This window comes from Anser anser (genome assembly GCF_964211835.1).
Source record: "Anser anser genome assembly, chromosome: 4".
Lineage (NCBI taxonomy): Eukaryota > Metazoa > Chordata > Aves > Anseriformes > Anatidae > Anser > Anser anser.
This window is the reverse complement of record NC_139724.1, coordinates 77,924,524-77,996,612: the sequence shown is the minus strand read 5'-3', so window position 1 is coordinate 77,996,612 and position 72,089 is coordinate 77,924,524. Positions and strand designations below refer to the sequence as shown.

The following is a 72,089-nucleotide window of genomic DNA, read 5'->3' as shown; positions in this document are numbered from 1 at the left end:
GGGAATCTTGCAGCATCCCAAAATGTTTTGCAGAGAACGGAGCCTCCAATTTTGTAATGAGATTATGAGAAGGAGAAAGAGGCTGTAACTGGTCCCGTATCTCCCAGGAAGTCAAACTTAGGAGTTCTCTTTCTGTTTGTATAGATGCTCTCTCCTCATTTTTTTGCACCCAGAGAACACTTCCTCCAAAACCACCTGAAGCTGCCCTAAATTTTACCAGATAGTTGTGTCTTGTAAGTGTAACTGGGGTTGTACGTCTTGAGCAAGTTCCAGGAGATCGCTCCCTTCCAGGAGAAGGAAAGGTCTGGCTGATGACGTAAGAGCAACTACCCTCTCCACCTCCCTGTCCCCTCAAAGAAAACAGAGGTTTTGCAGGATTTTTCTTAAACTCACGACCGCTTCCTTGCAAACAATGATTTTTCCTCTTGACAAATAGCAGGGTGACCTACTGACAAGTGGGGTGACTGAGGAGGTAACATCCAAACTCTCTTTAACATATGATGCCTTTAACCTGCACTGTCAAAGCCTTCCCCTCCAAAACATACATTCACTCACTTAAGAAAATAGCAGGGCCATGGGAACAATAAACCCTCTGTTGCCCAAAAGCATTTATGTTGGCTCTGTTAAGCCTGAGCAATGACATTGAGAGGAGTATATATATTTTTTTCTTTCTTCTGTTCCTACAACATGCAGTCTTTTCCCACTGGAGCTACAGGAAAGAGCCCTGTTAGCACAGGACTAAAGTTTTGTTTAGAGGCCTCCAAGCAGCATAAAAAAACCTGCTGGAGAGTACTTCCTTCCAGGAGAAACTGGCACCTGCCTGCACAACATCTTCTGCCTCCTACTGCTCTCCATTGACCAAACAATAAGCAATACTTGGGCCTGCCTTTGTCCCTGCCACTAGCTCATTTTTATTCACATGGCTGTGTTTCATCTTCCCTTCTTGTATGCTGCAATTTCTCCCCCTGCTAGTGGTAATTCCTTTGTTTCTGATTGAACTGGCATTCTACTAACGACACAATTGCACGACTCCTTGAGCTTGGGAACTTTTGCTGCTCATGGACTTATCAAACCATCTGCTTTGTTTGACAGAAGATGCATTAAATGTGTCATAAATGTTTGGAAAGACTGAAATGAAAACAAACATTTTTTGGTAATCGAAGGTTGCTGAAAACTGACTTTTATACTTTTTTATCATATGAATGCAAAATTGAAACTTTTCTACTTTCCTTTGAAAAATTGCTTGCATCAAAGGAGAAAAAAAAGGGAAAAATATCTTTTCCATATATCTTTTTTTCTTTCATTAATATCAACAGGCAGATGGAAATATTACACAAAGAAGCAGAAGGCAATGCTATATAGAATCAATGTTAACTGTGCTTACAGTTGAAATATCAGATGAAGGTCTGGAATTTCTTCTTCTTAAAGCTCATGAGATCTCTAAATAGGAAGAGATATATGAAAGAATGAAAGCTCCCACAAAGACTGGGCCAAGGTTTGATTCATTTGCAGATGAGCCATGTCTCAATCACGGAAAAAAAAAAAAAGAAAAAAAAAAGACATATTAATCTAAGTGGAATATCATAAAAATGTCATGCCTGAGCTGTGTCAACTAGCAAAAGTTGTTCTGGCACTTCCAGCAGCACGAGCGTGTGCTGAAAGAACATTTTCAGGCCTTAGATTTATCATTTTTGTTGCAGACATCCAGTATGGCAGAGGATATATTAGATGTTATTTTATTTCACGAAAACAAAGTGCTCTTACAAAAACTGTGTTTATTTGACAACAGAAAAAAGTACTTGGAAAATTTTTGTTGTTAAAGTCAGAAAATAAATAAATGGTCAAAAAACAATAGTTTCAATTCTGAGTTTCAACACCCTGTTTTGAACTAAGACTTGTGTTTGATGGGTGTTGGTTCCGACTGGTTTGTTCTGGTAACCAAACATTGGTTTTATTGTTGTGCTCTTTTGAACTGGACCTGAACCCAGACTGCTTACAAATATACCCAGCTCCAAAATCAGTGAAATAGCTGTCCATCTTTGAAAGAACTTCCTAATTCCCTTTCAGATTTAATATTCTCTCATTCTGTGAGACGAGATTCTGGACTGACTCCTCATCCAATAGGTCTCTGGAGATACCAGCACCACAAGTGACAGGGCAAGTTCAGGGTTAGATCTAACTGAGTTTACCTTCTAATATATGAAATGTCTGTCCAGGCTGTTAGCTTGGTTATACCACAGTCACAGAAGCTACATCTACACTAGTAAATAAAAAAGATTAAAGCCCGTCCTTTGGTCCTAATGCCAAGCTTCTTAGCCTGGATAATATCCTCATGGCTAAACTCTAGTTCCTCTGAAGATGATGGCCTCATCCACCCTATAAGTTGGGAACCATTGTTACCGTTCTATTAGTTGTGCATGGGTATGTATAGAAAAGTGCTGGTTGACAGAAAGCATGCAAAATAATGTCTGGAGGACCATGTGCCAGTGCACAAGACCAAACCCTGATTACACCTTGATTATTAATGTAGACATAACCAGATAGTCTAACACAGTCCATCTAGTACAGGAGGACTCAGTATTGGTAATTTGTGCTGAGCGTGGTCAGGCTCTGCCCCTCTTGAGAGCTTAGAATTGATTCAGACCTGAGCTTGAGATCGAGTGTGAGCCATGCAGAAGCTGAAGGTCGTGGACACGGCAAGGGGTGCAGCCCAGGGGCCATGCTCGTGTAGATACACTCCACGTGGGCAGGGGATCAGAGAGCCTTTGAACAACTTGCCTTTCTGGGAAGAGGCAGCAGTGGAAAGGGCCAGGCTTCCTTGCTAGGCAGGGAGTTTTCCCCGCAGGCAAGAAAGCTTGGCAGCCATTTCACAGAAGGTGGCAGGTCTGCAAATGAATTCACCCCAGCACGACTCTATCAAAGTTGATGCAAAATAACCCCTCTGAGGTCAACTGAGTAACATCTGGGATGAATTTGGCTTACTGAAGTTGTCTGTATTAAAAATAAGCAAACAAACAAACGTGCCAATTAACCCTGCTCCCTCCAACAGAAGTACGTGTTGCAGGGTTAACTTTATGGGTTATTTTATTTAAGGCTAGAAAATCAGCTTGCTAGCCCCAAGCAGAGGCTGGTTCTGCATTTAAGATCCAAGCCAGGAAGAAGATGATTGGCTTTGATTCCTCCTGTTCCCTGTCCAGAAGGACTTGTGTCTTAGTTTATTAAGATTTAAGGGTCCAGGCTTGACTGCTAGCCCGGACTCAGGAGTTTCCCTTAGAGATTCTTTATATGCGCTCATTTTCACATATAGCTAATAAAGAGCTGTCCTCATAGTTTATGGCGACTGCTCCTGATTTTATGAACAGGAGAGAAAAACATCAGAGGCTGCCTGAAACATGCTAAAATAATTTAATCTAAATTACAATTCATGGTTGTTTTTTTTTCTTTAGGTTTCATGGGATGATGAATTAGATATTGCTTCCTTACCAAGAACCCACACTCCCCTGCCCCCTTATCTTCATCTCAAACCCACACTCCCCTGCCCCCTTATCTTCATCTCTCATTGAAACTTCATGGTTTAAATCTCTCTCTTTTCTAACAGGTCTTCTTTCCAACAAGTTACTTCTTTAGGATTGGGAACCTAAATCTTTAATGTTACCAATTTCTGCACACACAAATGGAGTCATTTATACATAAAATAACATGTTATTTCCCATACTATGTTCCTTACATCATTATCTACCTTGATGAAAGACAATACTATATGTGCACTACATCAGTGTACCATAAAACTGTCCTAAATGGATTTCTCCAAAACACACACACACACACACACACATTTATGACATATACAATGAAGAAATTCTACTATTTTGATGGAAGATGGAAACAATAGTATTCTAACTGAAGAAGGTCTGCCTCTGAGAGATGTTTCCAGCTCAGTTGTGAAGCACTAGGAAGTTAAAATAAGCATACAAATATTGCTTAACCATCTAAACTGAATATACGGACAGTCTTCAGTGGTTAAGATGCAGTTCACTGGATCGTGATAGAAGGGATAAAAGGAAAGTAATTTAAAAGATGAAATAAGTTAAAATGTGAAAGATTTTTCCCTGAAAGCAATATTTTCCCCCATAAACTCTAAAACAAAAGGAATCAGGAATAATAATTCAGATTGAATTATTTTAACATATCCCTGTCCACTGAATTTAAAAGATATTAGATAAATTAGGGAGAATAAATCCATCCATGGTTATTAAGCATGGTAGTCCAGATGTAAATTTAATCACGGTAAATTCCTAAATTGGTGAATCCCAGAGTCTGGGGGTAGCACAATCCCATAGGACTGCTCTAATCTCACTTCCATCCTTAGGCACTTCTCTTAAAAGTGCTTGGTTATCTGGGTTGGTTAGTCTCAGAAATGGGGTAAGACCTTTAGTTTGATTCAGTGAGGCTGTTCTCATGGTCTCAGACCAGCACTGTAGCTGTACGCAAAGTAACCTCAGCATAACTTCTGAACACACTAAGAAGAATAGGCATTTTTCTAGCATCAGTTGTTTTATATTAACAATTATGCAAGGTTTGGAGGAAGAGGTAATGCTTTGATTGAAGCCAATGACGTACTTTGACAAAAAAATCAGACTAGCTTTCACGCACAAGTTCTTTTTCAGGGTTGAAATAAAAGTAGCAATTGTCTCAGCTAAATTGTTTAAGAACAATTGCTTGCAGTTGAGTTGATCAAGTTAATCAGAGCATCTGAAAGTGCAAATGGCTGGTACTTGTAACAAAGAAGGAGTGTTAGGAAGGTGAAATATATCTATAAAAAGACACATTAGTTACGGAGGGGAAACATAAAAAAACTGTAAATCTGTATTTGAATCCATTCCTTTCACACCATTTTTACTGGCTGAACAATCATTTTTAATAACAGGTTTTAAAATGTCTCCCTCTAACCCAGACTATTACTAAAACTTTTTGGAAAATCAAATTTCCATCCCAGGGGAAATGCCAACATTTCTACTTTTGTTTTTATTCCAAATTGGAACACAGAAGTGAAAATCTGAAACTTCTTGTGAAATGGTGTTTCCAAAAAAAATCTAGTTGGAAATACTGAAATATTTCTTGTCAATAACATTGACTCACTGCATTTGAGCATTGTAAGATTATTTCTCTTCGATAGTATGTGATTGTTTCATTTTGACAATGCCGAAGATTTCACTTCAACACGACAAAAACTCTTTACATCAAAATAACAGCATGCTAGGAAATATTAAAGCCATTATAAATGTAATTTCTAAAAGTCAAAACAAAATTAAACAAAGCAGAAATGTCTATGTATAGTGGGCTTTGCGTTATCTGATAAATGCATTGGCAACCCTAAAGAAAAGGAGAAAGTTGAGATGGTAAATTCAAAATTGCAGCAACGCTTTTTGGTGTTTTCTTTTTTGATAATTTTTGTTGAGAATTTCATAGAAATTGAGCTACACCCACAAAATATTTGGGTTTCATTGACACTGCCTTTGCCAATGGAAAATTGTCCCATCCAAAAATTTCCTCCAGACCTGCTCAGAACGTGCTTTGGCCCAGCTGCACAAGTAGGCAAAGAGCCAGGTTTAAGAAACCTGGGGCCTGATCCTGGCCTCACGTGGAAGTCCGACAGGGACCTATGAAGGAAGCATGATTAATATAAATCCACTTGGTCAGCCAACCCATGCTAAAAAGCACCAAGTTAACCGAGCCTGTTCTTCATATTGTAGAGCAGAGCTGTGAAGCTGCGGTTAGTGAGGAACTGCCCGATGAACGTGTTTGGTGGGGTAAGGCAGGTGGTAGTGTTATCCCAAGGCACACAACAGCACAGGCTGGGGCAGGGTTTGTGCGAGAACAAGCAACGTAAAGTCTTTGTGCAATGTTAGAGTACATGGGTAAAGAGTTGGTCCTGGGGGTTGCTTGGAGTGGTGGGTGTTTAGTACTTAGCAGAGATGTACTCTCCATGTTTGAGGTCTAAATCCTATGTTTTCTGTTGGAGATTAAGAACTTGCAAAACTTTTCCCAGTGCATGAGGCCTAGTAGGTTAATAGATGCATGGAATGGTAAAGAAACCAATTCTGACCCCTGCACTCTGATGGTTCACCGGCAGCTCAGACAGATTTCCTGCAGCTTCCAAGGTGCCTGGGAAAGGAGAGGGAGTGGGGCAGAGGATGGGACAAGCCATTTCTATGAGCTTTCTTCTCTTATTTCCACATGGAAGGCTTGATTTGGCTGGGGAGGTGAGAACTTTTGTTCTCACACTCTGCAGGATGTCTCTTATGTCCCATGTCTTCACACATGGCTGCAGCCAAGCTGTCCTTAGGACAGGGAGGAGAGCATGCTACAGCCCCTCCACTGGGGGTGGAACACGTACTCCAGGAGAACCAGGGGAGCAATTCCACCAAAAAAGCATCCAGATGGCCCTGTCTGCTGCTGACAGATCTTCAGGCACGCCTGAAAAACAGAGTCCGTCTGTCTGCTCTGTTCCTGGAGTCCCCGTGAGCCAACGCCATGGAGCCATTCCCAGCAGGCTCTTTATTCCCGTTAAACCACATCACAGGACAGCATGGTTGGCAAGGCCCGGGAAAGCGCTCATTGCACCCATTCAGCTGTCCTGGGGCAGAATTAGCTGCTTCTAGACGACTGCTGGTGATGCAGCCCTGCTTGTACCATGGACCTGGCTTGTGGGCTCGGGGAGAGCAGCCCAGTAGGAGTCCGTGCCAAAGAGTCCCATGCTGCTGTCTAGGGACCAGAGAACACATTGCCTACAGCATGAGCTGGAGATCAATACTGTCCAAGGTCCAAAAAACTGAAGAGGAGGAAGCATGAGATGCTACAAAACCTGGCCTCAGCGTCTCTCTCCAAGGAGGCTGTGTTCTTAGCAGCTTCGGGGTGCGCTGCCGGTCCCCTTCAGGAGCCGTGCTTCAGGCATCCTGGTCGCGTGGAGCCTCCCAAGGCCAGGTGGAAACTCCAAGGCCAGCATGGTGCTGGGTTCACATCTCTTTGAGGGCCTAATAAGTCTTCCTTCCCTCCCTCTGTCTCTGGAGGGATGGCTGTTTGGATCGTTACCATCCTTAATTGTTGATGATATATGAGAGCACATTGCAAAGGTTTGTTATTCTTGGATGGGACGTGAGGTGGACCTTTCCAGCAATGTGTCAGGGCTCAGTGCACAGAGCTGTGCTGCTCTGGGCCCTTTTTCAGAGACGGAGCTATATTTCAGCTGGAGGCCATTTAGGATGATGGGATGTGTCTGCTGGAGGTACCAGAGGGTGGTCACTCGTACCGTACAAGGAGAAATGACTATTTGAATATTTCTAGGGTGGACGCTGGCATCTACCTTTTGTAGATATCGTGGGGAAGAGAAATTGTGGATGTATGGGACAACAGGTGCAAGCCCTCGATCTTCATTGTCCTTCCCACTATCTGTATTTCTCCCAAAATGAAGGTACAATTTGAGGTGGGATGGAAACATGGCCCCTTTTCCTTCCGGGAGGTATTGTCTTTGATGTCTTCTCTGTTCTCCATCTGTTTGGGCCTGGAGGTTGGTGCTGGCTTTGTGCATCTTTAGGACCAAATTTCCCTGCCTGCCCATTTGCTCATGTAGAGGAGCAGACTTGTTTTGTAGCTTTTTCTGAAAAGCAAACTTCTGCAGTAGCTCCAAACTGAGATACAGAAGTACGTATAAAACAGCAGCAGGTCCCATGTCCTTCTCTTTATCCACGTCTTATGGGAAGGCAGCCTGAGCAGTGTGTTTGGCCAATAACAACTGCAAAGATTGTCTGCATTTGTGAATGTTTTCCAGTGGGAATGGATGGCATCAAATCAAAGTAAGTCTCTTATTGCTTTAAAGACTGTCAGAAAGGACAGGGGGCACAGAGGCAGTGCATATATCTGTGTCTGCTGTCTATACCTGCAGTAGTAAATACACAACAACAACAGATAATGTGCGTGTGAGTGGATGAATGAATAGACAAATGGATAGATGAGCATAAAAGAGAAAGGAAGAGAGGATCTGAGTGCATATATTGCTAGATCAATGTCCTATTATTTAGTCTCTAGTTTATATTATGTTATAAATAATGTCTTTGTTTCAGTGGATTTTGGAATGATGATGGGAAGCTAATTCAGAGTTTTCTGGAGGGTGGGAATGTTTGAAGCAAATATCCCCACTGGGAACATTATGGCTATGTGTTGAGAACAGCGTGGCAGAGGCACTTTAAGGAGCTGAGCTACTTAAATAGCTCTTGGAGCCAGGTTCTCAGTTGCAACCCCATGATACAGCCTCTTCTCACAATGTCTGTTACTCCTTGGATGCAATATAGACATCTCAGTGCTGCTGAAAACCAAGGTTTTGGTGATGATTAATAACTAACAGATTTTTTTCCACCAGGGGAAAAAAACAAAACAACTCACAACAATCAGGATGGGTTTCCAGCCTGTGGGCGTTTGCTGGGTCTGATGATCAGAAGTGTAAACAATACTAAAATAATGTCCCGCTACCCCCCGGGGCTTTCTGTGGAACAGAGTGTCCAACTCACTTCCATTTCAGGGTAGGGAAGAGGTGGTGCTGTTCCTTATGGTGAGGACAAACATACGTGGAAAATAACAAAGGGAACCATATTAAGCAAAAAGGCTGCAGGATCAAAAGGAAGTGTAAACCAGAGAGTGGTCAGATCTGGGGCAAAAAGCGACCTTTTGCCTCCAGTAGGCAATGACTTTGAAGGGCAAACAGCAGCAGCGTGCTCAGAGCTCTGTCCCCAGCGCTGTCCCAGGCACCATGAAGCTGGTGCTCAGCAAGGGCAGGTGCGGGGTGGTTTGGGACTGCTGAGTGACTGTTCTGCATGCACCTGGCACAAGGTCTGGCCCTGTTGGCTACATTCTTCCCAAATGGGGCTTCCACATCTGAAGGTAGATGCCCCTAACTGTCCCCTGTCACTGAAATCTTTGCATTTGGTGTGGGGCTGAGGGGCCCTTGCCTGCGTGCCAAATTCACTGAGGAGCCGAGAAAGCTTAGCTCTCCAGAAGTGAAGGCAGCCACCTGTGAAATAAAAGCCTCCAGGAGACTGGAGATGGTTATCGTCCACAAACTTTCTGGTACACCACTTGCACATGCCAAAGGAGTAAGGGAACTGAGAGCTTTGGAAAGATGAAGCAGGGTTAGATCTACCTGAGTGCATGAAGATTTTCTGTATCTAGCAGATCACATAGCTGAAAAACACAAAAGCCTTAAAAGAATGAACCATCTCAGTGACTCATTGACTGATCAAATCAATCAAGAGAATTCCCTGGGTCTGCAAAGGGACACTTGAGTGAGATGAATACAGTGGCTCCAGGGGCCACCAAGCTCAGGAATGAGACATGGGCTGTGCAGACACAGGAGAGAGCAGGAACAAAGTGCAAACAAAGAATCTGGGCTAATCCTGTAATGAAGGCTCAAGACTTCACAGGCCTGGGGTGAGAAAAGTTCATGTGTACACCTGTCTCTCCCTCTGTTTTTGAAGACTCAACGCATTCATTCCAGCTTTCATACATGTAATCATATACTCTCTATATTAAGTTATGTCTTTAATCATAATTGCATATTATTGTTTTATCTCATTTGCTTGTATGTCAGTTTTCAGTCCTAATATTGCTAAGTGAATTTGATGTTGCTGGACCCAAATCCTCTTCCATCCTAGCAATAAAAGTCAGATGGCCAAGAGCAAACCCCTGATTTCAGCAAAGCAAGTGTGGTAGGAAGGTAAAGTGGAAAACCTGCGAACTGCAGTCACGGTGATGTTTACAACAAGAAACCCCGCAGCACAACAGGGCCAGTCCTGCAGAGTTAAAAGGCTGGTGCTGTGGTCTTCATTGGCCGTACCATGTCTCTTTTCAGGGAGTAATTTGAACCAGTTTTAATCAGATCCTGTGGTTTCAATGTCCTTTAGTCAGAGCACAGGAACTCTGCACTGGTAGCAGGCAGTTTGGGTTAGTTTCATCCGAAAAGGTGAAATATATGCACTCTGAGGTTGCCCTGTGACATGAATCAAAACATGGTAAGTACAATATGATTGTACCCCAAAGGTCTCAAGCATTACACCAGGAAGAGCTGCACGTCAGCCTGACCTCCAGCACAGTGGGAGCTGTTCTTAGGAGCTGCAGGAGGTTGCCCTGCAGCAATGGGCCCTTCAGCTGGGGCTGCTGGGGCTGCTAATCGCTGTGCTGATGGTGCTGGGCTTGTGCGCCAGCCACCGGAATGGGGGCAGTGTAATGAAAAAAATGAAATGTAACAAAAAATGGCTTATACAAAATGCCCACTTTATCAGCAACCACAACCCCTAAGGTAGGTCTTACCTTACATGCTCGATCCATGCTTGCTCTTACTAAATATGGAGTAAAACTGCATATTTCCAGGAACAAGGGCAATTTAGCAGAATTTAACTTAGGTAAACAGCTAGAAAAAATGGGAAGATGAACTCTTCCATTGTATTCACTTCTGGGCTTTGGCAAATAATCGAACAAACAAGAACCTGGATGTTGTTTATTTAACCTACTGGGTCTGTAGATTTTCATCCCCTGTGAAATTGCTAGTATTTTCAGCTTCCAGCTGGTCCAGGAATGCCCAGGAGAGGAGAGGGTTCATTTTTTATTTTTTATTTTTTGGGGGGGAGGGGTAGCGATATGTGTGTGGGGGGTGTTCTTTGTCTTCCCCTCCAGAATTTTGGCACACCAGCTCACAGTGTTAGTCTGAAATGAAAACCGGAGAGGTACAAAGAAAATATTGAGAAGAAAAAGGTTATTCAAACTTTTTCAAACCTCAAATAAGCTTCAGAATGTGTTCATTTCATGTTATATTCAAGTTAAGCAGAGAGATGTTTCTTCTTTTGTAATGAAAATCTCAGTTATTAAGGACATGTTCTTGTACGGAGGAGTTGGACCCGGTTCACAAAGGTACAGGAGATTTTCTTCTCAGTCTAGATAAATCCTTTTGGTACTTGAAGACCACTCCGTGAAGAGCTCAGCAAGTATCAACAGAGGATTAGTCATCCATATGGAGAGCAAAATGGCTGAGAGGCAAAGTGCCAAAGGAAATAGGCAACAGTTTTGGAATAACACAGGATACATTTTAAATTGGAGCATCAAACTGACATCTGACTAAAATTTGGAGAGAGGAAAAGGGAATAAATGGGAATGTACCAGATAAACAGGTGAAACTGTCATTTTTTTGTGAGAGGTTCTCATAGCTGCCTTTAGACTGTTTATTACCTACATCTCTGTGAGCAGACACTCCCATGTCTCTGGTCTGATCCAACAGGGAACACAGTGATCTTCCCCATAGGATAGACGCTCAGAAAATTACCCATTTTGGACCAAAAAAAGTTATTTTTGTCTAGATTTTTATGGAAAGGTTTATTTTTCGTCATTAAAAAAAAACCAGTAAATTCCAAAACCTGTGGTATTTTTAAAATAAAATTCCAGTGCTCCAGTGAAAAATTCTCCTTTTCTCCTTTCCCCTGCCTCATGATAAGGTTGCGTAGTTACTGTTATCTATTTCCAACAAACTCAGGAGGCATCTAAGGCATTTGTATGTTCACAGCTTCACTTTTCCAAAACCATTTTATTTTTCTCAATTTGTATAAGTTTTTCTGATTCTGCAATAATTTATCTTTTTCTCTGCTACACCTGAATTCTGTTGGGCTCACCCAAGACTTTTGCTCCTTCTTTCATTCCCCAGAAGTATCTGTGGTCTCCTTACTTCTCTGTTTTCCCAACTGACCTGTTAACTGACTTACCCAAGAAGCAAACTTCAATTAAAAAATATATTTTTACTAGTACAGTGTGTGTATTTTACCTGTTGGCTTTCCATGATATAAAATGAATAAGAAGAGAACTTTTGACCAAACCCTAAATTTAAAGTAAGAATTGCTCTTTTGACTGGGAAAAGAACATTATTCTCTCTCTATCTGAGCCAGGACTAGGCTGGTCTTCTGCTGTTTGCCAGCTATAAACTATTCCCAGCAATTATTTTATACTGTGCACTGACAAGCCTTAATATTCCTTTGCCCCTGCACCAAAGCTTCATTTTGCTTGATAGCCAAGGCGGAGAAGTCTTTGCTTGATGTAATCAAGAAATAAACTGCTTTGGAGGAGGTCACTTCAGGTGATCTAGTGGTTCCCTCTTTTTAAAAATCTCTGAATTTACACATGCAAGGTTTATTTAATCTTTCTGGATAGTCAACATAGGATTGCAATGCTCAAAAGCCTGTAGTTGCACCTTTTTCCCCTGAATTTTCTCAAAACTGCTTGTCTTCTGCTTTCTGCCTAGAAGGACCGTATAGCTTGACATTCTGGTCCCAGGGAGAAACAACAAAAACCAGAAACAGCTGCAGCAAAATAAGTGGAGCTCGGCTTTCCCAGATTTCATGAAATATTCCTATCGGTTCTTCCTGGCTTGGAAGACAACTCCCCACCTGTGACTGTGCTTTCCCGAACACCAGAAAAGTTGGTGTTGGGATCAAATTCTCAAAGCCAGGCTGACTCTTCAGTTAGAAATGGTCTCCTGGGTTCAGACATGAGTGAGCACTCTTGAAGTTTGCATCCAGAACAAAGCCGAACCACGTTCCTCGGGGCTTTCTCTAATTCCCGTGTCCAGATTAGATGGACAATTTTACATCCCTTGAGACTTGCACATGGTACAAAAACCAGGTTCCAGAAGTTGCTGAGCTAAGTGAATAACAACTTAAGAGTGAGATGGAGAGAGAAAATGAGTTGCTGGCTTGCTACTTTTCATACACAACTTCAGAATTCAGGGAAATTTGCCCCTCGGATGACTGGTGTCCAGCATGTGCTGTCACGTCTTCTCATGAAAATGACGTTTTGAAGCCTTGGCAACCTGACACCACCATGTAAGTGTAAGAGCTAAGGTCTTCTCCTTCTCTAATTTCTTGGAGGCCTTGAGTTAGCCAGGATACGGAAGACAGGAAGGCTCCATTAGAAGGAAATATTTCATCCTGTGAAGGGGAGACTGTAAGGAAAACAAAATGCATTTACCTTATTAAATAAAAGTGTAATTAGCTGGAAGGAAATGTGAAAGGCGTTATGAACAAAAAAGAAATCCTTTTTCCTGAGGTGGGAAGACCACCAATAGTCACCAAAGGGGAGAGAATTTATGGTAGTGTGGGGGAGAGTCTGTTTGGAGATACTTTAATGGTAATTTTTAGGAAGAATTTACAAGCATACTCTGCTACCGAGTGGAAAAATACATTGGCCACAAAGAAATTGCTGTTTGCCAAGCCTAATGATTCATTTCTGAGTCATAAATAATAGGTCCCTAATGACAAAGGGTATAAGAGTGGTCGTCTCTTGCCAACTATTTATTAGAAAATAGAGCTAAATCATTAGCTGGGAGCTCTCTTACCGGAAAGCTGAAACCACATTTCTCTATGAAAGGTCATAAGCTATTTCCACAAGAATTTAGACAAAACATTATTGCATTTTAAATCTTTCATCTTTAGCACTGAAAAAAAGGCAGGGAAAAAAATGCAATCGGTTCACCAGAGAACTCCAATTTGTCATGGGGCATCCCTTGAGATCCAAAAGGGTAAGTAAAGAACAGGGGGAGTTTGGAAACACCAGCAGCAGTGTCTTCTGAGGGAATGGAAATTAATTAGCTTCACCTCCTTCGGAGACCCTCGCCACCCCACCCTCTGCAGCCCACTAGCATGCTGCAGCACTTGTGGCCGGTGCTGGCTGACTTTAACCATTTGATATCACTGGAGCCACCATCAATCCCTTACACACGTTACGAATAATGGTGCCCCAGGCTTTGATGGCATGCATCAGCCATGCTTCTCAGAGGACTTTTTGAGCCTGAATGAGTTTGTCACTGGTTCAGCAAAGTGGCTTGGTGGACACTTAACTCAGGCGGACTTCAAGGAGATGTGGGTGAACATTGTAAGTTAAGTCCACATTCAACATGCTTTACCAAAGCAGCTTCTCTTTTCCTGTTGTACTGTACCAGGGGAGATGGTGTGAGTAAACAAGGAACAAAGGGACAGGGCCTAAATCACTTGTATGGCTGAAGCGAGGCACTCATAATAACTTCTCTTGGAGAGGAGGCTGTCCGGAGAGACGAGGTGCTTGCCCACTGCTATGAGGGCAGTTGATAGATCTGGTTTCTTGCAGATGTCTTGAGGAAATCCTGGGCGTTGGTGGCAGAGATCAGAAAAGCAGCTTGGAGGGATTCATCGCGCCTTCCTGTCTGGGCTCCTCCACAGCCCACAAGAAGCCGTGCCCTCAGCAGTGCGTTGTTTCTCCCACCCTTGGTGAATTGTAGGCTTTCTGCAAGGGTTGATGATGGAAACTGCACAAAGGCTGTTATATACCTAAATCTGTCTAAAACAAATTCTGTCTCAGTCATATGCTTACCCTTGGGGAAAATATCTCTGCCTGTCCCAGATCCTGAATGCTGTGTAGAACATTTGACTAAAGCAAGTGCATCTGAAGGTCTGTCTCCGTCTTCAGATGGATCCGTCTCTAGAGCAGCTAAGCAGCTCCAACATTTAATTCTTTCCCACACATCAGCTTTATTATCCAATACTCAGAAGAAGTTAATCTTGATTTCCACATGATAAAAGAGAGAACAGTTTGCTCCCTATGTCAGTGACTCCATTTTAAGTTCAACAGTGTGTTGTCCATTGGTGAGTGAAATTTCAATTAAGTGACAAATAAAATCAAAGTAAGGTCTGACTTACTAGTGGCAGAATTGAGGAAAATCAATACAACGTCAGCTTTTGCATGGTCTCACAACACCTGATTTTGAGGATGGGGTTGCTGGAGTGATGCAATTATGTATAAAAGTCAGGTTTAATTTTTAGAGAAAAAATGTATTTCTGCTGAAAATGTATTGACAATGTAAGCCATAAACTTATAAAATAATTTTAAAAAGAATATATTTCTAATTTTTGGAATATCAGGCTTGCTAAAACACTCTCATGTTTTGGCTCAGGTTATTTGATTTTTGCAATAATGCAAATGTTTTCCACACGGATCCATCTGAGCTAAGAAAGAACAGACAGAAGGCAATTTTTCAGTGAAACTCTTTCTCACAGCTTGTTCTGCTTTTCCTTCCAAACAGTTAAAATCATATGTGCAAATGAAGTTTTGAAGTCAAACTTCTCAGGGAATCCCCTTTCAGCAATGCATGTCAGGCTTTCGCCGTCTTTGACCTTCTATGGCACAGAAAGAAACACGGGACTTCTTCCTCAAATTAGGCTAAATGCACAACAGCGAGGGCAAGGCAGGGAAACATGGTTCTTGGTCAGGGGCTTCTGTGTTCCTCTGCCTGTGTCCCACTCCCAGCACCATGGCTTTGAATAAACTAAAGTTTGAATCAACTAAAGTAAAATAATAATACTGATCCATACTGATACATACATGTACTTGCGCTCACCTTAAAAACCAACCAACCCACCAACCAACCAACCAACCAACCAAAAAACTTATATTTAAATTGATATTTTTAGTGTTCTGGGACAGTTTTCCTTCTAGCAATGGTAGCTACTGGCCTGAGCTTTTGTTCAGCCCCCTTGCCCGCTCAGTTTGTGCCCTCTTTCTGGACTGAGGCTGCTTCCTTGGGCACTCTCTGCTTATCTGCCTGACTCCCTCCTCCGATGGGCTTCATGGACCAAACAGGAAAACAAAAAACAGCTTTTCAATGCTCAGCTATAGAAAGATGAAGCAGGAACTGCAACTGCAGTTGCTTGACTGCCTCTTTGTCCGTGCCTTGAGCAACCTCGGTGGTTTTATTTACAAATCTTGTGCTACCTCTCAAAGGTACCCACAACATGAGCGCCTAGCCCAGATTTCTGACGAATGAGTTCTGGGGTTAGCAGCTCTCCTGCTGGGAAGCAACACCCGGCTTCTGCCAGCAGCTATTCCCAGGGACTCAAAGGTATTTGCTTTCTGAACCATCCGTGAAGACAACTAGTGAACCAGGTGCCCGAACATCCGAGAGACCTGAGCCTGCCTTTCAGTCAGTGGGGGATCTCTTTGAAGCCAACAGCACCGAAGGACGAGTCAGTGAGATTAAGGAGATCTCAGAAGTGTTTGACACCAAAGCCTCTCGGGAGAAGTGTGCAGGACCAGCCCATGGCTGACCCGTCCTGCACTTTCCTTTCCTGAGCACAGGCACACGTGCTCACACACACAGACCCCAAACCTGCGTGTTTCCACCTCGAGAGCAAAGTGCAAACTGCACGGAATAAAATGTAATTGCCGAATTCAAAAAACACAGGAAACCTTGTAAATCTTTGAGGAACGTTTCTCCATTGACTGAGCTGCTTTTTTCTGGTTGGCCGTGACTGCGCTGCATGGAGCTGAGGGATCTGCCAGAGGTTTATGATCATTCCAAAAGAAAAAAAAAAGCCAAGTGTGGCCCTGGTGTTGGGTGTTGCTCTGCTTTCTTCTTGCAGAAGAAATTGCTCTCCGCCTGTCCTGATAAGCTAGTTTGATTCGGCTCAGCACTGAGTCTGCCTTGTGTGATAAGCGCAGCTGGAGCCAAATGCATTTGCCATGGTGTTTCACCGTATGGAGAGACTAAACTCCCTGTGAACTCTGAGGTTTCAGCCTTTACAGAGCAAAAATCATAGGGCCATAATTCACTGGGAAGGTAAAAAGTGGAAGCTGGCTAGCATTACCGCGAGGGTTCTGCAGAACATCTGGGTATGGAGAGCAGGGAAATGCGATGAACACAGCACCCTCCTTTAAGGGGAATGTCACCCCAATAACAAATAAAAAGATGTGAGAATTACTGAGCCTTCCACCGTCTGCTCTTGGCCATTGCTGGGCACGGGGTGCTGTGTTAGGTGCTCCAGCTCGGCACAGCCACTCCTCGCTCCTACCTTGATGTTTGTCTATCCCAAAACCTCGCACTGTGCCACTCTGCTTATCTATGTTATTTTGTCTGATGTTTGTGCATCTATCCTTCCACCTCTGCATGCCAGCAGGCATTTCTACTATTTCGATTCCTATCAAATCTTTGTCTTTCTCTAGCTACTTTCATTACCCTGAACATGCTGGCAGCCAAAAACGAGCGATTGCCTGTGAGTGGCAGAAGCCTTGCCATGGCTCGCTATGCCACTGTAGCAGGAGCAGGAAGAAATACAGTCCAAGATTACCCAGCTGAGAAATTTTGCTTTTAATCTGTGGGCAGATGGAATTCAATTGTTTTAAGGGGAAAACGTCACCCTAAGGCCTTGTCTAAGCTAATGGGTTTCTGTCTCCCACGCCAAGCTCTACCCCCTTGTGAAGGAGCCTCGTGCAGCGAGAGGCAGCCCCAGCCCTGAGCGCGTGTTTCTGTCAGTGTAATTTCTCTAAAAGTGTGGATTTTGCGAGTTTATTCAGGGCCTCTTCCTACAGCCCCAGTTCTCTGGTGCAAAGCTTCTGGTGCTGTTTCTTGAGCAAAAGGAGTGATCTTAACACGAATATGATAAATATGAGCTCAGATCATCAGATCAAAATATGTTCTCGGGGCTCCAGTGGGAACTCCATGTCCATGCACTGGCCCAGTTCAACTTAAGTATCTTTCAGGTGCTGTGAGTAAAGGAGCATCTGTCTTCTTCTTTTCCTCTGAGAACTTAGTTGAAACACACAGCATCTTCCAGTGCGTTGTCACTGAAGGCAAGTGATAAAAGTCCAACTGGCAAGAATTAAAAAGCAAAGAATAACTAGACATCTTCCCTTCTCTTTCACAGCGCAGAGTTTTCTGGTTCTTTCAGGGAGTTTCAGACCAGTAGGCAAAGACCAAGGCTCTAATTCACAACATGGGAAAAAAAGCAAAGGTCTTATATGACTGTATTCTGCCCCAAAATCGATGCAGTCTGATTTTCAGAGGTGAAGTGTCTCCACCTGTCATTGCCACGCTGAAGTGAAAAGGATCTTCCCAAACTCAGCATCCTTAAACAACCACCTGTTTAAAAGTTAAACACGATAATTTGGGGTACTATGTTTGGTGGCCATAGTGGAAAATTTCTGCCTGATATGTATCAGGAACAGGGGGTTGGAAGGAACATCTTGGCTCATGCAGGGAACCGTGTCATATCATCTCATTCATAACCGTATCATAAGTGCCAGAAAAGCACTTAAACACGTGCTTAAATCCCACGTACGTCAATGGGACACACACGTCCTTCCCTGACTCATGTTCTAGCTAGATGTGTGCTTAACTGCATTTCTGAACCAGGGCCATAGGTATCCGGAGAGCCCTGCCCCGTCAGAAGCAGCGCAGCCAGAGCCTGCATTAGGTCATAGCACACGACAGCACGAAACAGCTGCAGCCTCCCACAAAAACAAACCCGCTGCATTGCTGCGCATGGTTAGCAAAGCAGTCTCCCTGACAACTCCGAGAGGCGTGAGGATAAACTGCAGCGTCAAAACTGTTTACTAACATGCAAATGGCTTTTGCCTTGCAAGGCCAGTTTTTTTTCCAAGACCAGCATGACTTCGTCCTAGACCCCGATGCAGTGGGACGGTGGTGGTAACTTCCTCTGTATGGAGCCCAGCACAGTCCCTGTTACGTCTCCAGCAGCTAAACAGGAGTTGTCAAGCTGACATCTCCAGGCAGTTTTTAAAAGCTTGTGGTGAATGCATAGTAGTACAGGTGGGAATGGTAGCAAGAGACCAGCTTATGCACAGCTAGCGTGAATGCCCTTCGATCATAAAATAGGATATGGGAATTAGCTGATGTGATTAGTTGCTCAGCCAGGTGTTGCCAGGATCATCTTGATTAGGACCAAGGAAACACCCTCTTTGCTTTCAGGAATGATATATGCAGTTGTTGAATGTCTTGCAAATGTCTGTGTTGCAGAAGGTCTGCTCGCCTCTGGGGGATGCACAGTAGTCCTTGCTTTGTGGGAGAAACAATAACTTTTCTTTGCCCATGGTTGGCCAGGATTTACAGATCTCTGTCCTTCTCCAGTCACTGCTTTTCCAGGCTGGAGCATCTTCAACCATTTAACCTTCCTTCAAAGACCTTAGGCTAGAAACCTGAGTTTTAGTTTCTCAGGTGGATTGAAGCCTTTTGTTTAGCCAGGAGCTGGAGCAGTGCAAATCATCATGCCAGGACTGGGGTGATACAGCAGAGCAGAAGCACTTTTTATAATAAAGTGTTGGAGAGATTGTAAGAGAAGCAGACCCCTTCAGGAGATGCAGTCTGCTAGAAGTGGAGTGCTTTGCACAGTGACATGTTTCACAGACACTTCATTTTGGAAGAAAATTTTGAGAAAAGATCAGGCCAAGCTGAAATATCCCTTGTTAGTATTTTCTTAACAAAGTATTTCAATTGTTCACTGCAAAATGTGATTTATTTTATTTTAGTTTAGTTTAGTTTTAGTTTTTGGTGTAGAAATGCTTTATTTTTGTGACATTAGATACTTATATCCACATTTAAAATACACAATCTACAAAAAGACAGAAATCATAAGAAAATGGGTCATTTGAAACACTTGAATCAAACCAATGTTTTTGTCTTCTCTTTCTTTTTCTTTGCAAGCATTTATAAAATTCTTTATTTTTCTTCCCTTATTTGTATCCAAACCACATCTCAGACACTCCAACCCCATCCAGAACAAAACTTATCCTCTTCACACAGCTCTTTCTATTTCTCCAAAGCCATCTGGCCTGCAGGAATATGGACATACGGCCTTATCCCCTTGTAGTCTTGGTGTATTTTATGAATTATTAGTGTGATGGGAATCAGGAGCTCTTCAACACATTATAAATATGAAAACGTACTAGGCTGCATTATGCTGTGCACACTTGGGACTGGAAGCATACATTTTTATCAAGGTATTGGTCCTTTTTCTTTTTCTCTTTCTTTCTTTCTTTCTTTCTTTCTTTCTTTCTTTCTTTCTTTCTTTCTTTCTTTCTTTCTTTCTTTCTTTTGTTTATTTTTTATGACTTCTCTATTTGGGTTTGAGTACATCTGGTCCTGAAATCTAGGAAGACCTGCTACTGTCTAGTGCTCCAGTGGAGGTCCACCTGTTTCAGCCCAAATCCTGTAAATCCTAGCACAAAGGGCCTGACCAAAGACCTGGCAAACCCTCTGCTATGGGAGCTGAATGTGGTGGGAGGCTCCATTTACTCCTGTCATCATAGCTGAGAAGATGAGAATAGAAGACAAGAGAAGAAAAGGAATTGCTGAATTTAAGGTATGGTCTATGAGACTCTTGAGATTTGATGGTGAATAGCAGTATCCTAATTCTAGTAGCACAGAGAGGCTTCAGCTATGGTCAAGATTGCTTTGGGCTGGGTTATCACACCCTGGGACCCTGCACTGCTCCCTTTGTGCTCAGGACTGAGGCAGAAAACAGGAGCAAGGGTAGAGGCAATTCAGGAAGGTGCTGGGAGGATAATGCTGTCCTTAGCAAGGCGAGCACATTGTGGTGGTCCTCAGACTTCCCAGCCTTTTGTGATGTGCAGTTCCTGAGTGAGAAGCCTTTGCATTTAGCAGACCTTGAGGAGCTTTCCTCCTGTGAACTGGTGCATTTAGGTTTTCAGCCCATGTGGACACTTAACCTCCATAGCATCTTTCTGCGAGCAGTCCCACAGGCTAACTACGTGCTCTGTATGCCTTGAATCTGAAAGCTGCTCTTTTCATCTGATGCCCTGCAGTATTCCTATTGAGAGAGAAATTCTCAGTTCCTGTGTCCTCTCCGTGTGTCTCCCCAGCTCTGATAGACCTCTTCCCTGCCTCCTCTCTTCTGGGCTTGGAAGAGTCGTGGTCCACCTAATAGGTCCCGATGGCCACTGGAGTCTGCTGCTCAATACAGGTGCCCAGGCTTCAGGGGCTGGTGGCTCTAACTGCTCACAGCCTCGCTGGACCATGCCTGAAGGTGGCCATGGAGAGCCACAGGGGGACGTGGGCTGAAGGAGAGGCAGCCCTGGGCCCTGGGGGATCAGCCTCTGAACAGAGCCCTCAGAGAAAGCAGATACGATGAGAATGGAGGAGTCCACAGCTGCTCATGGCACCCTTTACCAAAGGGTTTGAATCTAGAGATGGGGTTTTATGGAGAGACAAAGGGGAAAAGTTCTTCTTTTAACTCCTTTATTCTTCGCAGGTGTTAGCAAAAGGGAGAGGAGAAATCCTCACAGGTCCTGTTAAATTCAGGCTAAAGGCCTTAAGTATCCCGTACCCAGTACCTTAACTATCTTATGCCCCATCATCTGTTCCTGCTGGACTAAGAAGACCAGTCTCCAGACCAGAAATTGGTCTGCAACATCCATGTTACCAGCAAAGTAGCTGCTGGGCAGAGGCACCATCTCTCTGCTGTCCAAGAAGACAGCTCTGCTCCCCTCAGTTGAGGTAGAAAGAAGAGAGAGAAGGAGAAAAGAAATCAATCAATCAATCAATCAAACAAACAAACAAAAAACCTTTCCAACAGTGTGAGACCAGCCCCAAAGGGGTTGGTTCTGCCCCCAGAAGGGCACCAGAGCCCTGCAGTTCACTGGTCATGTTGTGGGAGAAGCCAGACGTGATGCTGATGAGTCTGTGGGGTAGTGGAAGGATAAGAGGAGCTGGAATGATGTTAAGAATAGGCTCAAAGGGACCTTTCCAGGGTCCTTTCATGAATGCCCTGTCTCCTGTTCCAGTCTCCTTCCCTGATGTGCCCATATCACATCTCCAGCCACCGTCGCTGCCAGCTGGGGGAGAGATGCACCAGAGGGGGCTCTGCAGGTGGCTGGGACGGGAAGGCAGGCAGGGAGGCAGCAAGGATTTTGCCAGCAATTCCTTCAGAGCAACACAAGCCTTGCTGCCACCCTGCCACCCAACTACCCTCCATACTTGCATTTTGTGTTTTTTTTTTTGAAAACACCCCAACACTGCGGCACAGCCACCAAGCCACCATGCCTCTCCCCCCGGGAGCAGCCTGCTCAGCAGCAGCATCTGTTTTGCCTTAGCAGAGGTTCTGCTTTCCCCAATTTTCCATGTGGGACTGACAGAGACATGGGGTAATGTGACTTTCCAGAGGCCACGTGGTTTTGCAGTGGCAATGCTCAGAGTCATTTCTGACATTCCTGCCTGGCCTCTGTTGCTGTGATGTGCCTTCATCCTGCTGGCTGGGGAGATCACGGTCCTGAGGGGCAGCATCTACACTTGGCCAGGGCGTCGTGACACATCCACGTGGGGATGTGGGGATCAGCTTGCTCTGATTTTCTTATCCACATACAAGCAAAGAGTCTGAGGGTCTGAAAGCCACTACTGTACTCTCTGTCTCCAGAGTAGTAAAATGTACCCTTCCTGCGGATAGCGCAGCCAGCGCTGTCTCATTTAACTGCTCTATTAACTTAAGTAATTCCAGCCTTAAATCCCTGCTGAGAAAAAAAAAAAAAAAAAAAGAGCGTTTTGAATTTAAAGAGGACAGGCGAATGCACAATGAGCCCATGGGATCTCACAAGAGGAGCTGGAGGAGGGCTTGGAAGGGCCCTGGGGGAAAGGGAAGGGCAGAAAGGGTGGCAAGAAATCTTGTTCCCTGCCAGCCCTGGTGTCAGGCATAGGACATAGTGCGGGGCTGGTGTCCTTCCCTGTGTGTGCACTGCCCCAGGGTGCATGCAGGTGTGGAGGGACCCAGTGGCAGAGCAGAGGGATCTCTCCACACCCCTGGTCCTCAGGACGTGCCTTTGAGCCAGGTTTATGGCAGAACAGCTACAAACCTGTGGCTTGTGCTGTACTGTGCCAGATCTGCAGTGGCAGATGGGAGGTGACAAACGCGTCTTGTTGCTGCTGCACAAGGATGTTCTCATGAGGAGCCAAAAATTATAGGGATGAGAAACAGGCCCAAGTTCTACACCAAGAAATGTCTGTACCACAGCAGTTCACCTCAGCACTATCAGAGATCTCCCAGCACGTGGTGCAGCCACAGGAGTGGCTCTAGCATGAGTCCTGGCCAAATGCAAACTGCTAGTTTCAACAGCTGAATCTTCTGATTTAATTTCTCCATGCATGTTAAACTGGCTAGTGTGCACAAAGAAGTACAATGCCGCTGAGACTGCCAGATGCCCTTCATTTCAGTGCACCTAGCGAAGGGGCATGTAACACACAGCATGTAAAGCACTCTGGCACTGCGGGTGTCTATATGCGTGAATTTTTTTTTGGCCATGCCAAGTGCAATATTCTTTCTGCAAGAATTTCGTCTGGTTTCTGCACAGCACAGACAGGAACTCCTTGCACGTGTCCCCAGCTGTCTGCTGTTCTTCCAAGCCGGCAGTGCAGAGGTGCAAATATCTGCAGCCCCTGACCTGGCTCAGGGACTCCTGGGGAGTTCTGCCCCGGGAACTGTTATTTCTGAGGCTGCTGCCTGGGACCTGGCTGCAAGGAAGGGCTTAGCACTTTTGAGGCTCCCACCACATCAAGAGGAAAACCAGAGCTAACAGCAGTTAGCAGAGGTCGTGCCAGTGCCTGGGTTCTGGCACATTTCATGGGACAGGAGCAAATACTTTGGGCTCCCCCCCTTCCTACCCTGTGCTTTGAGGTTGTTCTGCAAAGGGGAAACTGAGGCAGGTGGTGATGGAGAGATTTTTGTGGGACCGATGGTGCATTTTTGGGAAATCCAAGCAAATAAGCTCCCTTCTTCATCCTTCTTCAGGGCTATCCCGTCCTCCTGGTGACCCAGCGTGATCTCTCACAGAGCTAAAAATGAGATTCAGGAGTCACTGACATCGAATTGCTCCAGCCTGCCTGGAAGAACACAAAATGCTTCTGTCTCCTGCCCTCCCCCCTGACCTCCTCCAGGCGTCGCGCAGAGACCCGCGTGCTGGAGCTGAACGTGACTGAGGACAAGGCTGAATTGTTTCCCCGTGAACAGCCCGCTCTCTGTCTCCGCTGCCTCCGCAGACCCCAGCCCTGACGCCTCGTGCCAAGGGGCAGCACTCAGTGCTGCGGGTGCCTGGGGGGTCCTGGAAGCCTCAGGAAGGTGGGAGCCCTCCGGCGGGGGATGCTCTGCTCCCTCGCTGCTGTAGGTGGATGGCTCAGAGCGTGAAACGGCTCCGGCTGTGCTGCAGCTCCTCCACCTGCAGAGCGGGAGCGGGAATCCTGCCGGGATTCCCGGGGGAAGATGCTGCGTGTCCGCACGGGAGCTGCTGGGGCATGGGGAGTGCAGGGGCTGGAGTCGCCTGGAAGGGCTTCAGGGGGAATCAGGCACCCCAAAACTGAGGATTTGGAGTCAGCTTCCCCAGCGGGGTTGAAGGAATAAAACGCTGGGGTAGTGTAGGGGAGGTGGGAATTCGATGCCCAGCCCTTCCCTCCTCACCATCACCGCCTTCTGCTGGGTTTGGGGAAAGCCAGAAGTACAAGTGATGGCGTTTGTAACAGGTCAGGCCCTGCCCTGAGCACTCTCCCACAATTAGCTACACAGATCAGTTGTCAGTGCCCTCCCTGGCAGTGTTCACTCGTGCAAACAAGCTCCTTCCAAAGAAAACCAGGCAGAGGAGACAGCCAAAGCCATGGTCTGCCCCCACCAGGAATTATCACGGGCACCCTGCTGGTGGGGGCACGAATTTATGAGTACAGCACACGTCCTGGGGCACTTGTGGCACTCGTATTGATATAAACAAGGTTTCTGCCAGGGGCTAGACTATGCCAGAATTTATGATGATACACCCAGCCACGCAAAACCCTTTCTCTGTCCCAGTGTGACCATTCTTGTTTCCTTGGCTTGCTGTGAGCCACTGGGAAACCCTGCCACTTCCCACCTGATGATAGTGACCTCCTTCAAAACATGCTTCGATATGTATATATATCATATATATACACACACATATATATAAAGTATCTCGCACAGTCATGCTGTTATCTTGCCCTTTTTTTTTTCTTTTTCTTGTTCAGATTGTGCCATAGATTCCTGGAGGCTGAAACCTTTTTAGCAGCTGGTGTGCAGCATCCAGGTGCCCTAATCTCAGCAGGGACTTCTGCGTGCCACTGTGATTGAGACGATCAGGCAGCTTGCAGAGTGCTGAGATTCGGGCAAGGAAGTCTGCAGCCAACTCAGAATTCAAGGCAAAAGTAAGATTTTAAAATGTTAGAGCAAAGAGACTTCGGTTCTGCTTAGCCAGTCCATGCAGGGCAACATGGCTTTTCGTATTATTATTTAAATGTTGATGGAATTTACTCTTTCCAAACTAGACTTTACAGCAATTGACACTTAATTGGCAGCCCATCCAGGGTGGTGAAAACCTCTCAAGCCAAATATTCCCTGGACAGACTTTTGCAGCCCTGGCTGTACTGCTTTATCACACCCACACTCCCATTACCTAAGAGGACAGTTAGGCTTGTGGTGTACCAAAGCCACAAAAAGCAGTCAATTAACTTGTTAGCTTGAGTCAATAGAGCAGATTGTAATTAGTTTGGCAAACAGGCCAAGTTAACATGATAGCACGCCGCCTCTGCTGTAAACCTTGAGCCAGAGCTAGAATAAGGAGAAGGGGGACCTGTCTGCCTGTCTGCCTGCAGACACTTAGAGCACTACCACTGCTCTGCTGCCTTGCCATTTACTGCCCTCATCTCTTTGAAGGGCTTTTATTTTATTTTATTGTATTGTATTGTATTGTATTGTATTGTATTTTATTTTATTTTATTTTATTTTATTTTATTTTGTTTTGTTTTGTTTTGTTTTGTTTTAGTTTATTTTTATTTATTTTTATTTTTATTTTTATTTTTATTTTTATTTTTATTAATTTTATTTTTATTATTTTTATTTTCATTTTTAATTTAATTTTGTTTTATTATTTTAAAACCCTTGTCCTGCATGCTGAGGCATTTAGGTGCTACTGTTGGACCGTGGGATGGCAAGTACCCTGTGGCCACCTCTGCCCAAGGCAGCAGAAGGCTCTGGGCTGCAATCACGGGATGCAGGCAGAGCTGCATCCAGCACCCTGTGTGCTGCAGGCCACACTAAGCACACACCTATTTCATGGAGCCCCCTGACTCCAGATTTGTTGCTATCAAACTGGAGGATGTAAACTAAAACCACATAAAGTCGGGCCAAAATGACTCCGGGAACAGCCCATGGAGTGGTGATTCCAGTGTCTGGGCCCCACCTCGGTGCTGTTTTGGGGGACAAAAAGCAGGGGGTGAACTAGGCTGATGTTACTACAGCTGTGGGATTCAGTACTCAGGAAAAACTCCACTCTTCCACAGCATCTTCTACCAGATGGTCTCAACCCATTTTGGTGTCAAAACCAGACCAAGTGGAATTGGTTTCTGCTGAAATGTTCCTTTATTCTGGAAAAAGAGAAGAAAACAAATCTTCGGTGTGTTTTAGACTGTTTTTTGTTTTTTTTTTTTTAATTTAATGGAACTTTTTCAAGTGGGAAAAAAGTCATCTGTCATTTAAAAAATCACACTTTTCTCCCAATGTTTTTCTGTCTTTTTCAGATGCCACCAGCGGAAAAGAGTTCCAAAATTGTGGACAGCATGAAGAGGTAAAATCATCCTTTTAGATGTGCTTCACATTTTTAAGAAAATAAATTTTCTGTCTGCTTTACCTCTATTTTTTTTTTTTCCAAAGGAGATGAGAAACTCTGTAATAATTAAAAATTCCAAATGAGAGGTGTTAGTGAAATGCTGCTTTTCCACAATAACCATTCCTGTGGAAATTATGAGTGAAGTTTAACTATTGCCTTTGCACGTGAGACTAAGAGATGAGACCATTCATTCCCTTTTGCCCCTTCATTACAAACCTGAGTAAAGAGTCCCTCTCCATCCTTTTTATACGTCCCCTGTAAGTATCATAGTAATTGCCTGGATTTTTCTTCTCCCTCCTGTGCTCCTCCCTATTCATGCTCCATCAGGACTCATCTCCTTGCTTGCTGGTTTGTGTTGCCCCTTCTGCACTGTTCTGTTGATGTGAAATGCACCTTCACTGCACATTATTTTTCCTGCTTCTCTGATTCAAACCTTCCCTTTGCACAGGCAACAAGACGTGAGACCGGGAGGGCTTACATTGCAGAAGGAGGACTCAACAGATGGCCCCATATGTCTCACCTTAGGTATTTCAAGGATGCAAAGAGCTTTTGAAAAATACTTGTTCTCGGAGCTGAGCAAAAATATGAGTGGTGATAATAATAAGAGGAATGCTTATAATAAAATAATAAATACTAATATTAAATGAATGCATTAACATAAAACCAATAAAAATAATAAGAAATGAACAACGGTGCAAAGCTCTGAACAGGATAGATCTCTGAGCAGATCTATCTGCTTTCAAATCACATAGTGTTATTTACTCCAAGTACCCTCATAAGTTTTCCGAGAGGAAAAACATAAGGGAGGGAGGTGTTTTTCTATCTCAGTCACGAAGGGAATCTGCTGAATATGACCTAGGCATTACTGTTTTACTGGTCTGCAAGTGCATGTACTGCATGCTTGTACCAGGTCCTCAGCAGATGTAGCAGGGGATGCCCAGTGCCTGCAGGCGGGATGTTTTTTCAGGTGGTCTCTCCGTAAGGTAAGGCATTTCCTGTCTGCTGAGATGTGGAAAATGACAGCATGGAGTTTTACTTTGACTTTGCCAGGTTGCCATGAGGCTATGTTCACATTAGTGAGTGGTGTGGCAGGAGCTGGGGGGGGCTCTGTGGCCACTCCGGCTGCCTCCGTGGTGTGTTTCATCTCCAAAGCAGGAGACGGCAGCTGTGAGCAGAGCTATTATCACTTGCTCCTAATTTATAGCCAAGGGCTGATCCCTAAATTCCTAAAAGCAAGGGGTTAAGATGATTTATTCACTGGAAACATTCACAGGCTTGCGCTGAGAGCTTTTATCATAATTACAGGTGTAAAATGTCAGTGTCCATAATTTTTCAAAGAAATTGCACAGATTACGTTTCTCTTCAAAACACGCCAAGCATTTTATGTGTGAATTTAGTACTTTAAAAATGGAGCTGACTGACAGCCCTGCAAGCCTGAATTTTCTCTGTATCCCAAAAAAAAAGCACACTTACCCAGTCTGGCCAGACCACTTGCAAGGAAGGAGTTTTGTTGCCGTGATTCCTGAACGACTCCATCTGGCTCTGCCCAAACAATGCCCACCAGCCCTGGAGATTTTTCCATTGGGAACAGCCATGAAGCAGATCAGGACCCCAGGTACCACATGGCAGTGAGGGAACAGCTATGGGATGTCCACAAAGTGGGGCTTCATCACCAAGAAATAAAGCATCCAGGCCCTCAGGGGATCTATACGGGGTCCTTTGGAGTAGACTTACGAGACAGGACTTACTAGCAGGGACTTAAAAATTGCATCAGAAGAAAGAGGAATGGGACAAAGCCCTCAAGGGTCACATAGCTTGATTTGAAGATGGCCAACAGCCTCTCAGCTCCATTCAGAGATATACCACTGGCAGACCTGCTGATTGCTCTCTCTGGCTGTAGGTTGCTTTGTCAGATGGCAGTGGCCTGTCCTGTATGATTCATTGTCCCACGTCTGAGAACGGCTCCCAGATAAAACTAACACCTCCTCAAGAGATAGTAGAGTCTTCCTGTCACCTGAACTGCTGACTGCAGGATATGGTGATAATGGAGAGGAGAGGAGCAGTATTTCAGGTTTCTTCTCGGTGTCATGGACTCTGGGAAACGGATGAGGTGGAGTGGTGGTGAGGATTTAATTCTCCACCAGGGAGTGGTGGTCTCTACCGTGAGAGCCATGCTAAAATCCACAGCGAGAGTAGAATAGTGTGCATGTAGAAATTAAAAACAAACAAACAAACAGAAAACAAAACTAGAGTGTCAATTACCAGTGGGCTTTCCTGGTAAAGCCACCAATGACTTTTACCACTGTTGAGTTCAATGCTTGCTAAGTATCCCCTGGCACAGTTGTAGAACCCCGTAATGCACCTTAATACACCTTTCTGCTCTTCAGGCCACCTCAATATCTCTAAAACTCCCCATGGTCATCTCGTTTTTCAGTCAGCTCCTCAAAAGATGGAGTAGATGTTTGCACTATCGGGAACTCTGTCCTATCGGTTTGGCTAACTCAGGACTCTGCAGACGCATTTTGGAGAGCTTTGTGTCCTCCAGTTTGATCCAGTGACATGTTCACTCATGTATCTCAGGAGAGATTAGCACAGCCTAAGAGTCTGAAAATTTCCCTAAGAACTAATCTGCATTTTCCTGCTCCAACCCATCCTTCCTCTATCCCTGTTTCTCCTTATCTCCATCCTGTGAAACTCAAGAAATGGTCAAAAAAACAAAAATCAAAGACCTTGGAAAAGAAGCCTGGAAGACTCTCTACTGAGGTAGAGGCCAGGCTTTAATACAGAGGGGTTGGCACAGAGTTGCATTTGAAGGAAATGAGTCCCTTTCCAAGCTGTACTAAGGATTTTGAGACCATATAGCCACTGAAAACCTTAGATGCCACCAGCTGCAAAATGACATAATACTGGAGCTGTTGGCCACCAGACCATGTGGAGTTTTGGGTAAGGTCTTGGTTTAGAGATGCTATGGAAGGACAAGGAAATTGGTTTTACTGTTTGTGCTCATGTGGGAGGATTTGAGAGCTCATGGTTTACTTGGATTTTGGATAGTCCTGTTCGCAGCAACACAGCAGCTCCTTTGCTGTAGTGCTGTTCACCATGCCAATTAATTTTCCCACGTTTCATCTCACCCACTATCTGAGAAAACAGGGCAGAAAGAACAAACCTCTTCCAGGGATCTGATTAATTTGTCCCAGTTTGCAAAGGGCTTTGAAATCCTCAGGAGTGGGTGGTTAAAGAAGTGATGTTAAATGAGAGATGATTTTCATCACAAGTTTCCTCTGGGAAAATGGTGAAGTTCCTTATCCTCTTTTGCTACTGTTTCCTTTTGAAAGATGGTATTTCTCTACCTCACAGAATAAGTATGAGAAGAACTTTGACATTCTGGAGTTGAGGACCAAGTCTATGCTCACAGAAGACAGCTATTGCACTTCTGGGTCTGTTGGCAAGGATTACAGCCTCATTTGAAGCAGTGCTGAAGTCATATAAAACCTCATAAAATAAAAATGTTAAAAGCCCCAAACAAAGCTCTTTATTTATTGTTTGTGTGCAATTAGAGCCCTGGCAGAGAAAAAAGCATTACTCCTCAGGAAATTACCTTCTTAATTTCAGGTTAAAACCGGACATCTTGCTGAGAGCTTGTGAATGGACGGTTTCCAAATTCCATCTTCTGCACCACAGTATTTCATTCCTGACGCGTGAGAGAGCAGTCTGCTTGATGGAGCTGAGGGTGGGGAGGAGATATCCATCGATCAATATTATAACACCGGTGCATTATCTCAGTGACTGTGGAGGCCCCCAGAGTGATAAACAGTGATTTATAGATCACCAAAGGACGTTTCCATTAAAGTGCTGTTAGGTCCTGAATAGGGAACCTGTAAAAATGACATTGTGGTCATCCATAGTTGTCCTCCCTGGGTGACTTTATGGGAATGTGCAAATATGGAGAGGGAGTTTGTGCCATTCAGCACCACTAGCTTGGCCTGAGATCAGCCAGGTCCTATCATCATTGCCACTAACACAGCTTTGTGCAAGTGGTTCCAGGGAGAGAAGCAGGTAACGCATGAACTGGAGCAGAAGACAGTTCATTTGCCCAGAGATGTGCTCGTGAATTCAGGTCCTTCCATGAGAACTGGGAAAGTCCTGAGAGTTTGTTAAATAACTGTGTGCACAGCCTAGTTTTAAATGGCAACTCTCTTTTTTTTAGGTTCTCTGAGGCTTCACGAAGTGTTAATTGTAATCTTCCCCATTAGTTGAGGCAGCAATTTATCTTTGTTTTCATCTACTGCTGATTTTCAGGAATCTTATACAAACAGAACACTATGAAGAGAAGAGAAAATGTTAGATGAGTTTGAATGAGAAAGGTATTTGAAATCTTTGAGGAAGACAGTGCCACCCACATACACACGACAGTAAGATCATATAAGCTCTGCATCCCTGTAAGACTAAGCTAAAAGATTTTGGACCTATTAAATCCTATTATGAACATTTCAGGCTAGATCTGGCCTCCTCCTAACCTTTCAACCTTTCTTTCCCAGCCTTTTAAACAATTTTTCCATCCTGATGTTCTTAGTGCATTTAGCACTTGTCAGATTAACAGTGTTCCTCCTAGACTGATGCCTTTGCACCAATTTAAAGAAGCCGATTACTCTTAGATACTTCACTTTAGCTTTCTCATACCATTTCCTTTATTTGTCCATAAACACTGTGTCTACTTTAACCAATCTTTAGCTGTTTTCGATATCTCTTCACTGAAATCCTTGATGCATTGTACTGTTCTTACCAAGAGCCAGATACCAACCTCCTCAGATGGCACCAGGGCACACAGGGACCTGCGGAATTGATGGTGGGATAGCTCGGGGTAGCTCATGGGTGGATGAAGGTGACAGATCCCAGCGGTCCCAGTTTGGTACTGGGGGATGGAGGTGGGTGGTGCTGGGACACCACTGGTCCAGGTTAGTCCCGAAGGGCTGGCCTTGGCAGCGATGGGACTTGCTGCTTCCAGCCAGAGATGCAGCTAACTCTTCTGTCTGCGCAGCGTTGCTCCATCCAGCCCACCACAGCTGGGCCATCCAAGGAAGAACAGGAACACCAGCTGCACTGGCTGGACACTGTGGCCTAGACAGCATCAGCAGCACCTGGTTTTTGTGGCAAAGGCAATCTGCTGTCTACTCAGCCTGGAGGAGGTCTGGATACAACTGCAGAGATGTGGTTTGTTCCGTTTTCTTCCAAGCTACTGTGTGACCTTGGGTTTGTTTTTCTACTTTACATGTGCCGCCAGCTTTTGGTCCTGTCGTTGCAGATGTGAGCAAAGATGATCCCTGAATCCTGCAGAATTTCAGGCTCTGACTCCCAGATAGCGACTGATACATTTAAATATACTAATTTAAATATACTGCAGCTACTTATGTAAATACCCTTGGGATTTACAGTAGCTATGCTACATTGCTTTAGTTATTAGACTTTGGATTACAGCAGTAGTTAGACATTCTTGGAATAAAAATCTGTTCAGCTGCCTGGTCTTGCATAATTACAATATTCTGTTAATAGCCTGTTGTTTAGATTTATTAAAAAGCAGAAATAGATTAAAACAAAACAAAACCAAACCCTTGTTCATTATTTTACTTTTACAAGTGCAGCCAGTATTCCAAGGCAGATATTTCTCAGAATTGATTTAATCGAGTGACTTTCAACTGTTTCCATTATGGAAAGTCATGCTGTAAAATAAAAGAAAAAAAAAAGAGAGAAAAGAGAGAGAGAAAGAGAGAGAGGTAGTGAGAGAGAGAGAGGGAGAAAGAGAGAAATAAATAAATAAATAAAGGAAGGAAGGAAGGAAGGAAGAACGAAAGAAAGAACGAAAGAACGAAAGAACGAAAGAATGAAAGAAAGAAAGAAAGGAAGAAAGAAAGAAAGGAAGAAAGGAAAAAAGAAAGAAAAAGAAAAAAAAGAAAGAAAGAAAGAAAGAAAGAAAGAAAGAAAGAAAGAAAGAAAGAAAGAAGACTAAAATTTTGGGAATCTTTTTCCATCAGCATAATGAAATCCTGTTTCTATCTTCCACTAAATAAAACTACAGCTGGCTGGAAAATGTTTGGGTCTTTTCTTTGCCTTTGTATAATCTCTCTTTTTTTTGTTTGTTTTTGTTTGCTTTTTTTGTTTGTTTGTTTGTTTGTTAGAAACCTGTCAAAAGTTGAGAAGAAAACTTTTTTTTTTCCTGAAAATTATTCTGTTTTTCCTACCAACAGAGACAACGCAGCCCAGAAACTGCCCAATTTATTTAGAGAACCCCTTTTTTAAACCAATTAGCATATCTAATGGGAAATTTGACCAAGTTAATATTCCTTCCAAAACATATTTATTATGTTTAATGAGTCCATGCACCCATAGTTGAGAACTTGTGATCAAATATAATCTAGGATCCCACCGTGGAAATAGATACTCTCCAAATTATCGTTTGTCATAGAAGAGCCCTTGGGGGCAGGAGTAGAACATAAGGCAGCTGGTGCTCTTTAATTATACTCAAGCTGAGTGGAAAATGCCTTCCTTTCCTACAAATGCTTTTAAGACTTCCCTCACTGGAACAAAACCAAGATGTGGAAGTGCACATCGTTAATACTGGGAAAAGACTCCCAGCACCTTTATGCCCCAGTGTTACTGATTTGTGACTAAGAGCTCAAGAAGTTGGGCAGAAAATTACTCCTGTTCCAGAGAGCATCCTTGAAAAACTTTTTTGGGACAAACCTGCTTCCTTTCTCCATGCTCCAGGTCCTGCTGAGGCATGACACATCGTCTGTCCACGACCACAGGGGGCTTTCGTGATGGACATGCATGCAGCCAAGGCTGCAGAATGACATCACTGATCGGAGCTGATAAGGAGCAGGATGCAGAATGCAAAATCACGAGCGATGTGGAGGAAGGTATCTAGAAACTATTTCCTGGTAGTAAGGCACAAAGTGCCAGTGAATAAAAGGGAAGGGGAAGAGAATGCCTTGCATTAAATATCATATAATTGTTCTACACAACTCAGAGTGAATGTTTGTTCCAGGGACTGAGAGCAGAATAGAGATTCAGAGCAAGATAGGACAGGTGTTCACATGAACAGCAACAAACCCAGTGCTCTGGAAGGGCCAAGCTCCTTTAGAAATGAGGCCAAACAACACTCAGTGTGATGGAGGGCAGGTAACAAGTCCCAGCCCTCCATCTGTTCAGACAAGATGAGAACTCTGTATTGTATTTCCCAATACTGTGACCTACCTCAAGGCTCCAGATTTCTAAAAGAACCAAAAGAGGCCAGAAGTGAAGGCCATGATGAGTAACTCCTCACATCCAGGGAGCTTTCGAATGTAATGGGACTATAATCTGTTTCCATAAACACACCAATGACCTTTTTGCTCTTTTCAGAACTAAGAAATTCTTTGTCCCTCCCCTGCCTGAGCCGTCCACATCCCTGGAACATTCTTGTTTAGTCTCCTGAAATGTTATTAACATCCCCAGCAACAGAGAACCATAAATCCCTGCATCCCCATGAACTTTACTGCACTCCTAACTGTTTGGATATTCAGTATCAACAAATCATCCCGATAAATATGATTTCTTTGATGGCATTTCATCAAAATAGTTTATGACTCTGACATTTTGAGCTTGGATTTACAGCAGCTGCAGCTTGTGCAAGACTGGCGGTCACCTTATTGAAATTTACCTAAGGAAAAAAAAAAAAACAGAAAAAAAAAAAACCAAACCATACAGCAGCTCCTGCCATGATAAGTTTAAATAGACTCTTCTTTTTACTTCCCACACTTTCTTGGAAAAGGCAGGAGTTTGGGGATCTGCAAGACAAACATTGGCTTTGGCTCATCCTAATCATGATGATGGTGGGATCAGGCCTCCAACTCCAAGTTCTCAAGCACATGCAGGAAGAGGTTTCCAGATTTACTTAGCTTTACTCTAATCTAACTCAGCGATGGCAAGAGGTGGTTTACCACTTGCTTCAGTGGGGAAATACTCATCTAGTTTGTATATGTCTGTTGTTGTACTCAGTTGCTCAACACTGGGAAGATTTCAAAACTTTTAAGATATAAGAGGAAAATTTTGCATTGGAAGACCTGTTTCTGCTACAGAGAGGGATTTAGGGCCACTGAAAAGGGCACTGGTGGCATGTCTACAGTATATGGGTATCTTGGTCCCTGGTGTTCAAAACCAGCTCTGAACAGGGTAAAGAGAAAGGCTAAAGGTAAACTGGGATGTGGAGATCTGGAAATCCACAAAAGAAGAGAGGAAGGTAGTTTTGCCTAAATTTTCAAGCAAGGCCCAGGAAGGAAGATAATCTGTACATGAGTGCTGAGAGGAATCTCAGGAAGAGAACAGCAATTAAATTCAAAAACAAGAAGACACTTGGGGTAGACTGACCATGAAAAAATCAGTCTGGTAGCTAGAAGCAAGCTGCGGAAACACCGCAGCAGTGAAACTGTGAAATAACCTCTCATTAGGAAACAAAAGGGCAATGAAAAGACACCTGTCTGTTTGTGAAGGGTTGTATGTGGCTGGCGTTGTGAAGCAGACAGTGACCAGACTTTATGACCCAGGCAGTCTCTTTCAAGTTTTGCAGTGTTCAGTTTTAAAAAGAATTGGATAAGGCTCTTCATGCCCAGGTGAGAAGAAACTGAGACACAGTGATCCACATCTTCACAGACAGAAAAACACTGATTTCAGATTTCAAATACTTTTGGCTAGTTAGGTTTACATTGCATGACCAAGGCCTTGTAGGCAATCCACAGCATCAGCCAGAATTCAGGTGTCAGGAACTCTCAGAAATGTGCTGAGATCCAGAAAACTATCCTCCTACTCAGAACAAACCCAGCAGAACTAAATCTGACCATAGACCTGCTCCCGTGTTTCCATGAAATATAAACACTCTCCACAGAGTCAGAGGGGTGACTCGATCCATGAGCAGGATTCTTGCCTTGTGCATTACGTGAATACCTGGAAAATTTCCAGGCTGCATCGCCACAGAGAGGAGCTTTGCTTGGAACAGGTCCTGGTGGGGCCAAGGACTGGGTGTACAGCACACCACCCCTTAGCATCACCTACAACCACCAGGAACCTTTTAGGTGTCCTGTCCTCTCATAGCCCTTCACTAGGACATGAAATGTATGCTTGAGCCAAAGTGTATTTCTTTCCCCGTTGTCTAATTCTTGACCGTGATCTCTAAGACTTACATCAGAGCTTGACCCTGAGAAAACACAACTTCTTGGAAAAGGTCAGTTTGGAAGAAATAGTTATTTTTAAGTTGCCTTTTAGAAGTGCACTTGAGTAACACATAACAAAGGTATTTTTCAGGATGTCTGTCAGATTTTTAACCTACATCATGACTATAGCCTCCGTTAGACTATCCTGGCTTTAGCACAGCCTTACAGCTAGTGCTGTTTAATGTCTCCGTCTACACAAGATAAATCTCTCTGTCTCTTTAGGGAACAGCAGTGTGATGCTCAGGGGCCTCCACTTACCTATTCCCAACTGGTTTGTGCAACAAACGTTTTTGAGACAGCCACATCGCAGAGAAGTAAATGAACATGGGGATGGGGAAACTCATTCAAAGGCTTTTTGACAGGTGGAGAAATGAAGGAAAGATGCCTCTCCTTTATTACAATCAGGAGCAAGGAGTATATATAATGGCACTACTGCTTCAGCATTCATTGTCCTCAGTTTTCTTTATCCTTTAGCTATTACCTTGTAAATGTTGTTAATTTTCCCTTTACTCCCACATGGCCTCCTTGCATAGCAGAATCACGTTTAAAAGAAGGAATACGAGAAAAAAGTAATCAGTGAATCCCATATCAAAATTAAGCAGCTCAAACTGTAATGAAGGAAAAAGGATGAGACACTTTCTGTGTCTTGATGAAGCTGGTGGTTCAGTTCCTAACAGGGGCTGAAACTGCTGCAGGCAGGATTTGGCCACATCGCTGAATGGAGGGGATTAGGATGCAGCTGTGCTCTCAGGCAGCCGCACTGCAGAGTTCAACCCAAGGCAAAGTCTGGTGCTTGTCCGCGTTGATCTGCCTCCAGGTTCGGTCAGGGAGGGGGCTCGGGGGTGAGGACAGGGGACGAGGCACAGAGTTCCTATCAGGATGCGGGAGGTGTCTGATGCTGTCACAGAACCAAGCAGTCTCGACTGTGTGGATGGGACTTCTGGGCCATTCAGGCCAGAAACTAGACTAAGCCAGGTACGTGTAACATCATTAAACTAATACAGCTCACAGAGAAAATGAAAGAAAAGCAGCTGTGCAATTCAGTCATGGTAGAAGCAAAAGTGCCACATCAATAGATAGTTGTTGGTATTATTTTATTTTATTTTATTTTATTTTTATTTTTTGGACAGACTACTTTGGAAAACAAACCCTGTTTCATTTTGTTATGAACAAATAAGTTTGGCCAGTAGCAATGCAGACATAATGTACTTGGATGGCTGAAGGTATTCAACTTAGAATTGCATTTTTAGAATCATAGAATCACAGAATATCCCGAGTTGGAAGGGACCCACAAGGATCATTGAGTCCAGCTCCTGGCACCACATTGGTCTACGCAAAAATTCAGACCATATGACTAAGAGCACAGTCCAAACGCTTCTTAAACCCTGAACTTTTTGTTCTTATTAAAGTAATTAGATTAATAATGGCATACTGATGGTGTCAAGAACAAAACAACTGGCAAGTCTCAGGGTACACAGTAAAAAAAGTTTCTCACACTTTTCACTAGAAAATTGCTGTGGGGTGAAGAAGTTTTGAATGAATGTTTGTAGTGACCTAGCCCCAGTAATGCTCAATATTTTTAAAGTTGATCTAGAAACACACCTGTAACCCCGGAAAAGTTACAGGGAAAGTTTCTTAGCGTCAAATAATGAATAGGTCTGGGCTATCACATAGAGCTTATCTGAGTTAATAAAATGCATTTTCTTTCTGTGTAAAGTCACACGTAGGGATAAGGAAGACAGGAGGGCCACAACCAGAGAAAGACAGACTGAGAAAACAGCAACTCTTTAAAGGATTTAAGGGTCAGAGAGGACTGGCAGCTCAACGTGAGCTCCTGTTGCAAAGATTAATGGGATCCTTAAAAGCACCAGCCATGGAGCAATGACTCAGAGCAGAGAAGAGAGCGCGGTGCTGGGGAGACAGACACCGGGATTCGGTGCACTTAAAGGACAAACAAACAGAGGCAGCAAAGAAAGCAGAGAATTGGCTGGAAAAATGGAGAAAATATCTTTAAGTGAATTTGGGATTCACCTCTTAACTTCTGACACCTAAAGCTAATGTGGAGTGAATCCTGCCTGAAGGGGGTTAGAGAGCCAAAGGTTGTAAGCTAAGAGGAAAGGCATTTGGATGGCATCGCGCTGTCAGTGCCATGTTTCCACAGTGTTTGGGTGGTGACAGACGCTGCCAACCGCAGAGATGAGCCTGTCAAGGAGCAGCAGAAGCCCAAAAATGGAAACAAGAAATTCAACACATCTTTTTTTTTTTCTCAGAGAGAGTAAAGATGCTTGGACTAAACTCCAAGTGATGACATGAGTGAGTGACAAGTTTTGATCAACGGCACGCTAGTGGGCTTCACGCCAGGAGAAATGGGGCAACTGTGCTATGCAGGAGATCAAACTAGTTGATCCCATGGTCCCTGTCATCCTTCCACACAGCCTGTAGCTCTTTGGCTGTTAAAAGAACTCTTTCCTTCAATTAAAACCTGGTTGCCAGACCTGAAGGTCCATTGGGTACACCTGTGCTTCTACACAAAACTCCACATATATAGTGAGCAATGAGGAAATTACTCTTCCCTTCACAAACTGTTTGCTAAGTCAGAAGAGGGTGTGGTAATGAGAGCAATAAAACATGGGAGCTCATCTGTGCACCTGCTGCAATCTCCCCTCTCTGTGCTAGTACGGGAAGCCTGATTTACGGGCTTGATTTATGCCACCCTTCCACACTGTGGACTGCTTGTGCGCTCTCCTTGAAGCAATCTGAGCAGAATGTTATATGAAAAAGGAGAGACTGCATCGTATTTCTGCCACGCTGCTTGTCAGACGGATCCAAAAAGCAAACTCTGGTGAGTTGAGTTTCCTTTCTTTTTAATCCCAGAAGAATTTTGGCTGAAAGTGCCTTTCTGTAACTCTCTCAAGGAAGGGTGAGGGGCAGTGAGCCTCTGGAAGCAAGGAGTGAGGACACGATCTGTGCTATGCCTTTTGCCTTCAAAGCCAGGGAATGGGCCTTTGTGTATTTTATTTATTAATATAAATCTAGTAAACACAGTATAGATGCAGCTATGGTTTGCCTCTCTCTGTTTCATGGTTTTGTCTAAAAAAAAAATGAGGAAAATCAGAGTTTAATTCTGGTTAGAAAGCTAAGAGTCTTATTTCAGAACTGCAGGATTTTGATCACTATAATGGGTTCAGGTACTACCAAGCACTAGATCCTGCAGAACGTAGACCTTTGCCGTTTTGCCTTGCTTCTGAGGAGACGTGGGCTCACTGGTGCTGGACTGGTGATCCTGGTAATGCTGATGCCCTTGCACTCATTTTGGAGCAGGTTCCCAGGCACTGCCAAAGGACATATGCTCATAGCGAGCAGCTGATCGTGTTCTCTCCCTCCCCTTGGCCATACTGTATATAGAAATGGCAAAATTCTGTTAACTGTTTTGCCAAGGGAGCATTGCTACCTCTGGGTAGTCAGGAAGGAAGAAGGGGGTAGAAGTTTTAGAAAATCTCAACCAGAAAACCTTTCTTGTAAGCAGAAAAACTTACCTCGGTTTTTGCCCAATCTAATTTGGGATGGTGTCTCTATCCTTGCCAGTTTTTCAGAAAGAAAGCAGAAGTGGGAATATCAAACACAACACAAACTCAGGGCTCAAAATAATCGCTCCATGATCACCGCAGCACAGAATGAAGCTGATAACTCATTAGGCAAGAGTATGTAGGCAATTAATGTGAATTTCATTTGACAATTGTAACCCGATGTCTGACTGAAACACCATAATCTGTGCAAAGGAAATAGTTCTCATGGCTGCTTAAGTAATGATAAACAGAGCTTGTTTTTGCTGTTCTTTAAAAAAAAAAAAAAAAAAGGAAGAAAAAAGGCAAGAAGAAAGAAATCAGTGCAGATTTTCCTTGCCATATGTTCAAAATGCATTCTGGAGGGCCAGTGCTTGCAAACCTTGGTGGCAAATCACATGCCCATTGCTTCATCTTTTCATTCCAACGGCATGAGATGGAAAGCGAAGCACAGTGTATGATCTTGTCGTGGGAGCCTGGGAAGCATCCGGCCCAACAGAAGCTGCTCCAAATGGACTGGGAGAGAACACCAGGCAGGCCTTGCGTGCCTCTGCCCACGGTTGCAGAGAAGTGCCGACATGGCCTGGAAGCTCTTGACACAGGTCATTGTTCTGGCGTTCTGCTGCTTCATCATATGTTTCCTGCATTGTGCTTCTTCTTCATTATTTTTGACTGAGGACATGTGTCTGTAAATAAGAGCTCTAACAATTCTACCTTTTGCTCTTTTTATAGATTTGCAAGTACATATACACTGATTCCTCTCCCATCTCTCCATCCCCTCTCTGATGCAGCCTTTAGACTTGTCCCACACCTGAGTGGGACAATATCTGAGTATTCCCAAAACCTATTTCATCACTTCCCTGTCATCTGTATAGGTACTTATGATGACAGCACATGTCAGAGAGGGTCTCTCTATGGCAAGGGCCTGGAGTCATCTTCTCCGTCCTATGTCACACAAGTAGCTTTGGCAGAACATCTCAGGGAATGGCTCAATGAGGAAGAAGGCATAAAGGAGGTCCACTGGGAACCTCACCTCACCTTAAAGCCATCTTTAAGAGTGCTGCATCACATACAGAAGCATCGATAATTAATGAAAATGGCCTTGAAACTGGTTTAGAGGCTATTTATTAAAGTAAAGGGTAAATCGGACTTTTTGGACCATCCATCAGGTCCTGGTAACTCCTCTAACCTCAATATCCCAAAGCAGCTTTCACCACCCACACAACACATGTTAGGTTTGAAACAATCCTTATTCTTGCTTCCCTGGCTGGAAAAGTATCATCTGGCACTCTTGCTGCAGTCTTGCTGCAAGGCTGAACTCTGGTTCCCTTCCCATCTGTGTCAGGCAGTCTTCTTCATGGTGTATCCTTCCATCTGCTTGGGATGGACTGAAAATTTCCTTTTTGGTGCAGCTCTGGGTGGGTGGACAACTGCTCAATTGCTGAGTTGCCCTAAAGGTTGGCTGACGGCTGTTCCCCCAGGGCAATAGGTAGCCCAGATTTGCTGCTGGCATGATGCTGGGGGCTGTTCATGAATATAATCTCGCATAGAAAACTGTTTGTAAATGCAATTAATTTTTTTTAGTGTTTACACCCCTAGGAAAACAAAACAGAACAGATGACTGTTTAGAAACAGAGTTATTTTGAAGTGGTCTTGGTGGCCTCATGCTGCACCAAGTGAAGAGCAATTTCTATTGCAGACCTGAATACCACTGAACAGAAGCTGTGGGCCAGAAGCTGATATTAGTGGGTGACTTCTTTGTGCAGTGCTGAGCAGCTCTTGAAGGCCTTAATTAGAGAGCAGAGAAATTCATCCATAACTTCTCAAGGAAGGAAAGCTATGGACTCTGCAGTCTCTTCCTGGATTCATGTATGGCCTAGTGATTTCACTTTCCTATGGCTCATTTCCATCACTGTGAAATGCAAATGATGATGTTTGTCTGTATTTGGAGATGCCTAGAAATAAAGTGCTGGAGCATCCATGGGTTCAATTTCTGATTTCCCCTGCTGTGACAGAATGAGACAACCTGTTGTGGATCCACAGGTTAGGCATGGGGTAGATTCTGCTTAGTAGTTTATATATTAAAAAAAAAATGAATTTCAATGAGAGGGGAATAAAACTTCTCAATGCAAAAGGTAAGCACTGGACTAGCTCTGCTAAGAAGGTCATGGTACCTTCATTTCAGGAAGTCATTAAGCAGATAAACACCTTTGTAAGACAGGTTAGATTTGCTTCTGAGTTGGGATCGGGTTTGAGATTCTTTCCAAACTTATTTTCTATGGTCAAAACATGAGCTGCAGCATGGTAAATGATCCTTTTCACACTGTCGTCCTCTTCCCATTACTGATTCCTCCCCTCTGCTTTCTCTTTGCCACATCACTGCTCCTGAGAGCTGTAGTCATTTTCTCTTCCAGTACAAACTCCAGGGCTGCACAGCTCCCAGCCCCTGCAAACTTACTCCCATGGTTTCAGTTCCTGACACTTCAGTATTTTCTACTTCCTCCAGCATTTTCTGCTTCTCTGTCCAGACATTTTTTTCATTAAGAGTAACCACCAGAATTTCCACTTGCTATAACTTTCTGCCACTGTCTTTGGATCTGATGCATACTTTTCTGTTGACAGCAGCAGACAGGTTCCTCAACCCTCCAGCACCACTGCTACTCATGTATGCCTCTGCAATTAAATCTGCCCGCACTGAACCTTACCCACTGCATCTTACTTCTGCCCTTGTCTCCTGCAGATCCAGCTCCCTCTGACTACAAACCCACAACCAAGAACAGAGAACAGGCCTGTGAGGTGGTAACCAGCCATGAAAATCAGACAAGAGGCAGGACTGATGTCCTTTTCTCAACAAGCCTTCTTGTCCCCAAGACTTTCTTTCCTTTCTCCATGCAAGACTTTCTTCATCTTCTTTTGGGAAACTTCTTTCCACCTTCTCCACCATGTTCAGCAGCTGTTTCTGCAGTAAACAGCATTTGTTTGCCTTGTGGAGATTTATTGGTGGAGTTACTGGGTACTAATCTGAAACCACTTATACCACGGCTGCAAATTTTGTCTTGGATCCCACAACACAAGGGCTGTCATATTCTCTGCCACAAAAACAGAGGAAAAACCTCGTCAGCTCAAGGGCCCCGAGAGATTTGTTTGCCGTCTCCTTGCATACATGCATGGCTTCGTAGCACCCAGAGCTCAACACAAAATATGGGACAGCTCTCAGACAGCGGAAGCATACAGAGCCTCATTTCTGGGCAAAACAATAGGTACTTAATAGATGAGAAGGTGCGTGTGCTGGAATGGCACTGGGATAAATCATAAAGTCTCAAGGTAGAAACATAGAATGGCTCGGGTTGGAAGGGACCTTAAAGATCATCTAGTTCCAAGCCTCCTGCTATGGACAGGGATGCATTTTTTTTCTGTTTATTTCCTGTGATCATTCTGTAACTCCAACAAGTGGGCTCATGTGGTGGAGGAGTGGAAAAGACAGAAGCCGTGCGTACTGTCGAAGCCAGCTCCCCAGCCCCCGGTTTGTTCCTCCCATGGGAGGTGGCTGCAGGGCACTCTGCCTAGTAGAGGAGAGCACAAAGGGCCCTGTGCGTTGAATCCCACCATGCTGCTCCACTGGCCAGCAGGAAAAGCTTTGCTTTCCTTCCAGCTGAGCCACCGCGGCTGAGATCTGCGAGCCTGAATCCCCCTCTTTCCTCTTTTCAGACTGCAGCAGGAAAAAAAAATGCATACGCTGACAACAGAAACTCTCCATTCACAAGGGTTTCTGCTGACCTCACTTGTGTTTTCCCAACACCAACACGGCTGAGTGAACAAGGGCATGATTTGGAGCTACCGCAAACCAGCCCGGGAGCCACGATGATTAAGTCCATTGGCTGTGGCCCAAATCTAACGTCAAAACCCTTCTCCCCATGCTCACCTTCCACCATCAATTATGCCTTTATCAGGTAGGCAGTTACTAACTCGCCTCTTGCTCTGACCACTCCAAAAATCCTCCAGAGCCCCATGAGGGGAAGAATACCCCATCTCCACTGAGACCTCGGTGCTGCCTCTTAACTTCTCGGGTTTCTTGCTGAAGTTCTGGCTGCCTTTTGTGCTGCTTCAAAAAGGAATCATTATCGTCTCTTTTCCTATATCCCTACTTGCTCCAGCTCTATTCAGGCATAATGGGGTTTCTCTGAGAAGAGAGCCGATAATATCACTTCTCAGGCAGTGAGGCTTAGCTCTCACCTCGGTGGGCCAGCAAGGAGGTTTGGCAGCCCTGCAGCATGACCTGCCTCCCCTGGAAGGCATCCTCTGCAAGGAGAAACGCTCTGCAAAAAGCCACCAGAACACATTGAGCAGACAAACAGGGGCAAAGCTATTAAAGCTTGGAGAGTTCTGCTTATGGGTGTCACTTTTTCCCCCCAAATGCATAAGAACAAAGAGTTCCATGGAATTTGGATTATTTAACATAGTAAACATTAAGCAACCTGTGGTTGATATAAATGCTTCCTTAATAGGCTGGTGAAATTCCTTGGGCCTTGTCCAAGTTTATGTATAACCTCCAGCCCTGCTCTTACAGACTTTGTCTCCTTCCTCCCCATAGATGCTTTTTTAATGCCACAGTAGCAGACAAACATAATTTGCAACAGAACAGAAGCCTGTTCTCCCTGTGCACTGCATGGGGAACCCAGATGCTTAGCTTGGGACTTGGTCTCCTGTTCTTTGGGATAGCATAACTCATATGCCTGGGTCCCCATCCTTTCAGCAATGAATGCTGAAATACTTTATTCAAAGTGAAATAGATTAACAGGAGATATTGTCATGAAAGCCCAGTCCAGAATAACTTAAAGGTCAATGGTTGGGTTATTCTGGTGGTGGTGATTCAAACTAATTTCTGCTATAACTACAGGCTTTGTAACTATAAAGGAATTGGGAGGATTTTTGTGGTTAGGACACGTGCAAAAGCCCATGTAGGTGTGCTTGGAACATGTTGTGAGCAGGAGGTTTTATGAAATGGCTGAGCTGGTCCAGTAGCTCACAGCTACTGAGGGTCTCCTGGCCACATGGTTCTGCTCCTTCTCTTCAGTTGGGTCCGGCATTTTCTGAACCTCTCTTTTGGTTTGCTTAACAGGCAGATAACAAAACCAGAAAAGAAAGGTCTTTAGTTTTCTGAGCATTTAGTGAACTCTCATAGATGAGCACTAGAGTTCCCATAAGAGTACAGATGGGACTGGAAAGAACTGCTATTTTCTTTTTTTTTAAAACAATTAGAACATCTCAACTTTCCTCTGAAGCCTCACAAAAACTCATCTCACACCTTAATCTAAGAATCTCACCAAGGCTTTCTTGGAAGTTAGTGTTTTCAGGAGCTATGCAAGGATTTTAGTGGCTTAGGAGCCATAAAAGGACTTAGGTGGCGGGGTGTATATCCACCAACAGAAACACAGGTCCTTAGTGGGACTTCAAGTGCCTCTAACAACAGGCAGGATCTGAAAGGTGGAGAGTTTTCTGATGAAAATGGAAATATCAGGTTTATGCAGACCATGATTTTCAGATGATGATTTTCAGACCATGAAGGTAATGGGCTGGAGAGGTGTTCCTGAAGGTAGCATTACAAGTGAGAATGGGAAGAAAAGACTTTGCTTAGCACTATGGTAGTTTCTTAGGCATGAAGGGGTTTAAATGCAAAATTTACTTTCACTTGGTGAATGAACACTAGAGTGAGCCACGTAATATATGTGAAAAGCAATTTTAAAATTTGGATCTTCCAACAGCAACTAAGCCTGATTTCATATTCTCAAATTATGAAAAAATTCTGCCCCAAATCAAAGTTTCCTCAACTTTGTAGAAGTTATAGCTAAAATAATTCTATCACTGTGATTTTATTTTCTTTTTCACTGAGAAATTTGCTAAATAAAGCAGGAATTTTATACAAACCTTTGGTTTAACCGAATAATCAGTTTCAGCTTAAAAAAAAAAAAAAGGCTGGGATGGGAAATGTCCAATCCCATCAAACCTTTGTAGCTGGAACTGACTGTAACCCCCTGGTCCTGAATGTTCCTGTGTTATTTTTGCTTTTCTCAGCTGTAATGGACTCTTGAAATCTGAGGTACCTGCACATCACTACCGTTTTCCTCCCTGCCTGGAGGTATGTGCAACCGCAGACTGAAGACAGCATGTTTTATAGCGCACGTTGACTGGGGTTTGCAGAACCTTTTTGGTCTGCTAGCCATGCGCTGTGGTGCATTCAGTTCCTGCTGTTTAACTCTCTCTGTCCTTCCATAAATCAATAGCCTCCCCAAGCACAGCTCACACACAGACTTTCAGCTCTGTCACTTTCAGCTCCTTACATGTCTTCAGGCTCCTTGGTGCAAACTGTCCAGACTCGGGTGTAATGAGCAGCTGTCTTGAAAGCATTTTTTTTTTTAAACTCCCTGTTGAAAGATGCATCTCAGCACCAAATCCACATATTCTTTCTTTCAAGAATGACTGTGAATGTTAATGCAGCCTGTGTGGTAGCTTCTGATGGCCCGGCCTTTGGTAAAGAAGCGCTCTTGCAGTCCCTGGGGAGGACCTCCCCCTCGACATGGCATGTCCCTCCAAGCCTGTTTGCTTCTTTCTCTCCTCCCACCTCTTCTGGATGTCTGTTGAGCAGTAGGGACACAAAGTGCTTGTTATGTCATGGGAGCCTGGGTGTGCACCAGGCTGCCTGGCCATATGGGCTCTCATTGAGCTCACTCTACCCTGGGAGCGGAGGAGCTCTCACTCCCGTGAAAAGTGGGTGCTGACTGAATCCCAGAGCCAACCTTGCTTGAACCCCAAGTTGCAATTACACCTTGCTTCCCTCCCTTCCAGCCTGCAGCAGGAGGAAGATCAGCTCATTTTGCAACTGTCCTGTATTTCCCTGTAAGTTGCCTCCTCCTGTTCTCCTTGCGTCTTTGAACTCAAAGCCACCTCCATCCAGATAATCTGCAAAGCTCACATTTGCTGCAGAGGTGCTAGGTTGGATTCAGTTGCTGATGAGTTTGGCCTCTGGACCCCAAAAAGACGGAGGCTGCTCTAGCTGGCTTGCCCCAAAATGACTGAATGGATGCTGGAATGGACAAAGAGAGGATAAGCAACTTTGCTTCTTTTCCTTCTTTCAGTAAAATGAATCTTTTCATTTTAAAGTAGAATTTTGAGTGGATTGCATATCCACAAAGAAGCCTTGGCATGAATTCAAGTTATGACTGCAGCGCTAAATGTGAGAGGCTTAGGGACCAAGGGACACAGGCTGGCGGACACACGTGCTGCTGAGCTCTAGTCCCCCCTAAGAAAGGTTGGCCACATCCATGTCGTGTGGCAGCTGGACCTGGCTCTCCTCGGCTCCACGTGTCTGAAATAGTGAGGACTCTGCTGCAATACCTCAAACAGAGGCAGGCAGAGCACGAAGGTGTTCCACGAGCCTGTTTGAGGGTGCAGAGCCTTCTAGGCTAGGTTTGGAGCTGTAAGCGAGGTGACCAGAGCCCAGCTGAGTGCAATCTTCCCCAGGGTGGGGTCCCAGGACTGAGTTATCCCCATCACCATGTCTCAGAGGGAGCAAGTTGGGGTGGTCCAAAACTGAGCCAGGAAGCCAGGCGCGAGTGAAGCGGTGTGGACAGGGGGGGCCCAGGGCTGGGGCAGCCTCCCTCGCTCAGCAGTGTCCATGTATCCAAAGTTTCCACTTTGGGGAACATTCCTCAGTTTTAATGTATTATTTTTTTATGACTAAAACCCAAAGTGCATAGTCATTCGCCAAGAGGTGACATCTGGCTAAATAAATAACAATTATTGGCTGGTACAGCACATGTTTTGTTTCGACTGAAACTTTGTTTCTAATAAGTAAAACACAGAATATAAATGTGACTGTCGCATATTCAAACACATGCACACATATATTTCTTGTGTTTGGATGGAAGGGTAAATTCCACATGAAAGAAAATAAAACACAGAACTTTTATCCATGTGCTTCAATTACTGAGATCTAAATAAAAATGATGAGGTTGTCATCCCACTTATTTTTAGTTATTTTGATTGCAGTGAAAATAACACTGAAAAGAACATTTCACTAAAGTGCTCCTGATCATGTCTCGCCCTGCAGATGACAATTTATTTGCAGTCATGACTACGTGTGTTCTCTATGTATGGTACACACAAGTTGTATCAGTCACCACTTGTTTTAATGGTAATGGTATGATTCTGAGTCTCCAGTCATGGTCAGCATCTCAGCATAAATCAAGACCTTCCGCTGGGATTAAAGGGAAATGAATAAACAGAGCAGATAGTGTGGGCAGAGATGAAATGTGGTGGGGTGGCTTTCCCCACATCACATTGTGGCCCAGCCTCTGGAAACATGTTTTGGCTTGAAGTGCTCTCCAGAAGACTCCAGATCATCTCCAGCACAGCACATCTTCCGCATGCATCGCTCATGTAAGCAGGAGAAGGTTCGAAAGCAGAGGTGACTCCTGTTGCTGGAACAGCTGGAACTGCTGGTCAGACAGAGGAGCTTGCAGGTACAGCCTGAGTGACCCCCCTCCAGTGTGAAATACAACCAATAAACATCAAAGACAAATGCAAGCTGAGAACATCTGCTCTGAGATTAAGTACAAATGGCACAGAGAAAGAAGATGGCTGGTTCTTGTGTATCAGAAGGTGCATTAATACATGGAGATATGGTAAAATTTTAGCATAGAAGGAGAGACAAGCTTTTCAATGTGAACTGAACTTTGGGAGATTGAGCAGGAGAAAACATAATATTCTCTAAAACATATCTCCACGCAGTGTTCTGCAGTTGTGCTCCATGATAAAGAGACACACAGGATCAGATTTTGAAGTTTTTATTTTAGGCCTGGGCCTCGTAAAAGTTGTAGAACTTCAGTATGGTGGGCAAGTTCATCACAAGGCCCTGAGTCATGATCCACGAGGCATGAGGGATCTATCAGTAGCGGGGAAGAAACCATCTTGAACCAGATTCTAAAAAGGCCTAGCACTGAGAATGCAGTGGGACAAGAGTTTTCGATTCCCATAAAGTGTTTGGGGTTACACTGCCCATCAAACAGGATTGGAATAACATTGAAAATAACCCCTGGGATGAGGTTAACCTATCCTAGGGGAAATCAGAGCAGTATTTTGAATGTTTTTAGGACCCTTTGGATCTGAGGAAGAAAAAAGAAACCTTGAGGGAGTGATTCATCTTTTCCCGGAGACATATCTTTGAATGCACAAGGTGTCTAGTAGTGTTTTAAGTGCTCTGGGGCCTCTGATGGATTTGCACGGGACCAACATATGTGATGTGTAGGCGTTCTGACCACTTCTGGTGTGACATCTCTGTTTGGGCAACTCAATCCACCATTACAATGAAATGAACCTGTAGAATCTCTCTTCTTTCATTCAGAAGCTGACCCTCAGCTCCCTCATGCCCTCCTGGTGGCCAGGGCACCGAGTGCAAAATCAAGAGCGCAAAATCAAAACTGCTATGTTCTTCTTTTCTTCTGCATTTTCAGAAGCTGCTTTAGCAAATTGGACACTGCTGCACATGGAGGTTCCAAAGGCACCCGGGAAATGGTTGAATATTGTGAGCAGCTTTATAAACACTGCAACAAACCCACAGCTGCCTCCAGCCAGCTCGACTCGACGTGTTCAGGGGGAGTGGGTGCATACACACTAGTGTGCTAAATAGGTAACCAGACACCAAGGGGAAGAATAGCCAGAGCTGCAAAGGGCAGATAAAAACTGTCTGCACCCAGTAAAAAGATCTGCCTTTACCCAAGTGAACTGTTTAAGTAGTCTGAGACAATGCCACACTATTATTCCCTTCATCCTTTCCTTCCTCTACCTCAAGTGCTTTGCAAGACTCAGAAGTTTTCTCCCCAGCCCTTTCTCCCCAGCCTCTGCCTGGTTCTCCTTTGTGCTGTCCGCCCTGGTCTGTAGGAGAGAGGCTTCCCTTTGGTTAGCAACATGGTGCAGTTCTGCACGGTGCTGGCATGGCTCACATCATTGACCCCAGGACAAGGAGAGGTGCTGCATGCCACTGCTCACATCTGCTGATGCTTTGCAAGGGCATCAAAGGCAGCACGAGGCACAGGTGGTGTTTCTCTGAGACCAGCACTCCGTTGGTCAGGTAGGTCTGTCATTTCTGTCAGAGCACAAAGTGGAGGCAAAGAGAAAGGGAAAATCATTCAGAGCATACAAATGGGGTGAGGAACAGAAGCAGAGGTCCTCATCATTCCCCAACACAGCTTCCTGGGGAGAAAGGCGCATCAGATGTTGGAAGAACTGGGTAATGTGGGTTTGCAATCCCAAATATGAGGCACAAATACTGGCGGAAGTTTAAAAAAATATAGCAGGAAAAGGTAGTGTGGGGGGTGAACAGGGTCAGAGCCTGTCATCTGCCTGGCAGATCTCCTGGGATGAGGTCAGCACCCGCAGATGCTGTGGATGTTGGGACAAGCAATCCGCTTTTTCACACTGCTGTGAAGCTGGCAGACATGTCCAGGGTCCAGATCCCAGCCACTGCCTCTGCTGAAGTATACCATTAGTAATTAAAATAGCAGAAGCAAAAAAATTATAATGCCATAAAATGTTCCTGGCTGGCAAGCTAAGAACTTAATCTGCCATCTCTTCCTCCCCTGGCCACCAGGTAGTAGTGTAAAACACGGCAATCTGCTGCTAGTACTGCCTCAAAGGATACAGAGACATTCAATAAAATAAGTAAATAATCTTAATAAGAGTAAGAAACTCTACCTCTGTGAACAGGGAGACAAAAATAAGTAAATATAAAAAAAATCTGTGCTTCACCAGAAGCTGTGTGCTTTTGGACTGTTTTTGTTTAGACCGTACATTTAGACTTTTCCAAGCGACATCCATCTGCTCCTAGCCGTGTGGAGCCAGCACTGAGCTGGTGTCCCAGTGCACCACGCTGTAGCACTGGTGAAATCTTCATGGGGCATGGCTGGGGACAGCTAGAGCCACGTAGCTGTTGGTTGCCCCAGCTGGTGGGAATAGCTCGTTCCCTTCCAAATTTCCGCTCTCGGTGGGCTGAAAGGGAAGATTTTACTCATCTCAGTGGATCAGAGCACCCCTTGAAGGTCAGGAAAGCGGTCATCATCGCTTCTACAAATGGGGAAACTGAGGCATGTGGTGGTGAGGAGGAAAGGGCTGGCCCAGAGTGCAGGGACAGGAACATTCCTGTGGCTGATCTGGGCAAAGAGATCCACACCTGTACCAGTGAGGGCTGGGTGCAGCCCATTTCAGATACACCAAGGCCTGGATCTGCATGGGGATGGTGGAGGTTTGGAAGCATTTGGGCTCAGCCCGCGGCAGAACCCTTCAGGAGGGAGCAAGGGCGGAAAGGGTGAAAGATGGGGACCCCTTTGTACCACGCAGGAACTGAACAGGAGAAACTGTCAGAGGGCTGGGTGGGGAGGGAGGGACAGGTGACAGGAGAATGAGGGGAAAACTTTTGTGTCTGGGATCAATTCTTCCAGCTTCTCCTCTTTCATTAGCAGCCTGGGCCATTTGGGGCTGGGGAGGCACAAAACCCAGCCACAACAGTGCTGCCCATTTATCCGCAGCCCGCAAGTGGACAAGAGGACTTATTCTCCAGGCCTTGAGAATGAAATCTTCCCAGGGTAGGAGGCCGAGCCCAGGGCTTTGGGGAAAAAAACCACCCTTTTCATTGCGAGTCATTAGGAAGAGATAAAGGTCTGCCTCGCTATTTCGCTTGTCCTGCCAGCGCACCTTCTCAGCCCTGGGACAACAGTGGGGCCATTTTAAAAGGCCCTCTAATTATCTATTTCCTCCCATTGCTACCACTTGCAGAGGGAGCTATGGAAAGAAAGAAAAGATTAAAAAAAAAAAATAAAAGGGCTTATTTCAACAGACCTTATCTGATAGCGCATTCAAGATGGGTTTCTCTCACTCCCCCTCTCTCCCAGCCCTCCCTCTGCTTTCTTTTCTTGCCTTGCTCTCCTTCCAACGCGGAGGGACCGGGTTTTGTTGTCTGGGCCGTGAGGAACACAGCCGAGCGGGGTGGGTGGAGGAGTGGTGACAGGGTTAACAAAGGAGGCCTCACTCTGCGGATAATGACTGGCCCCGCTGCCCTTTCAGGCAGGACACCCAAGCTCCCCGGTACCAGGATGTCTTTCAGGCTTGTCCTAATTCAGAGCCATTGTCCCGGGCTTTTCTAAAGGAGGATGACAGCTGACATCAGCTCTCTATCTGCAGCAGGTTTTGTCCTTTTCTTCCAGCTCAAGCCATAGATTTCCCTGGTTTGTTATGCAAAAACCAGCAGAGTCTTTTATTGATTTTTTTCTTCTTTCTGTAAAAGTGTGGTCCCGATAAATGCTGCTAGATACAGACATTTACCAAGTGCATTTCAATCTTTTTTTTTTTTTTTTTCCCATGTCTGTGCATAGGGTACTACTGAACTAGAGGTAAATTAGGGTGCAGATGCACAGCGCGGCAGCTACCACAGAGACTGCCTGTGAAGACACGCTGGCCATGCAGCGCCTTTCTTCTGGGAAAACACCCTGAGCTTGCCGCAGCCCCCACAAAGTCCCCAAGGCAAGTTTGGATCTTTGTGTGAACCCTTCCTACACCCTGTTCTTGGGCACAGCCAGAGGCAGGGGACAGTGCTAGAGGGATGGCTGCTCTCTCCCAGCCAGGCTGCTCTCGTGTCTTCAGCCCATTTTTGTAACTGCACTCCAAGGCATGTTCCCAGCCATGATTTTCCTACAACCTCTGCATTGTCTGAATCCCCCAGCTTCGCTTTTGGGTGGCATCCAAGGGCCATCAGAACAGGCAGCCTAATCCTCTAGGGAGTGACAAATAAATCCCTCCACAGGAGGAGAGGGGACTTGGTCAACAGGCCGTCAGTAAGCACAATTAAACACACCTTTTCCCGCTGCCATAACTCTGCTGCAAGAGACAAGGATGTGTCTGAATCCTTTGGGCTCTGGCTAGATTTTGTGTTGGGTTCAAGCATCTCTGCAACGCAGCAGTTTGCATTCTCCCAGTGCCATATACATACTACAAGTCTTAGAATTAAGTTCAGGATGATCAATTTGATCACTTAAACAGAACTTGATTTTCAGAAGGTCACAATTTCACCCCAGTACCCCTGCATCAGTTTTTATAGCTGATGCACAGCTGAAGCCTCTTGCAGAGAGGTATCCAGATTTGAAGAGCAGTCCCTAAGTAAAAGACCCTGTCCCTGCCCTGCCGCAAAGTGCTCCCACAGCAAACTCCTTTCCCTTCTCACCCAAGTTTTCCCAGCCCAGCTGCCCTGTTTTGCCTCTCCTCCTACCTTTTCTTTCCAGGTTACAGAATACTTTTATATGTGTATTTTCCTCAAATGACGTTGCTTGTGTGACTTCCCTCCTTACCTTCCATTTGATACACAGAGCATGAACTGTCTATGTCTCTGCCTTTGAAGGCATTTGGTTTTGAAACTGAATTGCTTTTGCGGTGTTTTTAGCATGATCTCTCATTTTTTTCACTTCTCTTCTGAAATATCACTACAACTGGATCAAGATTTCTACATCAGGGTGATCCCTGCTTTCTAGTAAGGTAAAGCACTCTCTCTCTCTTTGCTGCATCTGTAATTATACATATCCATTGGTCTCAGGAAACCTTTTTTTTTTTTTTTTTTTTTCTCCTTTAGTAAGTAGACTCACTGCATGAACTTCTACATATAAGTCACTACTAACACAGTTAATAAAAATCTAGCTGAATGCAGAGCAGAAGCAACTCCCAAGCTTCCCTAAAAGAATGTCTTTCAGGTTCACCTGTGTTCAAAGGACACTACGTGTAGTGTCGTTTAAGTTGCAGTATAGCACTAAGAAGTTGATTTCCACTCTAGAGAAGACACTTAATCACAATATCCATATCCAATTCCTATGTTTTTTTTAAGGTTAGCAGGAATCTGATACCAAAACTGATTAAGTGATAGCAGAGCTCAAGCTCTCCAGTCTGATCTGAACCAGCAAATAGACACTAATTCCCAAGGTGCAAACGCAAACCAGACAGCCCAGAAATAAGTAACAAACCACAGCTGCTTAAGATGTTGCAGAGTCGAAACGCTCACGCTCTGCTCGTTTGGCTGTTTGGAAATGTGGCAGGGAGCAGATCCCCCCACACATGGGCTACAGCTACACTCGTAAACAGAACGGGCCGGGATGCTGGTTGACGTCATGGCCAGCAAGGAGCCATCCTGTGCATTTTTTGTGCCGCCTGTCCTGAGCTTGGGCCAGCATCTCCCCATCAGCGCCTGGCTGTGTCTCAGGGGACAGCATGGGGCAGGACCATCAGCTCATCAGCTGAGGCCTGGTTCTCATGGTTAGCCTGGGTGCCCACCCCCATTTTTTGTTGGTTATGGTCTTATCCCCACAGCAGTCAACAGGAATATTGTAATGTTACCTAGGTGTAGATCAAAAGCTTACACCTTTGAGATAGGTAGTTTTCATTAAATGAATGAAACGAGTTATTAAGATTCAAAGGGAGATGCATCTTGCTTTTTGAGGTGCTTCTCTTAACCTGACTTCTGTCTTTAGAAACTTAAGACTATATCTTCATCTTGTTTCCCAGTGCTCCTGACAGTCCTTATGCTAGATAAATTCTTATCAGAGCCCAAAGAGAGAAAGCTGTTGTAGTCCTAAAATATCCCTGAACAGGGATGAAAATCCTCACGCCTCTGTACCCTCCTATTTAGTGAACATTTTGCACTAACCTCTTACAAACTAACGTAAAAACAATGTTTTTCATGATGTCTTTTCAGAGACTATTGCACTGTGACAGAAATCAAGGAGATCTCTGCAGACCATAACCACTTGCTGAGGGGAGGTTAAAGTTGCTGAAAATCCTATTTGACCTTCTCAATGGAGTTAATGAGTCAGAAGACTTCCTGTGGATAATCCAATGAGGTGGATAAAAAGGTCCTGAACTACTTGGCATGAAGTCAATGCCAGAGAATTCCCTTACCCTCTAATCCCCACGAGCAGAACAGCACAATCCCATCTTCTCTCAGGATTTTATGGGGTTGTCATCATTATTGTTGAGCTTTCTCTGTGGCCATTGTCTTTTATGGGAAAGCACAGTATATAAATTAACAACAAAATGTCTCCTATGTCAATCAGAAGCTCGATATTACAAGATACAGGAGAACTCTGCCCACAGTTTTGACATGTTTTCATTCTTTATTTTTATCTACAATGTCCTTGAGGAATCTTAGCTGTAGGCCAGGACCCAGCTGTACTGTGTTTAACACAAATTTAAGTTTAGTTAATTAAACTCAATATATATAGTAGATACTGTTCAAAACTTTTATTTGTTTCTTTGTTTATTCAGCCTGTTAGATGTTATAAAGCAGACTCAGAAAGACATTAAGTCTTTTTGTGAACTTCCAGGATGCAACTTCAAATGCAAAACTGTAACATCTGCAGCCTGCAGCTGACTTTTTCTTCCAGGTTTCAGAAGAATTTTACTAAAGAGCAGTCTGTCACGTTTAATGACGCATTGGGGATTCAACTGTCTGCTGTGATTTGAGGTAGAGTTTACCTCAAGGCATGTTAGCTCCCTGAAGAATTAGGTATCTAGTTGGGTCTGGTCATCTGGGCTCCTGGGAAAGCCATCAAGAGAGGGCCAACCCTCTGGGATGTGATTTCTGCTCTCCTAAAATATCATCAAAAAACAGTTTGTTTAATCACTCTGTGGAGAAGACAGCCTCTTTCTGATAAATTTTCAAGGCAGTGGATGACCAGTTTAGACGACATGACTAGCTTTTGGCTGATTACAGTTAGGTGATTTGAATCTTCCATTAAGTGGCTCCTGATTAATTACAACGTGCAAGTCTCTATTATCACATAAGTCATCTCTTAAGACTGTAGCATTAGAAGGCCCTGTTCAAATGATAGTCACTGTCAAGACAACAAGCTTTGTAGCCCCATTCTAGATTTATGGCCTTTATTATTGCTTTGAACTTCTACAGTGCCTTAACATTTATTCAGATTATAAAGCTGCACTGAATCCATTTTATTCACAAACTCTTTATAATTGGTCTCATTAGTTTCAAATGTAGGGATGCAGGGTTTAACCTCAAAGTACCTCCTCAAAGGGGTGCTGTAGGGCTCCTCAAAGCAGGTATTATCTTTCCTTTTTTATTTTATTTTACTTTTTTTTTTTCCAGGTGTGCTGAGTACCCATCTGTTCCCACTGTATTCAAAGGAAAAATATAGCCCAACGTGGAGGAGAAAGTCAAGATCACATTTTCATGGCTGAGGTCTGCAGCAAGGTAACTGAAGCTAATGAAACTAACTAGAACTGGTACAGAAAAGGGCTACTAAGGGATTAGGGACTAGAGAGCTGGTTTGATGAACAGGATCTAGAATTGCTTGGCCTGGTTAGGTTTGCAGATAAAGGCTAAGAAGGGATCTAACTGGTGACTAGAAATACATCTGGGAGTAATACACCAAAGTGGGGAGACAGCTATTAAAGCGAAAGGCCAGCGTTGGCACAGGAACAAAGGGATGGGAAACAGGCCACAGATAAATGTCAGGCTGGAAATTAGATGGTTAAAGTGCTAGTGAAGCAAGATCCTGGAAAGCCTCTGCTTTGGTGCAGAATGAAGGACAACCAACCTACATCACTGATAAAGGAAAAAACACTGGTCACTTTTTCCTTACATGCTTGCTGTAGACCTTCTTCTGGATGCTCTAAGAATGAGAGAGGACCCTGTTCAGTCTTTATGAACCTAAATGCTGACTTGAGCCCCTGCCCTCAAACTGCATGAATCTATTCCCTGGTGAATCTATTTTCTGTTTTCAGGTTTCCAAAAGCTCAGAGTTCATTTTCATTTTTAACAGTGGGCAGTAAAAGCTCCAAGCTATGGGACTTGGTCCTCACAGGTACTCTATTAATTCAGTTAATCCAACCACCCAACCTCACCTCCCCACCCCTAGCTGTTCATCATAGATAGAGTAAGTTAGAGAGCTTCCTCAGGAGAATATGGATGAGAGGAGACAAGAAAATACTACTGGACATGGCTGGTAGTGGCCTTCAGCAGTCATGCAGCCATTCCTCTCCCATCCTTCTTCAGCTCCTATCCTGCTTCTCCCAAGCTTCTCCCTAATTTATTCCTGAGAGAAACTCAGAAATTCTACCTACTCCAGAGGATCTCCTAAGAAGGGGAGTCCACCCTGTCTCAAGCCAGCTGTCCCAGTTTTATAACTGATCTTATGCTTACAAGGTGTTTTTCCTTATGTCTCATCTGAATTTTCCTTGTTGCAATTTAGGATGGTCCCTTTTCCTTCTGCCCTCAGTGAATGTGGAAAACAGTCTGGTTTATTCTTGTTTGCACTCAACTGTTGTGTACTGGACTGTATTAATATCCTACAGGCTTTGTTTCAAGCACCAATATCACCAATCCCAAATATTCAAATTTGTGAATTACTCTACCCCTAAATTAATGACATTTTTATTTTCACTCCTGTATATACATTTATTTACTTCTAGACTGGCTTTTTGGGGGGAGAGGTGATTGTATCTTTCCTCTTGTTTTGTTTTGTTTTGTCTTTACAGTACAGTCAGGTCACATTTTCAAGCTTTTCTAAGCAGCTCCAAGGGCTAAAGACTTCTTTAATAAAGCTGGAATCCTTGCACAACCACTTGCTTCCAGATGCTGAGGATTACAGTAAAACACTAAATATTGCAAGACTTACGGTACTATTGCAAGAGCTGGCAACGGTGAAGAAGTGGATCAGGACTGAGAGAAAGGGAAAAAATAAGGGGAGACAATTAAGAAAAGAGCTAATTTAGGGTGAATACCAAGAAAGGAATTTCAGGAAACAATACTTTCCAATAAATTCTCTAAGGCTATGAAGCAGTCTAAAGAGAGAAAGACGGGTTGAGTGTGACCAAAGCCCTGCAAATGTACCGTTGGTAACATTCCTACTATGGGACTTCTGCGTGAAATGACTTTTCTTGCCTTGTTTTGCATTAGTCTTTCCTTTCTGATTGTGAGAAGTTTTTTGTTGTTGTTGTTGTTGCTTTTTCTGTATGTGTAAAAAGTACCAGAGCACGATCTAATCTGCATGTTTGCTAATCATATCACTTCACACGTCAGCCCAGGGTTCAGAAAGTCCACAGAGGATTTTCAGGGTACTAAACAGACAGCATTTGTTCTGACCAGCAGAGCACATCAAGCACAACAAAACAACAGCTACTGGAAATAATTGGAGTCTGGTTCCCAATGGTTGTTTGAACATTTATTTGGAAATTTCATTCCATTCTTCAGTGGTCATAGGAACAACACTGGATCAGTCAGACCAATGGCCCATCTTACTTAATATCTTCTATCAGTTGTCCATAGCAGATGCCTAAGAAAGAATATAAAAGTAGGACAAGCATTTAACAATGCTTTCCATGAATATTCTTTGTAGCTCAGGGACTCTCTGAAGAGATTTCAGATCTTTATTTTTATGGTGAAATGACATATCATAAATTTAACCTCCTTTAAATGTCTCCCTTTTTGATAATTTCAGCTAAGGATGGTAGAAGACTTCATAGACTTCACTGTCCTAATGCTTTTGCCTCCAAGCCCTGATTCAAACATAGGATAATGAAGAGTCAAGTTTCAACCATCATAAATGTGATCCAGTAATAAACATGTACATCAGAAGTAAGCAAGTAAGCAAGAAAGCAGGTCCTATGATATCAAGAGCCTGCTAAAGTTTGAACTACAGATTGACCTCTGGTTCGTGGAATTCCCCAGTTAATAATCTATCATTTCCTCCTTCTTAACTGATGTCAAAGGAAGTCACCAAGGAGCAAGTGTCCCTTCAGGGGCCCTTAGCATGTTACTCAAGGGTGGCTTCACAATGTGCATCTCTGCCAGAATTTGTGACCATGCCAGGAACCCCCTGAAACCAGAAGACCTCCTACCAAGAGGCCTCAGAGACAGGTGTGGATGTAGCAAAGGGGTATTTTACCTCTCTCAATGCCACAGCAGTCCCAGCACAATGGAAACACGGTTCAAGGTCAGTTCTTCCTTATTAGAGATCTGATTAGGCAGCTCCCCAGCATGGGTCCCAATTTAACTCCGTTTCATGGCAAGGAATCAAGCGGGGCAGATTTCTTAAGCTAAATGAGCACTGGCCCAGAAGTTGTTCCCGCTTAACATATGGTTTTTGGAGAGCCATGGGAGAGCAGGTCATTAGAGGGTGAGCTGTCAAGTTAAATCATTCACTGATAGTACCAACCAGTAAGATACCACACAGCAATATTCTCTTTTGCATTTTGACTGAGATACCTCCATTATTGCATTATTGCATTATTATTATTATTATTACTAATCAGAATTGACTTTGGTGGCTTAGATGAAAGGTGTTTGAGGATGTGGAGATGTCTGTCTGCCTTCTAGGGCAGAGACAGTACAGACTGCTCTGATGCAAATTTCTCCCTTCCCCTCTCTCCAAAGGTATTCCAATTTAACCTAGGAAAGAGAGTGATTATCTACTTTTTCATTCTAGTCCATCTCAGGTGTGTGTAGGTACTTCCATGACCATGCGAGCAATGTATTCATATCAATCACATCTTACTTTACGTCCTTCTGAGATGAAACACAGTCTCTATCCCAGGGTTAAAACTCATCCCAAGGTCTTACTCTATGTTGTCATCAGTATGATGCCCTCTGAGTAAGAGTCTGATTTAAGTGCTGCACAGGGTCGATGCATCAATTTTTTGCTGATTGTGCTGAATGCAAACTGTGAGACCTCAACAAGAACAAACACTCTTTCATTGTCCTAAATTTGTGATGCCTTGTACATGACCATCTTCTCTGCAGCTGTTAACAGGATCCATGAAAGACCAACGGTCGTCGGTGGCTCTGATGGTTGACTTGTTTGGTGCATTTGCCTGGGCTGAAAGCTTCTGTTTTAAACCCATTAAAGCAAAGACACTGGTTGCCTATAGAAGTGGACCATAATTCTGTCCTATTTTTTATTGTTTCTGAAGAAACCCCATCTGCAGGCACTCAATGTTATATAACTAGATGATCAATGAAATTTTCCTTTGGAAGTTTGTCACAAATCCACCACAGATTTTACTCCATTTTCCTGTGAATATGAGAAGGAATTTATAAAAAATGAGGAAAGCTGAGGGCTGTAGAGTTAGGAATTATCCAAAGATGAGCCAAAGTGTGATCTGTCCTGCCATCCTGCACGATGTGTTCTAGGTGATTCTGCTTGGCAGGGGGGTTGGACTAAATGGTCTTCAGAGGTCCCTGCCAACATCAGCCACTCTGTGTTTCTGTGTGAATACCCACAGACAGGGAAAATTGGAAATCCCAGCCAGACATCCATCTGACACTGAGAAAACTGTATTACCCAGGAGATACGCTCTGCTTCCAGGAACTTCACTCAGCGCCTGTGCAGGAGCGTAGCAAGAGGAGCAGGACTCTGTTAGAAGTGGGTGAACCTCACGGAGTCTGACATTTTGCAAGCAACTCACATTTTAATTCTGTGGGCTTTTCAGAACTGGTTCCTGCTCACAAAACCCTTTGTACTTGCAGTTTGAACTTTTGTTCCCTGAGGATGAGTCAATTAAACAAACACAAAAGAATGCTGGCTAAGGGCTCTGGGGACAGAAGAGACTACCACAAGTTCAGCTACAGCTGAGGATGGGTTATATGTGGGCTAAATTCAGCTCTAGAATTTCTTGGTGGAATAAAGTTTTCTAAGACTTTCTCTTTAAATTGTAAATTGGCATAAATCTATGGTAAAAGTAATGCTGCCACACCAATTTTTTCATGGAAAATTCAACCTTTCAATTGCAATAGGGTCATCATGTCTCCCTGTTATCCCTGTCCATGACAACCAGGGTGAGAAGCCAGAGTTACATTGCAGAAAAGAAGATCTAGTAGAACTAGCAAATAAAACACTGGGGATACTGGACTTTCCCATCTGATATCTGAAGGAGGCTTATGTATCTCCCAGAGTAGAAGCTTTTAAGGTTAATTTCTTTGATCATTTGTCAGAAATGGCTGAAGTACTTAAATCGTTTCAAAAAAAAAAAAAAAAAAAAAAAAGATGTTGTGAACCTTCACATCCCTTACAGTACTATTTTGTGCAATTATCTGGTAATTCAGGATATGTAGACATAACATATATATGAGAGAGTTGGAGTTGTTCAGCCTGAAGAAAGGAAAGCTCTGCGGAGACCGTATAGCAGCATTCCAGTACCTAAAGGAGGCCTAGAGGAAGGCTGGAGAGGGACTTCTTATGAGGGCATGTAGTGATAGGACAAGGCATAACGATTTTAAACTGAAAGAAGGTAGATTTAGGCAAGATAACAAGAAGAAATTCTTTACTCTGAGGGCAGTGAGGCCCTGGCCCAGGCTGCCCCGAGGAGCTGTGGCTGCTCCATCCCCAGTAGTGCCCAAGGCCAGGCTGGATGGGGCTGGGGGCAGCCTGGGCTGGTGGGAGCAGGTTGGGATGAGATGGTCTGTAAGGTCCTTTCCAACCCAAATCATTCTATGATTCTAGGATATACTTTTCTCCTTTTATTCTAAAAAATATTGTTCCCTATAGAAGGACTCTTGATGCATAGAAGTATGACATAATCCTGCTTGACTTCTAGCCTGCTAAAGTTACACAATAGGAGTCCCAACTTTACTCTCAGTGTGAGCACCCAGAGGCTGAAGAAGTTAATATATGACATGGGACACAATTTCACAACCTGTTGCGGATAGGCAGCATGTTGTAAAGACACAGGTCAGGAGGTGTTAGCTGTAAATCAGAGGTAAGCTGTAGTGGACCCAGTGTCACTGCAGACATCTAGGGTCTCTGGCATCACACCCTATTATCTGGTGCATCCTCTATCACCTGTATCACCAGGCCTTTTATTATTATTATTATTATTATTATTATTATTAATGTTAATGCTCTCAAAGTAGTCATTCTGTTTTGATGCATATACCTTACCCAGGGCAAGAATGACTGATTTGTTTCACCACACCACAAAGAGACAAACAGATTTCTGTTATTTCCAAGTGAAATATAAGGCACCAGAAGCCTTGGATCAGGAGTATATTAAAATCAGTCTAAATAAAACCTGACAGACAGCATCTCTTTGGGTGACAACAGTGGTGTCTCTCTCTTCCACCCAGACTTGACACAATTATAAAAGCAGGAGGCTGAAGATAGCGTGGTTTGGTTCTTAGGGATTTCCATAAGCCTTTATTCCTTTTAACTTGAAACTCTATTCCATCATCAGGGCTTGTGGGTTCTCCTCCTGCTGCTCCTCTTGTTCCGTGGGATGAGTCAGGGTTGAACAGTGCAAACATTCAGACCCACAATTGCCAAAGATATGCTTGGTTTGGGTTAAGAATCATGGCAGACTGAGTGCCTTTCACCACAGGATCAGAGCTGGCTCTGAGCCTTGCGCGAGCCTAGCGCTGATCAGCCTGGTCCAAGTCTGGTTTTGCAATGGAGCTATTTCTGAATAGCCTGAAAGCTACAGGCTCCAGGGCTCTGCTGTGCCAGGTGCTGTACATATGAGATGATACCTACCCAAAGTACTCACAGTCTAGACAGGCCTAGGGTGAAGAGAAGAAATGCTATATCTCCACATAACAAGAACATGGAGACAGAAAGCAAAATGCAAGCAACATTTTATGGGTTTCTAATCTATCTGCTGAGACATCAAAATATGAAGACTGGGGCATATTCAGAGCCTTCCCTAGCTCCTTGATTTCCATGGAGAGCTGATGCTGCCTCCAGCCAGCAAAAAAAAGGACCTACATCCAATGTCTGTGTCTGACCTGAAACTGTGGTCCTAAGCTGTTTCTCCAGTGCAAATCTCGTAACTTTTCAGTCCAAAATTACTGTTCCAGTTAAAAACATGTGCCTTAATGCCCATGTAGTCTTTATAGGAAACAATCTGAATTGCTGTCCTTAACTTCTGTGGTATCTATGCTCCTGTTAGATGTCAGGACAGAAGATCTGGGTATGGGCCTAAGTTGAAGGCTGCATCTGACCCATCAGCTCACTGCTGTGACTTGCCGTGTCTCTGCAAATGGTTGGATTATCTGCACTATCAGTCCAGTGGTGCAATGAAAAGCCAAAAAAAAAAAAACCAGGAGAGAGAAATGCCACTTAGCCTGCTCTCAGACTCATCAGGTGTCTCCACCTGCAGTATAACAAATCTGCTGCACTTTCCTCTCGACTCTTCTCCAAGACCCTGCAGATAGAGATGTCCACAAGGCGAGCTGTCCCTCTGTGCCTGAGGAAGCATGGCGTGGGGGCAGGAAGGACCTCTGCCTCGCTCCCAGATCACTCCAAGAAACAGATGACAGAAAAATGTGTGACAAAATTGTGCCCTGGAAAATTCTGAATGTTGGGGGGAAAATGAATATTAAAAGGAAAATGAATGCAAGCCTTCCCAGATTTTGTGGTAGCAGAAGTCTGTGGGAGGATTCCAGAGGAGCTGTAAGGGTTGGTAGATTGCTTCCTTAGGCTGTGCCTCGCTGGCAAAGCTACTGTGCTTCCTCAGGCACTGTTATGTCCTATCACTGAGCTCCTCTGTGCAATGGGATCAGACAACTGTTCCTCTTTGAGGCCTATGGACTGATGATTTGGTTGGTTGCATATCAGGCAGCAGAGTTGCTAAAGTCAGTGCTGATATCTTCTCCTACCCATCAATTTGTCCTGATGAGGAGTGATGTCAGCTACAGATACTCCACTTCCCTTCTGGAATTTCCCTCTTTGAAAAATACTCTCTCACTTTCATGTGGTTTTGATCTGGATACTGCAGCATCCCACTGCGTTCTGTCGTTTTATCATCTCCCCAGATGCTGACTACAATTCAAGACAGCTTTGGAAGAACATCTGCATTTCAGCATGCTTGCCCCTCTGAACTTCTAAACTATACCAAATCTATCCATTAACCTTTCTGAGAACTTGAAGTAGCTTTATCTTTTCTCACTCTAGGCACTACACTGTCTGTTGTTCTACTGTCGATGGAGGCAAGAAGTTTCAGACATTGATTTAGGGACTCCCAGACACCATGATCTCTGGTAGCACTGAATCTGGAGTTTTGGTTCTCCTTGTTTATAGACCAACTATTTCAGCTATTATTTATTTATTTATTTTTTCTGTATCCATATAGGAACTTGTCACAACTCTAGAGCCTGTTTCTTAAGTATTTCCTCATGGATGCCATTGTCACAGAAAACTTAAAGGGAAATTTAGGTTAAAAATCCAAACACAATTTCTCAATTTCTTTTACTCTTGTCTAGAGCTTTTTGTTCTAACTCTTTCTGCAAGGTGAAGCCAATGACTTTGATAATGGGACATTTCTGCAATAAAGATTCTCGTGAAATTTGTGAGAGAATTTGCTTCTCTTCCTCTCTCTCACTCTTGCATCCACCCTTTTTTATTTTCTACCCTCTTTCTTTCTCTTCTTTCTCTCTTTGTTCATCCTTCTGTCTAATTAAACTATCTGTCATGTTTTCAGACCTCATTTCAGAAACACCTAAAGCTTGGGTTTCCTTTCTAAAAGCTGGGCAGCTGGGGTAAGCTGTCCATTTAGATTTCTCTTTAGTTATTCAGAGAAATCAGGATTTTTATGTGGTGATTTGTTCCACCCTAAAACTGATGTATAAAATCATGTGGATTAAACATTCTCTGGAGTCACCATGAGAGAAAGAACCTGGACCAGTAAATGTAAATTTGATCCACAGCTTTTGGATGGCTAAAGACAGCAAGGTAAAGTCTATCCTAAATATCTTTATGAAATAGGCCCTAAAAGCTTAAAAATGACTTCCCGTAACAGATGTCTCATGGCACCTATCTATCTCCAAACTGGGCTTTCAGATTTAAGAGGAAGGCACAAGAAAAATACTCTTAAATGTGTAGGAAAACAACCAGTAAACAAGAGGTTGAATAATTTAAACCTTTAAAAGAGTAGTTTGTTGGTTTGCAGTCATATTTTGATGATTAAATTATTATTATTATTACTATTTGTAATTGCTACTAGTTACTTCTAAGATCATAGTGACCAGGATCTCGAAGTCTGGAACAGAATCCTATTGCTTTGGCAGGGATTTTAGAGTCATGTTGTGTCATGACAATAAAGGAAGTCCCATGCTGAATTATGTATTCATTAATACATATATAGCATGAATACATGCAATACAATGTGGGAGGAAGCACAAGTGGGACTAAGGTTACAGACTACAGCTGTTTAGTCTAGACCTTGGAAGATTGAGGAAAGACATGATAACTAATAAAAAATATGACAGTTAGATGCAAAAAGAGGAATAATCTGTTCTCCATGTTGACTGGAGATAGATTAAGAAGTGTAGTCTCAAATCAAATGTTGGGTTTAAGTTTGTTAATAAAGGGGGGAAAAAAAACGGGGAAAAAAAAATCAAAAAAACAGCACCACTTAATGATAAGGACAGTGAAACACTGAGTTAAATTGCCTAAAGGGATTTTACTAGGGAATTTTACGCATGTGCCAGATAGACAGCAGTCAGGAATACTTGAGATACACCTGAACTTACATCAAAGCAGGAAAATGGTTTAGGTGGCCTATAGAGATCCCTTCCAGCACCACACTCCTATGATATAATACCTTTTTAAATTTATTTTCTGCATAAGAAGTACTACACTTCAACAGCTTTACGGCACAGCCTTGAGCCCACCCAGATGACTGGGATCCATATTTCTCAGATGCATATTTCCCAGAGACTGTTTGCCATCCGCTTGAACTTTCAGCTGTTAAAAACACAGGAGAGGAATCTGAAATCTCTACTGACGCAGCTCTCGTGGTGCAATTGTTAATATTATCCCATCTGTGGATCATTCCTGAAGGTCTCTCCCTCTCTGCCTCTCTCACTTCCGTCTCCAGGAGGCTTGTGCCAAAGGGGATCAGGGGAGTGGTACAATTCCATTCACAAAATCCTTCTCTTCCAGCCATAATCACAGCCCCACCTTGCCAAGAAGGCTCTTTAGAACATTGGGAGCTTGCGTTGCATTTATTATAGACATTTGTCACAGATGGATCAGCATGTTTCTATTTAAATTAATCTGTAAATTCTGTTGAGCCAAATCAATTTCTTCTCCTTCACATACTGCTTGACTCACAAGGAAAGCTTTTTAATGTCAGTCATATGATAAGGAAATATGATAGAGATGGACAAATTTCTACAAACTGACGGGACTTTGAAAACCAGTCTTGGCTATTGTAAATTCACTTTCTTCCACCAAGTTCAGAGAAACATTTTCCGCTGCTGCAGTTTTGGAAAGCTGTGAATAAGTTTGTTGAATCCATGGCTTTCAGTTTGTGGTCCATGCACTCCCAAGGGTCCACCAGAAACTTCTACAGGATTCAGAAGAGACACCTAAGCATCCTTTCAGCAGACTGTAATTTATATACAGGTCCTGTATCCGAACGGGAATAAGACAAGACTACAAATGTTGGAGAAGCAGTAAAGGTGCCTGTCTGGATGGGTGATTAGATGGATCAATTGACCCAATCATTGTGCACTTCTGCCATACACCAGGTAAAAAGTGTGAAAAATACAATTCTGTTTTTGGGCTGTGATGACAGAAGGATTGAAGGACTGGAAGGGCAGTGAGAATATTTACATTCCTCACTCTTTTGTCCCTTTGGCAATCAAATGGTTCCTGCAGCTGGGCAGAAAGAAGAGAGATATTTTGCTGGTTCCCAAGTATATGGTAGGAATCATAACTTCATTCCCTTATTTTAATATCTTTTCTCAATTTTTGTAATGACTTCTCTTCTCCACAAGTCCCATTCACAAATTTTTAGAAACAAATTATTTGGCCTTGCAGTGAAAAACAACCACCCCTGGGGACTAAGTCAATAGCTGTTTTGTGGCCATGGGGAATTATCATGCATGACTTAAGGACTGATATTAAAAGACAGATTGAACTGATTGGGCACAAGCAATTAAACCCCTCTGTTTTATAGGAAGACCTTCAATAACCACAGCTCAGTAGATCTCCCTGGTTTGCTCTACATCTCTGCTGAGAGAAGCTGCTTTGCCTTCTCTAAATCCTATTAAGGCAGATGGAGGAAGCCAGGGGATGAGCTATGGCATTGTCAGCCTTCAGATCAGCAAGCCACCAAATCCCCTTATGAGTGTATGCCCCCATAGCCTCCCATTCCAGCAGTGACCTGGCCAGACCCCATTTGGTGGCACAAGGGATAGCACATCATACATGGACACTAACCACGTGCAACCTTCCAGTTCTTTTCACTTCATATTTGCTTCATTATTTATTTATCTTTGGTTGCCTTCTTGAAGCTTTTTAAACCAAGCAAAGGAGGGTTAAGTCCTGGGATGGAGGAAAGAAAATAAACTTGGGGAGAGTTTAGCAGTCACTGTTAAGGGCAATCAACTGATGAGTGTAAACAACACTCTTGACCTGGAAACCTCTATCCATTTCCCTAAGAAAACATCACTCATTTGACCATATGAGGGCACAATCTCCTTATTTTTAGGATTCCAAGCTTAATCCACAATGGATATTGTTTGAAGTTTGTCTCAGTGCCTTTACTCATAGTAATGCATGCAACACAGTGTGTGTAACCACATCAGCTACTGCTGGTGAGCAGGAAAGTCCCTGTTGGGAACACTGGAGAGAGAAAGAGCCAGATGCAGGCAACACAGTGTGCCCAAGCTCCGTTGGTCTGGGGAAAAGCAGGTCCCATAATCTGGCTGGGTAGTCACATCTCGTTAGAGCGAAAGTGCATTGCCATGGCTAAGGGTGCAGGGATTGACATGGAGAAAGGTTGTAGATACGAGTTCTCATCAAACCTTGTCTGACAGGTAGGAAAACCCAGGCTTGTAAGCTCAAACTGTTTAAAAGAACTCCTTGAATAGGGGGGTTGGTGTGGGCTTTTGGAAGGCATCAGTTTAATCCTTGACTTGCTCAATGTGGTCCTGTGGACCACTACAGATTCTTGATGTGGATCTTGAAGTATAAGGCAAAGGTCCTGAGCCATCAGCTAGGACTTCCTGCTCAGAGGCGTCCAGGAGCTACCAGAGATACCTGTGGCCCTATTACTACTCTCCCAGGAGTCTCCTGCTCATTCTTTAGCTTGTCCTTCCCCAGTCTTCTCCTGCTCTTGTTGGTTGCTCGGGACACATTGGTCATCCCTTCCTCTAGAGCCTTCTTGCAAGTGGCCTTCTCTCACGGTGCTTCCAGCATCTGCCGTGGTGATCCTCTCCGTGCCTTATCTCCTGTGGCAAGAGCACTGCTTTCTACCTTCCCTCTGAGTATGCTTCCGCACTGCTCCCCTTGTCTGCACTTATCCAGTTCTCCAGTTGGCTTGTTTAACTCCATTTTGGCAGCAGTTTTCATCAAAGACATGACATTAAATAGAACTATCCAGCTTTATCCCAAGCAGTCCCCAGGAATAGTGTAGACGCTGTTTTTCCATGATGGATTTTGAAGGGACAGAAGGGAAGAAGCAGCAGCATGACTGATTTACAAGATCAAGAATCCATTGTTGGAAGCAGGAGACACCCGTTTGGATCATCTCAGTGGGGCCATTTACCTCACCATCACTGACAGTTGCTGTCCCCAGAATGACCTTTTTATTCCCTCTCCTCTCCTCTCTTTTTTTTTTTTTTTTTTGTTAATATGGGTCAAAAAGGAACAAGGGAATAGAAACATAAGGAATAAATCAGAAAAAAAAGTCCTTCCCAGCTTTTCCACTGTGCCTGTGGAGTTAGGTCTGATTTTTTTTTTCTTTTTTTCCTTGGGAACAGAACTATTAAATTTGAATCAATACTCTTTTTTTGGTTTGTTGTTCATCTTTCTCTGTTAAGGATGGTTTGCACATCTCTGTTAGCAGCAACACCCCTCTGGTTCATCCCGGATCCCCCTTGGGTTGGAAGCCTATTTGTTTTTTGGTGGCACTTTGACAGTTTCACAAGGCAAGCGTAGAAAAGGTCACGAGGGACTGGAACAGTGAGTCAGGCGGGGAAATGGGGTAGGGAGGGAGGGAAAGGAAGCCAGTGCTTTTCCGATTGAAAACCTGCCACCAATCATGCATGATTCAATGGCAAAATGAATCCCAGGCGCTTTATGTTGTTGTTGACATTTACTTAGCGAGAGGGGTTGACGGGCAGATTTAATGGGGTTGGGACGGCTCACGTTTAAGTCAAAGTGACCAAAGTGCAATATTAAAAATGATTGAAGTGGGAACCTTTTCAGATTACTCATTGGCTATCACTTCAAGAAGCCATGTGGTAAACCGAAAATATGCTGCATGAATGGCCCAGCTCTTTTAAGGAATGCATCGATTTAGCAGAGACTGGATATGTTGCTAAATTTAAGCTCCAGCCTCTCTCTGACTGGGAATAGCTGTTCCCTTGCAAGGCTGCAGTGTAAGCTAGTAAGTGCCGTGTTGCCTTCATAAATGGCAGGCCATGCAGTTAACACCTCAGCCCTGCGCAGGGAGCTTTGCCGCTGGCGTTTCCTTCGCTCCCAGTGCACGGCCGCTTCCCAGCCCTGGCCGAGAAGCCTGCTGCTGCTCTCTCCCCAGGGCAGGAGGGAAGGAGGGGGTGTTTGTTTTCTTATCTTCCACCCCCTTCAGTTTGGACGTGCTGTGCTCTTGCTTCTGTCGGTTGGCTTGATAAGACCTCCTGCTGTTCTGAGGCAGCTGCTGAGGAATGGGCTGAGACACTGCTTTCAGAGGCAGCAGAGGAAGCATGTTTGAGAGGGTGATGGAAGTGGGAGGCAGTGAATGTTACCTTTTTTGCACATGTAAGATGAATTGCTGCGGAGACATGGGTGGGCGATTTTTTATATTGGTCGAGTCAAAGGAGAAGGAAGTACCATTGTATCCAGATAAGACCAGAAGTAGTGACAGAAAGCACCTGCATACGCTGGCTGAAGTCTCCTTTCCCACCTGGCCAGGGAAATCAGAAGAAACGGACTCACAGTGGCTGTCTGTGAGGTTCCCCTTTCTCATTAGATCTTGTGGCAGCAGAGCTTAGTGAGCCTGCGAGAAGCCAAGGGGCACTTGGGTTTCATAACAGCCCTCCTCTGTTCTGTGACCTGAGGAACGTTATAACTCCTGTAGACACATGCCCTTTAATAAAGCACAGAACTGGGTACAGATCTGCAATAAAGAAGGGAGGATAGAGGGATGGGCTATTTGATATCCACCAGAGATCCCCTGCTAGCAAAGGTATTTCACAAGTGCAGAGGAGACAACTGGTCTTGTTTCCATTTCCATTTAAATTCTTGCAGCAGGACTGGCTGCATACTGCCAACAAATGCAAACAGAAGCCTCTGCATCTGTTGTTTCATCCTCTTTCTTTCCCTTGCTCTCCACACCACAGCCATTTCTGCTGGTGCCTTGAGAAAGCCCAAGGGCATAGGCAATATGCCTCAGCATAGGGCAAGGGCTAAGAACAGCAGTTTGGCGAGTCCCATTGTGCTGGAAATGGGACATGATAAGGCCACAACAGCGCACACAAATACCAAGTAGGTTCTTTTATGTTTAGAGGTAGTTTACCTCCTATTCTATTCTATTCTATTCTATTCCATTCTATTCTGTTCTGTTCTGTTCTGTTCTGTTCTGTTCCATTCCATTCTATTCTATTCTATTCTATTATTAATTTTTGCGTGTTTTACACTTTGGTTCATAAACCCATGTAGTGAAAGACACAAAATACCAATGTCAGATAGTTCTCAGGATATGGTCTCTTTTTGAAACACTGGGAGCTGGGGGGAGATGGTGCTGGCAGACATGCTCCTGCTCTTGAGTCTACCTTTGGTCACCTTCTCTCCCTCCTCTGTGCTCCTCACCACCTCCAAGGGAGGTGTAAGCAGCCCAGCGCGTGGCAAAGTTACCACCCTGTAGTGCCTTTCTCTGCCACTCTGCCCACCCAGGGCTGTGCAGACCTAACCCCTAATTGGTGCTCAAATAAATAATGCCTGGACCAAATCATACTGAAGATTAAAGTATAATCCAGAAGCCTGAGCTCATAGGAGTGCAGCATACTGAACCAGGAAAGGGGGTTAATTTAAGGGACAAAGTCACTCATTAATATTTGAAACCCTTAAAAAAAAATAAAGCCAACAGACCAACAAACTGGAAGGTTTCACTTGAACGTCAAGGATTAGCTTAGAAAAGATGGGGCATAAAGGTGGCTGAGATAAAGACAGCACGCTGGACCCTCATGGTGCAGGCAGTTCAGGAGAAATACTTTTGTGAACCCTCACAGTTTCCACCTTGCTGAAGCTTTGGTCCCAGTGCTTCGACAGTGTTATCATTTCATGAAGACAGTTTCCCAAAGAAGCCCCAAAACACAGAAATATCTTCAAGGAAAAAATGGTGACAGATTAGCCAGCTGGAGAAGAAAATGGCTGAGAAGACTGCATTTACAGGAGGAAAAGTCGGAGCCCTCATCTAGGGAGCAGTAACAACAACTGAACCTGCACTTAGATATCAACTAGCCTGTTTGGGGGAGCTGATTCTTGATCCTGAGTCAGGTGTGTGCAGAGAGGAAAAGTATTTACATAGAAAGATCAACACGGGTTGATTAATGTGCAAGTGCTTGGATGAGATTAGTCAGAAGTAGGAGTAACACGGTGCTGGGCAGCTGATGTGTCTGTTCTTGCCAGAGCAGAGCTCCCTCACAGTGCAAATGTTCTTCACCAGTCCACATCATTCATTATGTGATGAGGTATGTGTGCAAAAAAATTATTGCTATACATCAGAGGGCTTCTGTGGCCTTGACTAGGTTTAGTTTCACTGAGCTTTACTCTAAATTTTCAAAAGATTTAGCATCAGTCTCTGACCAGGTACAAGTTAAGGAGTGGTATGAGCCAGAAGCAGGCTTGTCCATAGAAATACCCCTTGGTGTCAATGTTTGCAGCAGGGTTCCTACTGGAAGGGACACATCACCATGGGATGGACTGGTCCTTCCATCTTCACTGACTCCTCAGAGCAATCAAGACTTGGTGGCAAAGCCTACTCTGCTGTCTGGAGAAGCAGTCTTTCAAGACGGAACTCAGTTGCTCAAGCAAGTTCATCTGCAGCTGTTTCTTACTGGCATACCACTGACTTTCCAGAAGGCCAAGGGTTTTGCTTAGCTTCTCTATAATTTCCAACAGCTCTGTAAGTGTTTAGAGTAACCTATGACGTGCCAAATAGGATTAGATATCTGATTTTAGGTAACTGAATCTTATCCTCAATTACTTGTGCTTGTGAGCAACATCATAGACAACATTAGAGGCCACGTCTTGGGAACCAGGGCTGTAAAGACCAGAGTGCTCTTACCACCTCTACCACTTCCCAGGAAATATATTAATTTCGTACTGTGACCACTATCATCAGTTTGTAATTCTTAGACTATGCTCCAAAACACATTTATCAATGCTCCAAGCACTGATAACAAATACCAGTCTTCCTTCTTGCTAGGCCCACTGTCAGCAAAGACATCCTTATTTTGCAGATGGTTAACCAGGTACAGAGGAATATGTTGACTTCTCCTGAGACACCTCAAGCAGAGAAGCAAAATGAGCATGGTGTTCCTCAGTCCCACACTGGCATCTTCCAGGTCTGCTGACCAGCTGTTTATACTGTTTGGCCTGTACAAGTGCTTGACCAGGGTGGAATTGCTCTTAGTTTCAAGTTTATTTACATTACCTGCATGGCAAAGAAGTTCAGTCACTACCTCAGGACCCCGTGGAAGTCAGCAATGCTGTGT

At 44.0% G+C, this 72,089-nt stretch overlaps 2 long non-coding RNA genes across 2 annotated transcripts; both read left to right on the top strand.

The window, feature by feature from the left end:
• The first annotated feature begins 24,952 nt into the window (after positions 1-24,952).
• On the top strand, positions 24,953-31,108 carry LOC310899436. The gene is made up of 4 exons (XR_014584288.1): positions 24,953-25,063; positions 26,435-26,481; positions 26,972-27,048; positions 29,881-31,108. It is a non-coding gene; the product is annotated as an uncharacterized lncRNA (long non-coding RNA).
• A 19,656-nt stretch (positions 31,109-50,764) lies between these two features.
• On the top strand, positions 50,765-54,880 carry LOC310898749. The gene is made up of 3 exons (XR_014583601.1): positions 50,765-51,898; positions 54,111-54,267; positions 54,799-54,880. It is a non-coding gene; the product is annotated as an uncharacterized lncRNA (long non-coding RNA).
• Positions 54,881-72,089: the final 17,209 nt, after the last annotated feature.